The sequence below is a fragment of the Salarias fasciatus genome, chromosome 13 (genome assembly GCF_902148845.1).
Source record: "Salarias fasciatus chromosome 13, fSalaFa1.1, whole genome shotgun sequence".
Taxonomy (NCBI): Eukaryota; Metazoa; Chordata; class Actinopteri; order Blenniiformes; family Blenniidae; genus Salarias; species Salarias fasciatus.
In genome coordinates, this window is record NC_043757.1 from 23,887,719 (window position 1) to 23,959,807 (window position 72,089).

Here is a 72,089-nt window from a genome sequence, read left to right on the forward strand (position 1 = left end):
ATGGGTGAATGTGATATTGCAGTGTAAAGCGCTTTGGGCTCTGTCAGTGCAGGGTAAAAAGCGCTCTATAAGTGTAGATCTATGTCGTCCATTTACCATGATCACCACCACCTACACTATATTGGCAGCAACAGGAGAGAAGAGTGAGTAAAAATTCCTTTTTTTTTCAGAAAAATAGATTTTTTTTTTTAATGTAATTATTGGTTACAGACAATCATTGAACAGCAAATCCAGCATCCACATGTATGCCTTTAGTTTGGTGAACTGAGCGTCATGATTTAGGCCTCTTAAAACTTGCCTTCTTTGTTTTTTTTTTTAGTTGTTGCTCTTAACCATGAAACACAATACTGAAATTAAGTTACAAATTGTTCTCCAGAAACCCGTCTTTGGCGTTTGAATGTCATGAAATGAGAGCTGTAAAAAAGAAAAAGAAAACATGCAGCCCTTAAGCTCATAAGGTGAGAAAATCTCCTGGATTTTGTCATCAATTATCCTGCAGAGCTTTAACAAAACACTCACTTCACACAGGTGCATTAAAAATAAAGCTGCTGGGATTTACAAAAATCACTTTGGTTGAGCTTTTTTTTTTTTTTCTTTTATTGTCTGCGTGCCCTAAAAGGTGCACCACACCCTTAAGATTTTAACTCCAGGTTAAATCCGTGGCCAGGAAGCACCGCTTTGGTAGCCTAAATCCACGCGTAATCTGTGTCAAGGAAATTGCTCCCATGTGTGTTCATGCTACTGACAGCACTATTAGGTCTGAGTATTAATGGCTTGCTGAAACACACAGCTAAACAAACAACTGCCAAATCTAGCCGGCCCTGCGTTGGCCCTGAGGGGTCTGCACAGGCCGGGGATGTTACTGCATACAGTAGCAGCGGCTCAGAAACGACACAACTGCAGAACGAGTGTCTGCAGTTTGGAGCAATTTAAAACAGAAATCATCCTGGTTATTTCACGTTCGGTTCGGCTCGGCTCGGCACGCAGACTCTGGTGTGACCGTCTCTCCTTACAGATGCATTCATCAGTTGTGACCTGCTTTTCTTTCCACATGGCGATTTGCTGCTTTGAGTTCAAAACACTGTATGTACAGTAGATGCAGCCACAGACTCAAATGACCTGTCGTGACACTGAGACGGAACGTTCCAAACAAGTTTCATCTTGAACGGCTTTTCCAGAGGAGGTGGCAAACTCTTTACCCTTCATGGAAAAGGTGAACTGCTGCCGACGTCAAGCTGATGTCAGTGCTGATCAATAATGATTGTTTCAGGTGGTTTTGATACAGTTCTGTTCCTGTTCTGCGTCGGACAAGTTCCTCTGTTCCTGCAAATGTTTTGTCTGATGTTGATTCAATTTCTAATCCTTGAACAAAGCACTTGTGAGCCACAGATTAACGATAAATGTCAACATTTTGTTGAAACTCTACATGTTGAGATCAAAGTTGGATGTAAGCATCAACTGAATTTACAATTTATTGTATTCGACATCAGAGAAATCTGCAAATGTACTTGTTAAGTCATTCTGTTTTCCTGCATTTCATTTGTGTGATGCCTTTCTGAACCTAATAATAAACCTGAACTGAATCGTTTCAGCATCTGTAGATCATCAGTGAGGTGTGTTCATGTGTTCATCAGTAATTTTCATGAACTGAGTGTTATGGATCGCTTAAACAAACTTTGCTTGACCCCAATCCTCTAGAATCAAAAGTAAAACCAAATAAAAATTCCTAGTATATTTATAACATGCAAAAACACTAAATTTGAGTAGAATTAGCTGAATTTTAAATGAAAGCCCCCTCACTACTGTCAGAGGGTGCTGCACACCGTGCCGGAGTGTGTCGGCGTGAACGTGCTTCGACACTCGGAGCGGCCGGAGGCTCGGCCTGCGGCGAGTCCCCGGAGGCGGCGGCTAAACCCAAACACTCCGCTGTCAATCAGGGCGAGCGGCGACCGCGGTCACGACCCGGGAACAGGAAGAGGCCTCGCTGTCCCTGAACGGATCTCACTGCGCCGCTCAGGAGGAAGCCATGTTCATGGAGACGTTTCACTCGCTGCTCACCAATGTGTGTGTGTAGGCAGAGGTTTGGCTGGTGTTAGGCCTCATTCACAGGTTTTAAGAGAAAGTGCATCGCTTTGCATTTTTACCAGTTCATGACAAACCATCAAACCTTCACTTGTTCTGTGAAGAAAAATACAGAACAGCACAAAATAAAATCTACAGAGCAAAACAGAAAATATCAAGTGCACCACGTGGCTCATCTGTCTGTTGTGTGTTTCCAGTTCATGTTAAACACACAGCTAAGGCCATGAGGGAGATATTGAGTTAATGGATGGATCACAACCCCGAGGCATCAAATATTAATCAGGTCTTCACTGAGACGGTCAGCGAGCACCTGGCAGCTAAGGAAACATTTATCCACGCTGAACTTTTCTCCCGTCCTCCAGTTCCTTTAATCTGCTTTTGCACTCTGCAAAGACTTAATGCTGATTAAAACAAACACGCAGTCATCGGCCTTCATCCACTCCGGGGAGGAACGTTCCGGGGCTGCTGGAGAGAGCTAATTGTAAGTGACGTGGCCGGAGCGCGAAAGGAACGGTCAGCAGAAAGTGGGGATGAAATGAAGATCCGCGCCCAGAGGAAAGAGGAAAAACACACACGTGCACGGCGGAGTTTCCCCAGAGGAAGCCTCTCTCACTGCCTGCTGCTGATCAGGTGCTCGCTCTGGGCTCACCTGGGAAACCTGTGATGAAAAAACACCCCAAAAAAAACCCAACAGGTTTCCTCAGGAGCAGTTTCTCGGTGTTGAACGGAGATGTTTTATTTCACGACGGCGCTCGGCGATGAAGACCTTGGTCCGTCTGTTGGAGGCTCTGAGCTCTCGCTGGCGTTGTTGAACATCCCGGTGTGTGATAGAGCATGTGAAAGGTAGATGGAGGGAGTGTTAGAAAACGAACAGACAGACAGACAAAAACACATGTACTGTGTGTGTGTGTGTGTGTGTGTTTGTGTCCAAGCCAGTGAATGAAATATAGGGCCTGAAACGTGTGTGTGTGTGTGTGTGTGTGTGTGTCCTGGCACGTGTGAGGTGGTGTGTGGGCGTCGAGAGGGAGAGCTCATAAAACCCATGATCACACTGATGAGGTCAGAGGGAGTGAAACCGGAGAAAGCCTTTCATTTCCTGTCTCATTCCATCCCTCCCTCCTCTCTCTCTCTCTCTCTTTCTCTCTCTCCTCCATCCATCCATCTCTCCGCTACACGCCTCTCTGTGCTTCACTCCCGCTTTTCGCCGCCGACGCCAAGAGCCAAATACTTTCTCACCCCTCTGGCTATCTGGGAACTTTCAGTCTGTGTCACCTTATATTAGAGAAGCAGAATATGACGGAGACTTGGAATTTTTTCCTGGCGCTCACGGTTCGGAAATGACACAGACAAGTGTTTTCTTTTTTCTTCTTCAGATCGAGGCTGCTTTCAATATTTGTCTGTCTTTTCAGATCAATGGACACGAAGCACCTTAAAAGAAATAAATGTTTAGGAATACAATTACAATTGTTAGAATACAGTACTCCTGCTCATAAAGTAGGCAAAAGATTCATGCGAACTGTGGATGTCTACCATGTGATGATCTTCTGCTAAATTTCTTCAAAGCACAAAAGCAAGTAAATAAAACGGTCTAACAAAATATTAGTCTTAAAAGCCAAAGTGATCCGAGGGCATGTTGACCCGATGTGATTCATTTCTCGTCATTTTGCAGAGATACTCATGATTTTCCAGAGATATTGATCGATTCTGCCCGAATCTGTTACATTTTATTTTCCCTTTGCACCAAACTTCTCGACTTCAAGCAGCAGCTGCTGCCTGCATGGGTTGATCACAGTTCCTCAGACTCCTAATACTTTTTTTCTTGGATAGGTGGTCCGAGAAATCCAAGAACAACAGAGAAAGCTATATTCTCCACTCAATGCTGGCTTGGCAGGATGCGTTTACTGGCTGTGAGAACTATTCTCTCCGCTCCTGTGTGAAAAAAGTTAAGATGATTTTCTCTCCACCTGTGACTCCACGGCTGGATGAAGAAAGGCGGCCCTGCACGAGCACTCGGGATGTTTTTCCTCGTTAATATGGCTTTTAATAGCAAAAAAAAAAAAAGAAATGTTTCAAGAGTGAAAGTGTGACTTTCATTTAATGGCTTGCTTATCGTCAATTTTCTTCACATTTCACCAAAACCTCACGACACACCTGAGCTCTCTGCGCAACACAACAACGGCGAGGCAGTGCCGCCGCTCCCGCAGGCGCTCTGCGTCTTATCGCCGGCTCATTACTGGTCAGTGTTTGACAAAAGCTCGGAGGGGGCGGCGGTAGCCGGCCGCCAGATTGCCTGTCCCGTCTGTGTGCTCACGTTCGGTAAGAGGGAGGGAGGACTGGAGGCGGGAAGGAGCAGGGACGGCTGCAGAGGGGGACGCTGTGTCTGCTCGCGCCGAATACGTGCGTTTCCCCCCGAAGGCCAGAGCGGTGGAGACATTAAAACACGAGGCGAGCGCCGAGCTACAGGATATGAGATCAAAACAAACAACGGACAACAAAATGACAAGCGGAGTTAGCGTCAAATAAGACGAGGGCACGTTGATTAGAAAAAGAAATTCATTTTTTTTTCTCCAAAAGAGAGAAAGAACAAAGTGGGCGTATTAGGAAGGGACAATGAAATGCAGTGTGTGAGCGGAGTCTCAGCATTTCTTCAGAGCATCACCAAGCAAACTGCCACTACTGATTAATCCTGATCGAGCATCTCTTTGTGTTTGTGTGTGGAATATTTTCCATTTGTTGGCCCAGGGGAGCCGAGCGGCAGCGGCACTGACGGTGATTAGGTATTCAGTATAAGGTTCAGCACGGGGGACCTCGGGCTCCCTCACAACCACATTTTATCCATTCTTTTTTATTTTATTTATTCCACTTTCATAAAAACAAACAAATTAGATAATGTGGAAAGGGAGTCTGGGATTAATTTTGAAGCAGCTGATTAGCGTGTGTGTGTGTGTGTGTGTGTGTGTGTTTGTGTGGGATAATTGTGTCTGGGACGCCGCCTCAAAAGCCTTCAGGCTTCAGCTCAGTCTGGGAGATAGAAAAGCTCCCACCTCCTCCTCCTCCTCCTCCTGCTGCTGCTGCTGCCCCCAACTCAGCACAGATACACCCCCCCCCACACACACACACACACACACACACACACCTCAGCGCTCTCACCTCTGCTCTGAGAGAACAAACTTATTCGACTGGAATCTTCTTTTCCTCTTTCCATCCAATCACACATCTGAACCCAGCATCTCCTCCACCGTCCTTCTCTCCTTTCCTTTCATATTCATCACACACACACGCACGCACGCACACGCACACACCTTAATTCAGTTTCAGCAAAGTGAGTAATTGGATTTGGTTAATTGGACTCGTGAAGGTTGGCGAACGTGGCTCAAGTGGAGAGGAGAGCGGAATCCCAGCGCTGGCACTGATCATGTTGTCCATGAGTCAAACCGTCATTAGTCGAGACACTGAACCTTCCACGTCACCAGTGGTGTGTGTGAGTGTGTGTTAACAGATTGTAAAGCAAGTTTTAACCTCTCCTACACAGCAACCAATGCTAGATGAGCTTCAAATCTATTTAGATGTTGTGTGTTTTCACACAAAATCACAAAGTCGTTGAAATAACTGAATATGTAAAAAAAAAAGTAGATTGGAATAACAAAGAATAGCTTCATCTTATCGCCCAACAAAACAAAACATTTTATTAGGAAGTCACTTCAGCCTCGATCCCAAACGTATGTGGAAATAAAACAGTGGATTTTTCTTCAGGCCAAACAAAATCTTCTCTCAACAAAGCAACATACAAAAACGTCTTGTATGTTTTCATTTCTTCTATTTTTACGTATTGGGTTGAAAACCATGACAACACTGGCTGGAAGTGTGTTAGTGTAGCAGCAAGAGAGAGGTGTGTGTTTGTGCGTGGATCACTGCAGGACCCTGATGAGGTCCAGCCCGATGCGGCCCCTCTGAGGGTCCACGTTCAGGACCCGCACCTCCACCCGCTCCCCGGGGCCCAGCGCCAGGCTGCGGCGGCGCTGGTCGGCGGGCAGCTTGTTCAGGGTGATGTTGCTCTTGTGGATGAGGCCCGAGCGGCCCACGCCGATGTCCACGAACGCCCCGAACAGGGTGGTGTTGTCCACCCGGCCGGTCAGCACCGAGCCCACCCGCAGGTCGCTCATGGACACGACGCCCCGCTTGAAGTCGGCCTGGCCGAAGTCTGGGCGTGTGGAGCAGAGGAGAGAGGAAAAATCAATAATTCAAGCAGCTTGTAAAAATGTTTCGGAGGGAAAAATGAGAAAAAGAGCGAAGGCGGAGGGGGGGGGATTGGGGAAGACATGACAAACAGATCTTACATTTCAAACTGCCACTCAATACTTCTGTCTACATACTTCTACATTTCTCAGGATTGTCTTCGGCTCCGTTTTCCACTTCGCCTGCTCATGAGATCTTTTTCCTCTCGGTAACAGTAACACAAACGGGGGGGGGCTTGCCCTCCAGGAAATAGTCTGGTCCAATTATCCACCCCGAGGCACTGATTTCATGCGGTAGCCTCGGTCCATCTGTTTGTTCAGCTGAACGCCGGCTCGCAACCCAATAGGGGCAACCTGAACGTGAACCTCAAGAACCAGAGGTCGGCTCACTGGAGAGCCCAGCTTGACGGGGGTTTTTTTTTTTACGCTTTCTAAATGAAACTGTATGAAATACATGGTGTGATTGGGTACAGAGAATGTGCATCAGGGTGCATTGTACTTGTCATTGTGGTTTTTGCAGCAGTGTTCACTCGAGTTTCCTCTTCATCTGAATAAACATTAGAAATCAATGAAAGTCGGTTCTGATTCTCAAGTTTATCCTTCAGTCAGACAATGATCAGTGCAAGAGGTAAACCAATCCCATCATGCCTTAAGAACATCTTTCATTGTAGCACCAGTCAGCGTTTAGAGCTGAAGAACGGCCAAAAGGAAGACGTCCTCAGAAAAGAGCCCGGCTGAAGCAGATCTGCGATGTGAAAGAGTCAAAAACTCCTCCTGATGATCGACGAGCTTCTTAAAGAGCCTGGATGAAGTTCCAGCTGCTGGAGTTTAGTGGCCGTGTTTCAAATGGACAAGATTAATTTCTATTTGATAAGATGAAGCCAACTGTGCTTGTCTTGGACGGTAAAACACTCCAGCAAACATTTCCTGACTAATTCATGTAAAAGAAAAAAAAAAAAAAACAAAAACAGAAAATTTTGCATATTTTTCTCACTGCTACATCAACATTTTTTTTTTATTTGAGACTTGCAGACTCTGTGTGTGTTGTGTAACGGCAAAAAAGGAGAGGGAGAGAGAGAGAGAGAGAGAGAGGTGTGACATTTTTAGGTAAACAAACCTGAAGCTGCAGCGAAGCTGAACCTAAAAGTTTCTTGGGATGTTGATATGTGACTGAATCCAAGAACTTCAGATTAAGGAGAAAAACAGAGCTCCTCAAGAATCTGTGTGTGTGTGTGTGAGTGAGTGTGTGTGTGTATTCTCCGTCCACCAACACAGTCTGCTGGACCCATCACACCCTGTCAGAAACATACTGCCTGTATTGTTGGGCTGCAGGAAGGAAGCCACGGCGCTGTCAGAGTCTATCAAGTTACACGGCCGAGACGCGCCGATTACGGCGGAGGCAAGAGAAGTCAGTGTGTGTCGTAACAAGCAGAGCAGCGGAGGAGCCGGACAAACACCGGTTTGATTTTCTATCAGTCTGGAGGGACCCATAAAGGACACGATGAAGGAAAGGAGAGAGGCGAGGAGAGGTTATCGTGACGGAGAGGCCGTCTGCGAAATGTTACACCGCTCCCAACATGGACAGTTCTGTGTTCAGTGACACCATTTCTACACACAAATAAATGTACAAATAACAGACGTTTCGCCTCATAAATACTGTCAATCATTCAATGGAGGATTTTCAAAGAGTTCCCACCTTGGGAGCCATTTTCACAAAGTCGTGTTGCAGATTCTATTTTAAATTCTATTCACCTCCATCCCACAGTATTCTATTTCAATGCATCCTATTATATTTAAATGCAATTAATTCCATTTCAGTCCCATTTTATTCCGTTCCATTATGTCCCACTCAGTTAAATTAGATTCTATTACTGTCCCTTCTATATTTCCCATCTTCTATATTAATCCATCATATTTTAGTCACTATTTTTTTGTGGAAGACTGGAAATATAATGACACAAAAAGCAAACAAACTGCTTGAACAGATGTAAATACAACCAACTAAACACATATTTTACTGTTTAGCAGTAATGAACATTTGGACCGAAGGACACATTTAATATATTTATATACCCATATTCTATATCTTCATATTTTAGTCTATATTACGCAATTAAATTTGATTCAATTCTACTTTATTCCTTTCTCTTGGTTCTATTGGACTCTTCCATCTCATCTGGATCTTCCATAACAACACGCCGGTGTGGCTGCGGGTCGTACTCTGTCGTATGTCGAAGCCCGGCGGCTGCGTCAGGCCGTCGATGATGAGCCGCAGGGTCTCGGGCGTGGCGTCCACCGTCCGGGCCAGCTCCTCAACGCCGCCCGTCCTCACCCTGCTCTCCACGCAGCGCCGCAGGCCTTCACTCCCAATCTGCTCCACACTGCCGCCCACCAGGGACAGAAACCTGGACACGTGGGAAAAAAATAAATAACAGAATGACATATTTTGAGGAAATAGTGGTGACGAAACTGGGAGGGATGAAGGAAAACAGAAGGAGAGGTGGGGGCGTGACACACACGACGTCATGAGGTGTTGAGGCGGCAACGTTGCGGAAAACACATATCTGCGTCAGGTACATCCTCCGAGGGCCGTAAAGACCTGACACCTCGTCTCCGCCGTCTGGACACCGCTTCACGCTCGCTGAGAAATCCAAGCCAATTAGCCGGTGCGGGAGCCAAAACGAGAAGCGGGATTTATACGAGGGAAACGTGTGTGTGTGTGTGTGTGTGTGTGTGTGTGTGTGTGTGTGTGTGTGTGTGTGTGTGTGTGTTATTTACAGGAGGCGCTTCAGCGCCACTGTGGACCAGCTGGGCGGCGTCCATGATGGATGTCGCTCGCTGGCAGCCTGACGCCACACAGACTCCACAGCTGTCCACCCCGTGATGGACACGACAGGTGGACACACACACACACACACACAAACACACACACACGTACACGCGGGAACACACACATGCAGAGACGGACAAACTGAATTCATGCGCTGTGTTGTTCCTGTTTGGAGGCTGCGGTAACGTGAAACGACTTGTGTACAAACTATGTCTGGGACCAGCTGCCGGGCCGGGACGGGACGGAATCGCCATCAAAGTCCACCGTGGAGACGCCACGGACGGGCGGAGTCGATCCCTCGGCACCGACACAGAACGGTGGCCAGATCCAGAAATGGCTGAGCGGTGAGGAAACAACACCTCTGGATCAAAATGGATGTGCGCCCGACACACTGGGCTCTTCCCTCCCAGAGCTTCTTAGCTTTCAGACCATATATCTCTTCACAGGAAAAGACGGAGCGGGGCCTCGGTGGCTCGGCGCTCCAGTTCACATATCACACGACTTCCTGTGGCTGGAAGGCAGCCAGGTGAGGGACAAGCATCTTTTACAGCGCACATTTTGAACATCAGTCCGTCAGGTAAAAAAGGAAATCTGAAGGGAACATTTCTCTTCCCCAACTGTAGATAAAACATCAAAACCCAGGTTGTTTTGTAGTATTTCACCTTTTTAAAGAAACTGTTGATCATTAAATATCTGTTCGCACTCGGGGAGGGACGCATGTTTTTCTGCACCGGTTATCTCACATTACAAACTGTTTTTCCGTAAGTTTTCAAGGTACATGTTTAACAGACGTCGACTATAAATTCCAACACATATTTACAGCGTTCACACCACAGACTATGTTTCATACTGCCGGTTTTCCTTTAATCGTTGTGATGCTTCCCAAAATCTGGAGTAAATGTTGCATTAACAAACAAAACAGACGATCCACTGTTATATTAACCTGTGCACAACGGCTTTGAGATGATTTCTAAAGACAAAGCGAGACAGAGCAAACAAGAGAGAGGTCAAGTGAAGCAGGTAACAACACTGAGGCCGGAGCGGAGGCAGAGAAGCTAAATATTCCTCATCTATTTTCATTTATTTACTCTGAAAAAGAGAAACAGCCCTTCAAAGGGTTATTTGCTTATCATTTCAGAGTCTGTACTTTATTTCAAATGAGCAAAAGAAATGAATTTGGTGTTTTTCATTCCTTATTGTGCTTTGATTGATCTTTTTTGTGTTCAAGTAAGGAGTGTGCATAATATTTGACTACAAAAATATTACACTTACTGCCACACGAACCCAAGAAGGACAGTGTCTGTTTACAAATCAGATTTAGGATAAAACCCGAGCGACAAAAAGTATTTGAGAATTTTGAGGAGAAAAAGAGTTTGGCGGTGATCTTACAGTGGATTAGGTGGGTGGTGGGTGTTGTTTTCAGGTGTGTGTGTGTGTGTGTGTGTGTATGTGTGTGTCTTGCCCATCTCAGTTTTCAGTGGTGTATGTTAATATTTAAGGGGTACCAGGAGTCCAGAGGCCTCCACCACTGTTGGGTTCCCACTCACATAATTACTACCAACACTGTGTGAATGTGTGTGTGTGTGTGTGTGTGTGTGTGTGTGTGTGTGTGTGTGTGTGTGTGTGTGTGTGAGTGGGTGGGCTATAATACAGATTTTATCCAGGCCCACAGCAAGGACCCTCTCTGTCTTGTGTTATGGAAATATTGGGCCCCGACTGCTCCGTATCAGAGAAATATTCGCCCCTTTTCCCTCACATCAGAATTCTACTGAACACTTCAGCTGCTTCACACCAGTGTGCTGGAATTTTGGATCTTTGATGTCAAAAAGTTGGTTTCTGAGTACATTGATTTATTTTTTTTCTTTCTCCTGATTAACTCATAACTTTTTTTTTGTTTGTTTTTCTTGAAACGTGGACTTCAGTGCTTTTGAGTTCCTGTTTCAGTGTGTGTGTGTGTGTGTGTGTGTGTGTGTGTGTGTGTGTGTGTCTGTACATATATATAGTTACAAAAAGGGGTTCATGTGTGGGCTGTGAGCAGTAATGTAGGATCTAGTTCCCCTAATGTGATGAACATGATATTCCTCATACACCATAAACTCTCTCACAAAGACACACACACACATACACACACCAGCGTTCGTTTCGAATTCAAATTCATTTTTCTTCAATCCTTTTCTGAGTCTTTTTTCACTTCCTGGCTGTACAACTGTCAAACGATGTGCAGTAAGTGAGCGTTCCTGCCCTTTTACCCCCAAAATAACTTCACTTCCAATATCTGGCAGAACTTCAACACCACTGTGTGTTTGACAGGCTCATGTTACACATGTTTCACACACTCGTACATCGAAGTTAGTCTTCGCATAAGAGCAGAAAAAGCACAGCTTCTTTGCTTTCTGATAGTTTTTGAACGTTACAGATATTCCAAGTCGTCGAGGAGTTACGATCACGAGAGGTAAAGATGCCAGATTCTGTCAGCGGCGGCAGGTTAGGAATATAAAGATTCAAGGGAATTATTTCCAAATAACTTTTAGACTAAAAACTGAGAGAAAGCACTGGCACCATGTCCAAAATCAAAGTATGGAGCCAGAGAGTCTCACTTTGTAAAAATAATAAGCTCTTTACACAAACAAATCAAAAACGGAGCATTAGAGTTGGATCTGTGGGTTTATCTAAGCAGACAGCCAAACAAGACGAGCGCACTCTCCGACTCGAAGTTCGGTTGGAGATTATTTACCCTCCGCCGCCTCGAAACGGTGCCGAGCTGTGGAAATTTCGAGGAAGGGCACTTCAGCACTGACATGTGGCTTTTCTAGCACTGTGTCATTTGACTGAACATCTACAGGAACACTGTGTGACGTGCTGAAAAAAAAAAACCACAAGACGCGCTCCGGGATGTGTTTTTTAAAAAAAAAAACCAAAAACACACGATTCTCAATTTCTGCAAGAGGCGGTAGAATTCAGACCGTCATACAGAGTGAGGAGTTAATCCGCACTGAACGGTCTACTCCCAGACCTGGATTATGCCGTAGTCATAACAGAGGACGAGACATTTGCCAGTGCAGGATTAAGAATGTTTACATAGATGGAAAATAGGAAAGCACAGCCCGATAACGAGACGGGTGAGAAATTAAAGTACAATTAAATGCAAGAGTGGGAAAATGCACATTTTCTCCACTTTGTAAACTGTATGAGATACATATATTTAAGTATAATCATATTTTAAACAAATGTAAATCTGGCATTAAGATTTACACTGATTAGGAGTTTAGTTTGTCACAATAGCAAATGTTCTAACTCTGCTAAGTCGGCAGGAAATAAGATATTCATTGTTTTGGAATAAACAAGCCTTAAACAGGTTTCTTGCATACAGGTAAAGTCCTCATGAAGTAGCTATCAATCCTGCATCCCACATAATCATTCATGTTTAGGAATGTGCACTTCATCTTCAGATGAAGCAACGTCTGCGTCACGTTGAGTTAACAGAAGCTCCCAAGTGCTGCGCATTTCCAGGTAACGCTCAATTTTCAGCAGAGTCCAACCTGCTGGTCAGCTCAGAAGATGCCCGGGCCGAGCAACCCCGGCCCCCCTCCGATGGTGAGTAAACACAATCACACACACACACACACACGTGAGGATGAGATAAGCAGTCGGTGTGAAAACGGACTGTAATGTATGATCCGTGTGTTGAGTCTTTGAATATCTTTAATGAACACAGTCCAGCTCCGTCTGCTGTCCCTGGACACTGGAGCCTGCAGAGGCGTGTTGGAGACTCCTGCTCACCAACAAGCAGCATCAATCTATCAGCGTGTGTGTGCATAGTGGCAAATCTTCCCCCCCGTGTATACACACATGCGCATACACACACACACACGTTCTCAGGCCATTAAAGGCACATCAACATGAGGGGAGCAATGCTTAAAGCCACCGGTGTCAGAACTTATGTAGACTAAACACGGTTGAGTGACTACAGCTGCAGGAGAGAGGTTTTCTCTCTCCCTCCCTCTCTGTCAGATGTTCAATGTGCTTTTGATATCAGCATCAGCAGTGTTAACAATCATTTCTCACACGAGGTGACACACACAAATGCGCGCGCACGCACACACACACACACACACACACACACACACACGCACACGCACACACACGCACGCACGTAGTCAAAGTCAACGCCTCCTCTCTTGTATCCCATGTCTGCGTAAATCGAATCAGAGCGCTCCACCGTTATAACCAAGCCCATATGAGGTGGTGTCGAAATCAGCTCCATCTTAGCTCCAACATGCTTTGGACAGTGGATTAGACTGCCGCACAAGTGTGTGTGTGTGTGTGTGTGTGTGTGTGTGTGTGTGTGTGTGTGTGTGTGTGTGTGTGTACTGCACCTTTGAGCCACATGGTAGGACTCGGGGTGGATGCAGGTCTGGTCCAGGGGGTTAAATGAGGTTGGTATGCTGCTATCAGCCTTTCTTTTGCCCTTCTTCACCGCTGGTTTCTCTGGAACTGCCGACTCTGACTGATCTGTGGTCCTGACACTGTTTAAAAAATAAATAAACAAATAAATAAATACATATTTCTGGGTTAAGATTTCAAAGCAAAAAGATGAGGCTACAAAATTACAAAAAAAAAAGGTACATTTTTCCCCCCGAACATGTGAATACTAAAGACAAATGTCAAAAAAAGTTGTTTATTAAAAAAAGAATAAACTAAATTACAGAAAACAAATGGAAGTAGTAGAAAGCGGCAGGAAAAAAAATCTAAACTTATCTCCAATTCCCTCTCTCACTGAAATTCACATTTCTATAATAGTAAATTACAGAGTTAAAGACTATATGGTTATTTGATAATCATTTTGATCAAACATCTATTGGGAATCATGAAAAAGGCCAAAATGTCAAATATATTATCTATTTGTGGGTAGACTCTGCAGAGTAATGGAGACACTGTTCAGAGTTCAGAGTGCAGAAGATAATAAGCATCTTCCAACCTGAACAAGAAATAGCAACGACTACAGAAAAGAAAAGAAAACGTGTACCTGTGTAAGGTTTGCGGGTTGATTCGAATGAATCCTGCACACTGCTGGAAGGATTTGGGCCCCATGCCTTTGACCAGTTTGAGCTGCTCCCTGTTGGCGAAGGCTCCTCGCTGCTCCCTCCACTCGGCTATGCTGCGCGCCCGTCCTGCACTGAGGCCCGCGACGTGCCTGACACGCAACACAACTGGTAAAAAAAGCTGCCAAAATGCCCAATAATCATCATTTATTGAAATAATTTGAAAGCATGTGCTCGTTTGGAGGGGTTTGCACGTGTTAATTTCCTGAGGACTACGCATGCTCATTTAACGAAATTGCATAAAAACTCAGATACCTGTCATATCTCCAATAACACGTAGGTATTTAATATTTGCCTTACAAGCTGTCCACACCAGATTTATATATATTACACAAACAAACTCAGCCAATTCTGCGACAGTGCTCTGGCATTTCAGCGTGCAATGGAAACCCCAGAGACACTCCAGCCAATACTCAGCATGTATTTTTGTCCAGCTTTGGCGGAACAAAGAGGAGAGGTGATTTGAAACTCAATTAGGCGGCTCTGCTAATAGCCGCAGTGACTCACGCGCTCAAACACACTGCTATGTCAACACTGCACATAATACCTCAGTCATCGACACGTCTGTGTGTGTGTGTGTGTGTGTGTGTGTGTGTGTGTGTCTTTAATGTACGTGTGTGTGCAGTGTAGCTTCTGGCGGGAGTGGAAAAAGCAAAGCGCTCACTAGCAGAGCAGACAGGTAAACAGATGACCTGATGCCTGCTCTGCAGCCAGCGCCAACTCATTTCAAACTGCAGAAAAAGTGTGTATATCAAATGCCAGCACTTCCCATACTTCATAGTTATGCATGGAAAATATGTGCATACGTGTGTAGTTCAATATGCTGCCTACTACACACACACACACACACAAACACACACAGGAGTATAAATGTTTCCTACCCTGCATGTATAACTGTGTCTACCGTTGCCTGTTGCTTCCAGTCAGCCCAGGGTGTGAAGCAACAGTCTAAACAGAAAGCTGGCACACTATCTGTACCGGTGTATGTGCATGCATAGAGTGTGTGTGTGTGTGTGAGTGAAAACCAAGCTTTGCCATGTTGTGGGAAAGTATGTCACAGGTCTGAGCTCCACTCCCTCTGTTTTCATGAATGTGCATGAGTGAAGATCTGCGTGCACAAAAACTTTCAAGGACGGCTGATATGTTTTGTACTTGACGTGGTTTGAAACGGCGGTGTGTGTGATCGACCTCATTAGCATCTCGGAGCAAATGTTGATGTCCACCCCGACGAAGCTCACACACTCCTGCACGACTCCGTCCAGCGAAGCCTTCAGAGCGCCGGATGAGACGTCATGCTGTGAAAACACAAGAAAAACACACACACACACACGGAAGACATATCAGAACAATTCTGGATTCACATATAATCCTGAATCCGAAATGGCCTCGTTAGAAAGGAGATGCAACGTTTAATGAGATGCAACGCCAAGCAGGAAACAGTAGGAAAGCCCTAATAGACTTCACATTATCATTTATTGTCATTTATTCACCGCTATTTTCCATTTTGGCATATATGCTGCTATTTGGTTGTGTGTAAGCAACATTTCCCCAATGGGATTAGAAAAAAAAAATATAATTCCTACAGAGATAAACACAGGAGTGAGAGAGAGAGAGAGAGAGAGAGAGAGAGAGAGAGAGAGAGAGAGACACAGAGGGGAGAATGTTTAGTTTGGCAGGTCAGTGATCCTGTACATTAATTCAAATGGAAGGCAGAGGCAGTCGTGTCTTCACACTGATGGTGCCGGAGGCGGAGGACTGATGCCTCAGCATCTCCTGCAGGACTATCTGACACCCGGAACTGGACGCCTGTGTCTCCGGCCTGTGTGTCTGCCGTGTTTTGGGCCGTGGCTGAGATTAGCATGGGCTGCCCTGTAACCCGATCCAACTCTGGACAGACGCAGACCTGTAAACAGACGACAACAAACACTGCCGCCTCCTCCTCCGTCAGCATCAGCAGACGAGGACAGAGGGCGAGTGAAGCACTGGGGGTTTGGGCCTGGGTGTAATGTGGGCTTGCTGTGGATCAGCGGGTCATATACAGCTTCAGTGAACGAAAAGTGGAAGTTTTCTCTTTGTAAGAAAACTATTGGGAATTACAGCTTCGCTGCATTACATTTTTTTTGAATAAACTAATGAGAGAAGAGAACAGATGGACGACCTGAAACTTTAATGGTCCTGGTGAGCGTCTGCTGTACTGTTTCTACCAGTACGTCAAGAAAGACGCCTCGAAACTTTCACAGACACTCAAACACTTTAAATTAAATCTTTTCAGGAAATACTCGATTAGTTTTAAAACATTTTCAAGTCAGCGTAGGGAAAAAAAGAAGTCTTTGAAAGTATAAATCTGACAAGATTTGCATAGTCCATAGTAAAGAGTCCAGAGTATGTTCATGATTGTAATAATATGCAGCTTTTTGCTTCATCTACACTTGAAATTTTATTTTGAAAGGAAAACTATCAGCTGGAAGACTAAAAGAAGAATGTCAAGGGGGGACAAATAATGAGGAAACACCTGTACGCACATAAAATGCACTAATAGGTTGAATTTCTCTGTAAATGAATCTTCTTGATTTAATAGTCAAGTCACTGATTGTTGCACATGTGATTCTCAGGAGGAAGTTGATGTTTAATACTAGATTTCCTAACCTTATTTCACAACAGGAGACTTTGTCACAGATTATTTGATACACTGGATTCAGAAATTACACTACAAGTGATATTATTTATTTAAGAAACTAAGGATGTGTTTGAAGTATTTCAGTTTATAGGTTATTCTGAATTAATGTGAGTTTCACTGTGTGATTTCCATCATGAGGACTTTCTATTATATTTTGATTTTTTTTTTTAGATGCATCTGTAGTTTTTGTTTCCATTTCAAATCGGATTTTTGCTTTGAAAGTGTTGGATTCCGTAACTCTAACAACAGTTAAATCCTCTCTTGGATGAGGGACAATGTTTGACCTTTGAATTCAGCAGAGAGGAGAGGATGAAGGAAAGTGAAGAGGTCTGCAGAGACTCCCTCCCTCGGCTGCAGCTCCACTCTCTCACTGTGAAAGCCGGGGTTTTTGCAGCCCGAGGCGTTTCGATGAAAATAAAAATAACTCTCCAAACAAGCAGAAGGTCCCGTAAAACGGAGAGTGAGAGATTTACGATTTGCGGCCGAGTGGGTATTGAAAGAGAATAGAGTCGGAGAGGAAACCACCTGTAATGTCACACCGGGGAAGAATGCGTTCACACGAGAAAGGTGGAGGTGTGAGTTTTAACCTGCAGTAAAATCCCGACAAATGTGTTGTCACATTCCTACTGAAACCCTAGAGAGGTGGGAGCTGCGCAAGAGTATCTGAGCTATTGTAACAGCGAACACAGAGCTGCACGTGCAACGTGCACAGAAAACTTCAGTATTGTTTCTTTTTTTTTTTTTTTTTAAATGACAGTATTAATTTCCTTTCCGGTAAAACATAAAAATAAGGCCATGTCGGTAATAAACACCTGACACAACTTCAGGCCACAACATAATCCGCTCTAATTTGGAAACAAGGTTTATGAAGTATATTTTTAAAGCAAAGTCTCTTTTCCCTCAACTGCTTATTTTATTACGAATGATTAGTGTTTTTAATGCCGTCTCAGGCAGAACTTGAATTAACTGTTTCAAAATTCCCATCGCGGTGCCAGCTGAGGATATGCATACATATGAGCTGTTAACAGAGTCTGTATTTATGTCTCTATATGTATACAAGTTATTAGTTTTCTTTATTTCACATAAAATGTGCTCCGCTGTATAAATAAAGCGGCGCTCGCTCGTTAATGACTCCGTAACGATTTGCTAAAAGACAGAGTGTGGGATTTCCGTCTGTCTCATACAGTACCGCCATTCACTGAGCCTAAACAAAACATACAGTAACGCAATCCCAAATTCACACTGAAACCAATGCCTGGCACCATGAATAGCGTTTTTTTTTTTTTAAATATCATTTATTACTAAAGCTGTGTATCATGAATCACACTGGCGTATTCGGTAACTCAAGCATTTTTTCTTTAATTAAAGAAAATCAAAGTCCAGAAACATGCAGTCTGGATTAATTGGCTGCTTCTGTTTTCTCCCATCATCATCATGATCAGCTGGGCTCGGCTTCATCGCCCTGAGATAAAGTACTGTAGAGAAAGGAATAAAATCAGACAAAAAAAAAAAAACTGGAGCTGCCTTTCAAAACTGATATAAAACAATAAATTTGTAAAGAGAAGTCAATTGTTGCTCGTTTTTCTTTTCCATGTAAATCCGTCCTTATTCCAGAGATCTTGGAGCTTCAACAGAAAACTAAGAAGAAAAGCAGGTGGTCAGGAACATGAACAGACGTAGGGTAGAAGATATGCGTCTCTGGCACCAAGTGCAGTGATTTAATGTGCCAGAGGTGGAGCAGAAGAGACGGAGTGTTTCAGCAAATGAGCAAGTTCTGCTCTATTAAACATCCATACAAACAAGCCTGCGTGTGTGTGTGTGTGTGTGTGTGTGTAAAGCCCTGCTGACACACTCAGTCAGGCATCAGTGAGGCATGAGCTGCTTTATCTTATCTCACTCAGTCACATCCCGGAATCCCAGTTTGACATAAATAATTAAAATATATACATATTTCTCAAACACATCTCGAGAAACGATGCAAAAAGTGTGTGCGTCTTTTAAATACAAATGGTAACTCAATGTCACTCAATACAAACTCTTTTCAATTAGTGGGACTGTGCAGGAGCCTCAGAGACCAAAATGTTCTTAAAATCATCTCTATACACTCATTTCTCGGTCTCGGCTGCTGGACCCCAAACCTCAAAATCATCCAGAACAAATGGGCTGGATCTCCATGTGTGAAGGTCATGTTTGGATTGGCCAGAAACCAGCCAGGAGCAGCCAACCAGCGCGCTCAGACAAAGTGCTTCTGTCTGCGGCTCCAGGACTTCAACGCTGCCGAGTTACCACAGCTCAATCAGACGGAGGTGAAAAACAGACCAGAACAAGACGCAAAAAAAAAGGCTTCGTAATAGATTTACACTGAGGAAAACGTCTCTATTGTAGTTTTCTTGGTTGCATGAGGCAGGATTCGTGCACATCAAGTGAAGCCACGTATTATTATAGAGAGTGAGTGAGTGAGAGTGTCAGGGAGTAAAAATGGAGTTAAAGCAACTGCTAAAATTGAGGCGCTGACTGACAATGATGACAGAGGTCTTCAGGCTGACCGCAGACTGAAATACCACCGGCGAGCGATGCCACTGAGAGTTCAGCAACTGGAACCATGAACCGTGGAGCCAGAATGGCTGCCTACGCTAGGAGCCAAAGTATTAGTATTAGTAGGAGTACAAAGTATTTCTACAATTTATCAAGTAAGTGAATGTGTGAAAGATCGGCTTTACACAGACTTTTAAAGAGAAAGAGGATTGTTCCGCGACCCTGAACAGGTTCAAGTGGAATACATGGATGATGAATGGATGGAAAGGTTTAGTGTCTCATCTTTTCTAACCATGAGCTTTATTCCCCCAAAAATTCGCCACAGTTTTGCAGCTCTCGCAACATAAGTGAATCCACTAAGTTTAATTGTTGAGAAAACTAAACACAGTCAGCCTAATTTCATGGGGGAAGGTTAGTGTTTCTTTGTACTGCTGGCAGTTGTGTTAATATTCACTCGTCTCTGGTGTCTCTGAGTTGAAAATGGCTGAAAGCGGCTCTGCACCTCATTTCTTTTTCCTCATTTCTTTTTCAATTTTAGAGATTTTTCTTCAAAATTTTTTTTTATTTGACTGTAATGTGATGTTATCTCAGTCTGCTCCTTTGATATTAATAACATATTTGATATGCTAATAAAAATGGAACATGTATAGATGATTTGTAATTTACAGGTTAGTTTGAGCGCATTAATTCACATTTAAAGTCAAGTGTTCCACCACTCCAACAAGAAGTCTAAAACAGTCTCCATGACACAGTTTGCTGTTCACAGTTAGATATCTGTAATTCTACTTTCATTTATTAATAATAAATGAAGGAAAAACGTCAAACTGATGTACCAGAACTTTGTTTTTATCTGTTTAAACGCAGCCAGCCTGGCAGTGGTTACTAGTTTATCTCAGAAAACCAGGAGAAGGCAGTTACTTGCATTTAGGTTACATTTAGGGTTTTTCTGGATCATTGCGGAGAAGCCATGAAGACAAGTTGAGTAAGAAGCATGAGCAATGCAGCAGAACAAGCTGCTTCACACAATGAGGGCAAATTAACGAGGACGGTGAGGTTACCTGAAGGTCACGGTAGATCTGATTGACAGTAACTTTAAAGCTTCGGGGAACTCGGAGGAAGGCGAGGCCAAGTCTACCTGTCTGTGTGTGTGTGTGTGTGTGTGTGTGTGTGTGTGTGTGTGTGTGTGTGTGTGTGTGTGTGTGTGTGTGTGTGTGTGTGTGAATGATTCACAGGAAGTGAAGATATAGCCATTAGGCTTTTGCGAGCAGTGTTGGAGGAATCATGAAACCATCTCCTCGCTGTCATATCACTTACAGCGACTGATTTATTGCTGGTGTTAAACTGTTTAAGTATGCACATATTCTCTCACATGCATGCACAAACTCTGAACAGGATCACTTCAGAAAACCACAGGATCACTTCCTCACCGAAAATGGATTAATACACTCACAAAAATGCATCTTAGGAAAATGTATCGTGCAGAAGGTTCCATTGTTGCATTATTTCAGACGGTCATTCTCCACAGTAAAAAGGTTTTTAAATAAAAATATCTCACTTTTAAACTTGGAGCTTCTTTTGTTCAGTCATCCGACTCATAATCATTTGTTTTAACATGTTTAAGTGTTTTAGCAGGAAACTACAGCCATAAATTTAGTATCATTCAAGCATGAGTCAACATTAATACATGATAACAGTGAAAAAAAAAATGCTTCCTCGCGTCCTAATTACAGCAGTCAAAACAGAAACTTTCTGACTCGGTAGAGAACGAGGAGCCCGACACGACAACACCCTGCTGACGAACTGTTAATGGCTCAATGAGAACGAAATTGGCACGAGCTTGTGTAAATCCATTACACAAGCAGAGATTAAGCACTCACTCATCTCACAATCTCACTAAATGAGCCAACACCTAAAAAACACGCTGCGACACATCAGGAGGAAATAATTAAAAACTACCCGATGATGTTTGGCAGCTTCTGCCACCGACGAAGTCTTTAGGAGCCTTTTTTCTTTTTTTTTTTCCCACGCCTCAAAAAACTGGAGGCAGGAACTATCAATCACTGTCAAGCCTCCATTTCTTTCTCGTCGTCCTTCCCTCGGCTCTGTCTGCTCCTGCCTCCCCTGTAGGCACCGGCATTCAAGAGTGAAGGAGAGCATGTTCTTGCACACATAAACGCACTTGCGCGGCTTCGTGCGCACAGAATTTAGGACCTGAGTGTGAAAGTGACATTACTTGAACCGACTGCAGGAAAAACCTGCAAATTTAGTTAAAAAACAGTGGAAAAATGCATGAAAAGGCGTCATTTCTGTTGACAGGTTTAGGGTCAAGAAAATGCATTGTAGTTCATTAGAAACAATTTAAAAAAAAAAGGTGCAGCACAAAAAAATGTGATTCTTATGAAGAGGTTAATTATTTTGACAGATATAAACAAACACTCTTTGGACTGTCAGCTTAATTTGGCAAACCCTAATTCGAGGAGGGATGGATTCATGAGCCTTTCCACTGTAATCTAGTTCTATTTAACACATTTTCCAACAAGGTTTCAGTAACTTTTTTTTTTCTCTGGACTGACAGTCTGATCATCTGTCAATAAGTGATTCATAAATATCTGCTCTCAAATGTTCCCTGCATGAACAAATCGATAATTCCTTTGCTTAGCAGTGTTTTTCATTCACATTTTTTTATTGCTCTGGTCTCTTCCTCACATCACGATTTCTTTTATAATCATTGCTCATTAATTACAGCCTCCCATGCAACAGCTACTATACGATTTGCTCCTTATTTGTAAACAAACTGACTTTTATGACCATTCATATTACAATTTATCTTGATCGGAGGCATCTCAAAGCATAGGAAATATATGATTGAGGAGAAGATGGTAGAACTTTCTGGCAGACAGGTGAGAGTTGTTGGAAAATGAGAAAGGAAGAAAAAAAAATCTTTTGAACAAGTTGGGGACGAGAAAAGTAGGTGAGAGGCAGAGTGACAGTTTCTTTAATATCCGGCTGGTGGGCACTGTTTTCTTACTCAGCAGTGTGTGTGTGTGTGTGTGTGTGTGTGTGTTTCAGTAGCAGTTAGTTTCTCAGCCCTGGGGATTACCCAGCTGTCAACAAAGCGCTGCAGCATAAAGAGCTGATTGACAGATGACGGGCTCGCTCAGAGGCCACGCCCACTTAACCTCTGTAATTACCGGGGGCCACGGGACGTTTTAATGTTGGTCTCTGTAAATGTTCAACACTACAAGCATTCACGTCTGATCTGTGGAGGTGGAGACTTCAGCGCCGTAAAAAACTGACAGACGAAGAATAATGAAAACTATCTGCGTCTGAAACGGCGTCCAGCTGAACCCGTCGGGCAGCGGCGACGCTGTGAAAACCGCCTCCCCACACCAATACCGAGCTCCGATCTGATTTTAATGGGCCTCGCTTTTTTCTGTCCCGGGCTCATTTCCGCCTTTCTCTCAGAGCTGTCACTCAGTGGGTCAGCGGAGGGAGAGCGGAGGAGAGCGCACGCTGTGCCAGCTGTCTAGGGTTACATCTGCCCTCATGCTTTTTGGGTCTAATGGCAATAAACTTTCTGAAAGCTCAGAATGCCTTGAATCTCACAAAAGAACACACACACACACACACACACACACATGGATTAGTGAAGTTTTCTCACATGCATACACACACACACACACACACACACTTACCTATTGACTCTGGAATGAGATGGGGAGGAGAGCGTTTGTCTCAGGCCGATGTCCCGTCTCATATCTGTCAGCGCCCGGAGTTTATTTACCGAGTTATATTATCATTTGTTGATCTAGTCACATGATCTGAAAGCGGGAGGTGCAGAACACTGGGCACCCCAGAGAGCTCCGTCAAGACGTGATGAGAGACACGGGCCCGTGACCTAACACAGCAACCACACACACACACACACACACACACACACACAGACACACACACACATACACACTTGCACAATATGACCCGTTTCTTTCACTCAAACGTCAATATTCCCCGCTCTCGCTCAAATCAGCCCGTCATTCCTTCTCCTTTGACTTTTGTCACCCTCTGCTGTCCTTCTTTAACCCTTTTTCCTCCTCGATCGTCCCTTTCTTTACAAACATGGATTGTTTTCCTTGTTAATACTGAAGCAACGGCCAAGAACAACAGATTAAAAGACTTCATGTTCCCCACGTGACGACAGCTGTCAGACCTTGATCAAAGACAAATATAAAACGGTGGATTTTCTTGTTGCAGTTGGCTGAAAAACACACGTTTTAGTAAACAAGAATCAACTCCCGGTTGATCTGATAACAGGACCGTCCCCGGACGTGAGAAGAACTGAATATCATGCACCTGTACAGCCTGCACTGGTCAGCCGCCCATCGCAGCGCGGAGAAAATCACACACACATTCATCACTTATTAACACCAGAATCTGACAGTGACTCTGAAACAAACATATTAATTGAAAAGACAGCTCCACACTGGTTCCATTCTGTAAATCTGGCCGTTCCTACCTTCTACCTTCCTTTTTTTTTTTTTTGTTTACTTCCTGTTTCCATCCCCTCATCACCCTTCTCTTCCATGGCCGACTACACGTGGAGAACAATACAGCATTCAGGGCTACTTGCAAAGAGTTGGTGGACTGACCTCATGCTCACACTGTTACATACACGACTGCATTGAAGAAAATCAACACACGGAGAAGCATATGGGTGAAGAGCAGCAATCACAAACCAAAACAAATGTCCAAACACACGTCACGCTCTGATCTCTGCTAATTCTATGAGTCATTCTTTGCATCATCTGTTGACACAGCCCTTGGCCGTATTTTTTTCTTCTATTTGTCTTGTTTTTCTCAACATGTGAACTTTGCTGGATCTTATATTGACTTATTGTGTCCTCTTTAAGCGTTATGTCACATGCCTGAACGATTTGAGAAGGTCAAAAAGGCAATAACAACAAAAAAAAAAAAGGCGAAAAACAAACATTACTGCTTTACTGAAATTTCATGGCAAATAAATGACTTTAAGAGGAAGAACAGAAACTGGAAGGACATTTACCTGATATGTTCCAATGCCTAAATGCTTTGGATCAATCTTCACCAGCTCAGCCAGAGGATCCTGGACGCGTCTTCCAATGGAAACTGTCAAAACACACACACACAACAATTATTCGTATTTTCTACTAATCTACTTTATTTACTAGATACAACCTCAATTATACTGTGTGTGTCAGAGCCCAATGTATATTCCCGCTCTCACACACACACACAGGAAACAAAACATGGCATCCATGTCTCATGAGAATCTGCTTTGTGTTGCTCATAAATTGCTTTCTGGATTCCAGTTATTGAATATGCAAATCCATAATATTTATAATTACTGAGTATGCAAATGTCCTATGTATCACCGAGCTGGCCCGAGGGCAGTCCAAATCTAATTGTAATTCCTCCATCCCCAATTAAATTAATTAAAGCTGGTGTTCAATTGGTGTCTCTGCTCTTGTCACTTGGCTCCGTGGTCGATACCGAAGCTGTGAGCCTTTAAAACCGTTAATGTAACTGGTATTCTGCCCGGTGGCAGACATGTACGTACATGCAGCACAGAATTAGAACAATACCAAAACGGATTTTCAACGGTAGAGACATCAGCCTGTGACTACAGATGAACAGCATATTGGACGGCAAATTGAAATTCGTTCACTTTAAAGAAAAATAATCTACTGGAAGACAATAAACAAGCAGCACACGCTACGGGGACAATAACCGATCGGACACATTTTCTCCTGCTTGTCACTGTTTGGTGTAGCTGCGCTGTGGGTTTGGATTTCAGCATTCGGTGTGGATGCAGAACGTGGCTGAGGATTTACACCTATGAGCCGAAACACAGAGACAAAGAGCAGGAGAAGGATGGGTTTTAATAGAGGGAGTATGTCTGGAATCAATGGCTCTCCTCTCCGTCCTCTGGCTGCGGCAGGAGGCTGTTGCCTGAGATAATATTTAGACAGGGATGGAGTTTCAGCCCGAGCCTTGCTCAGAACACCACCAGAACTCTCCAGTACTCTTTCCATCTTTCCCGCATCTGACTCACACCCTTTCCCCTCGCTTTAGAGGAGTCCAGCAAAGCCTCCGGCACAATGCGAAAGGTTGTGAACCAAATACGATACAACCAAACATACATATTTAATAAAAAAAAAAATAACTGAAGAGAAGAGGACTCTATTCAGACTCAGGATAGTTGAGAGGATGTGATATGCCAAATTACAGTAAGACAGTAATGAGGAGGCCGTGCTGCTTTTGTTCCAGTGCTTTAAAAGATTTGAATTAAGTGTCACTCACATCAGAGAGCAAACGCACGCCCAGGACACGGTTGGAATACAGTCTGTCACCACTAGATGTCCCTGATCTCTCAACAGTTGCTGTAAGGTGCAGATAACTCTCCTTCCCCTCTTTAAACTGTTCCATGAACAGAGGCAGAGGCGCATGCAGCCCCACAAGGCAAAGCAGACAGACAAGCTCCGTCATCGCAGCGTCCCAGCACCCCCTGTGTTTTCCTCATGGCTTTCCTTTAGGGTATAAATATGGCTCTCTGCAGCGCTCAGTGCTGCTGACCACAGGAAACTAGCGAGGAATAATCCGGCCTTGTTTGATTTATGGATTTTATAGAGGAAGTCTGCTGGAAACATTTGTTCTCCAAAACGCAGTGTGGTTCTGTTTTTCAGTCTTGTGTGTTTTCAATGATGTACAACAATGTTGAGTGAGTCGGGGAGGAAAGACCAGAGATGGAGAAAAGAGAGAAAGCAATAGAGAATATTTGTTTTTTCTAGACAGTAATGTCCAATGGGGAAGCAATGAATGTTGAGTGAAAATTAAATTTGCAACCATATGTTCCAAATGTTCATTAACAAAACAAAAAAGTTCAACATTAAGTTCTGAAGACACCTGAAAGTATGAAGGAGCTAAATATGGAGCTGATTTGATTGGATTGCTTTTGAACTTCAGCAAAAATGTGTTTTCAGTCTCACATTTATTAACAATTAACAATCCAGTGCTTGCATACACATGTGAACCTTCAATTTAATTCAGTTGTAAATAAAAGAACAATTTGAAGTATTAAAAAAAACAAACTAAAACTAAAAATTTAAAAGATCCTCTCGATTGCTTGCACAATTTTCTGAAAATGCAGTAAATTCGTGAGCAATAAAAGCCATTTGTGAGAACAAACAGCCAGTCTGTGTGTCCTGGTGGCTGGTCTACCTGCACTCCTCAGGTTGGGGTCCATGTCGGGCATCTCTTTGACGGCCTCGGGGCTCACGCTGTAGATGGACGCTCCGGCCTCATTGGTTATGCTGAGGAAATTAAGGGTGAGAAAAAGAGCAAGTCAATTAGGAGGATGAAGAGAAGAAAGCAGAGAAGACCTACAGGATGAGACAAACATCAATAAGTCACTGGAGTCTGTAACTGTAAATGTTTAAGATGTTCAAAAGAGGCCACAGGAAATATTCGTTCGGACTGAGATCGTTTGCTCAAAGTGGGTAGTGTAGATTCACAAGCGTATTATTGATGGTTTAGGACACTTCTTTTACACTGAAACGACTGACACCTCAATGAGAGATGTGATTATGTGTGATTTGACAAGTCAGGAGGAGGTGACTCCCCCTGGCCTCTTCAGTGCAATTTATGTTACACTACTGCCATCTAGAGGCCATTGAAGTGCACTGCTGGTAGGCAGCTTCTGCAGATGTGATTCTTCAAGTTGACACAAATTCCTTAGATAAATTTATGTTTGCATTATGAATGCACATTTAAAGTGCAAAATAACACTGAAACTGCATGATCAAATTTCAGACATATTGAGATGTGCTAGGTGCTGAAAATTGGGTTTTACATCTCTGACCTACAATACAGTGGACACACCTGATTGCTCATGTGATAAATCACACCTAATAAGCAAAGCAAAGCATTCAAGAACATGTGTTCATACTTATGTTGCACAATATAAATCCGATTCATAATGTAAATCTGAATAAACCACCGAGCTATTATTTACCCTCTATCCATCTGTAAGGTGTATTATTTCGTGGTTCACATGTCAAATATAATTGTGTATACATGTCCGAATGCGGTTCTCAGAGTTTTGAAGTACTTTTCCCTTCGGGACAATAAAGCCATCTCTCCATCTCTGTTGTTTATATTTCACATATCTTATCCATTCTAGAAAGGGAAGAGAGCAGTTCCGGCGTTGCAGCACATGACAGCCTAAGCTAATGTATTCAGTCTAAAGTAGGTGGCTTATCATCTATTATCACATCGACGGGATGGTGGCACAACAAAGCTATCGATACCCGAGTTGATGCCGCTGACACACAGTTGTGTGTGTGTGTGTGTGTGTGTCGTCCCAATATTCTCTCGGGTGAATGGAGAAAGAAAGAAAGAAAGAAAGAAAGAAAGAAGGGGGGGGGGGGTCATTTGCTCAGGGCTAACCAATATGACAAGGGGGTCAGCACCTCCCCTGTGTCCAAAAGTAAGGCCCTTCAACAAACAAAGACACACACACACATACACACACACACACACACTATCCCAGAGGCCTGGACCTTGCCACAACAACCTTGCCAATTATAAGTGTCTTGTTAATGAGGAGTGGCAGAGGCCTTCTGATGGGAATCACATTTAAATGAACTTGTCCTCCCCTCCCTCTTCCTCCATCGTCTCTATTCATCCCGTCCTCCGCCCCACTGTTCTTTTTGTCAGCTCGCTGTCCATCGCGCTGACAGCTGACATATCGCCATGGTGACGCCGCTAACGAGCACTGGCACATGACCTTCAGGGAGGTCACGGCAGAGCCGGTCATTAACCCGACACGCTCATTCTCACGCGCGCGCGCACACACACACAAAGAAACACACAGAGTAATTACTAGAGAGTAATAGTTGGAAAATCTACCGATACAGCGATCAGCTGTAACATTAGGACCGCTGACAGATGAACGCCGTACTATTGATCATCTCTTTATTACGCCACCTGTTAGTAGGTGGGATATGGGGCTATATACGGCTCACGGCTGGAGGGCTCATGCAGTCTCATACATGAAGGACAATCAGTGTCTAACCTCAGTCCAAATCTTACAAATCTTTCTCATACAACATATCTAAACGAGGACTTACACACCCCTGACCATTTCTCTATCCTCATTCAGTGTGTGTGGAGCAGTTCACCCAAATGAGATAGGAAGACAGACAGAGGAGGGATGAGGCAGACAAAAGTAAGAAAAGCAAGAAACCATACCAAAAAACCTATACAGGAGAACAGGGGGAGCAAAACAACCATGGCCAACAGCCCCTATCATGTCTAACTTAATTAAGGCTGCTGCTGGGGCAACTGGGTAACAGCAGTGTCATGGATACAGCTCTGAGCCCTCGACGACACGGCGTCCATGACGGGCGGCGTGGCGAGGGCATTGCCCTGGCAGCCAGCAGAAGGTCGTCTGTGGTTGGACGGTCGATGCATGGACACAAACACAAACACACACACGGTGACTTTTGGCCCTGTAGGGTTATCATCTATTCGCACATCCGTTTGCTCTCTTAATTGCATACACACAGACCAACACACACACACACACATACACACACAGGAATGAACGGGCCCGTCTTCAGCCTCGTCCCGTCCCTGGAGCAAAGTCACAAACTCGATCCCCTATCATTTCCCCAGTGGTTGTGTTTAGGAGACACCCTTGAGGGTGACACACTGAAGCACACACACACACAGGGTGACGGGGTCTCCTGCCGGCCCCTGAAGAGGCCCAACATCGGAGGAGATAGATACACACGGTGATACCTCACTGCAGCCTTCTGGCTCCAGAAGACTTCAATCACAACTCGCTCATCAACATCACCTCGGTCAGAGAAACAGGGCAATAATATCAACACCTCCTCCGATACGAAAGACAAAAATGATGCAAGAGGAACAAACTTTCCCAGTGAACGAAAAAGTAAAGCATGCAGGCTAAATAAACCTTTTCTTTATTTACATACAGAGCGAACAAGTAGTAACAGCCGAAAAGAACCTCACAAGGAAAGATTAAAATCAGCTAATGACAGTGGTGGGAAATCAAAGACTGAAACGGAACACTTGTAAAATATTCTAAAGAGCTGAGTGTGTGCTATACTTTACTTTAACCCAATGTGATAAGGACCACTTACTAATACACACGTTCCGAGATGTCAAATCTGTAATAACTCAATCTCTTGGATTTGCTGCTTCCAACAACCCAGTGTGTGTCGGAGCGACTCGGCTGTCCTCGTTTCACTGCCGCACATGAAGCTGGAATGTCAGATGTTAACCTCCCAAAATGTATTCTGTGTCCCGGCCGCTCAAACAGCTTGGCTCCATTGTTCAGTCAGCTGCAAAGCTTGACCTCAGGGAGTCAGATTGAGGGATGTGCCATATCTCTCTCTCCCTCTCCGTCACACACACACACACACACACACACACACACACACACACACACACACACCACACACACACACACACACACACACACACACACACACACACACACACACACACACACACACACACACACACACACACACACACACACACACACACACACACACACACACACACACACACACACACACACACACACACACGTCGGGTCTGAAGATGATGACATTTTTCACAGAGAAAAGCGTCCAAATGGCAGGTGTCAGGGGCCGTCAGTCTCTATCGAGGCGCTAGAAGGCAGGCAGGCACCCGCACACACACACACACACCCGCACACACACACACCCGCGCACACACACAAACTCCAACTGCCAGTGTGAGGCACGTCTGAAAAGAGCAAAGCCTTACAGACACTCACGTCAATCTGGTAGCAGGAAAGGCCTGTGTCACACACAGAAAGCATGCACAGCAACACACAAACGCACACACACACACACACACACACACACGCACCACCCAAAATGACAAACACACACATGGCATGTCACAGAAACTCATCGCACATGTTTGTCACACGCAAAGACCATCCCGGGGAACACCGGGCCCCCCAGGGAGGACAGCGGGTGGACGGACGGGGACGACGGCGGGACAGAGGCTGACCACCGGTGAAGGAGGGAGGGATGGAGGGAGGGAGGGAGGGAGGGAGGGGCGATGGCTGCTGAGGGTGATAGGGATGATCTATATATCGAGTTCCCAGGCCAAAACCCTGTTCTCAATGTATTTTAAACTGCACACACGCATAGAAATACATTATTTGAAACGAGAACTCCTTGGATTTTGGTTCAGAAAAAAAGAAAGAAAAAAGCACATCACGAATTTTCATTCAAGTTCTTACAAGCTGGTTGTACTAGTTTAAACTGTCTGCAACGTGTCCAGCAAGACTTTTACATTTTTTGTTAGAAACAAAACAAATGCACATCCCACTAGCCTTTCACTTCCTTCACCCTGTTCTCACCAGTACAATCTGGACAAAAGTAGCTATTCACAAATCCATCTTCTGCACTGACTTAAGGTCAAAATAAACTAATATTGAACAGAGATATGATGAACAATCAGTTTAGAAATGGGCAGAATGTCTGTTTTGGTACCGGGAGGATGGCAACGTATCACACAGAACCAAAACATGCAAACTACACAGAAAGGACGTCTGCAACATGTTGACCCTGGTTAATTCTCTCTAAACCGCCACACTACCACTGCATCTGAGACTCTTCTGTGATGAATATAACCTACTCCATCAGATATCTTTGCTAGGTGAACACTATATAGGAAAGGATTTAAGTTCTGCTCATTTCTGCATTTCCTTTAAAACTTCGTTCATTTTATCACAGGAGAGGATAAAATATCTACTTTGTAAAGTAAAGCAAGCAGAAGAGAGAAAAAGGATCCACTAAAGGCAGAAATTTCCCATTTGATGCACTGAAGGTGACACGAGGCTGATTTTAAACCTCTCTTCTTCATTAAAAAAAATATAGGCAGGCCAATGAGGACTTTCCTCTTCTTTTTTTTCCTTTTTTTCCCAACAGCTCGATTCATTCTGTCCTTAGTCACAGACAAACCGTCTTCATCTACCCACAGGTTCATTTTCCTAGTCTGAAATGAAGATGCAGCCCTCAGCCACATGAGGCCTTTCCATGCCTGCAAAATCCATCTGTCCCTTTGCACCTCTCTCTATCCAACCTTCAGACCTTCAGTGAGGCCTGAGAGCTTGGATCTCACTCAGTCATCGCCGGTCCTGCCACTGTATGTTCATCACTCTCTCAGATTGGCCCTGGGAGAATGCCTGGACGCAGGACACGACAGGGAATACACACACACACACACACACACACACACACACACACTCAGTCAGGAACCTAGTCTGCACCACTGTCCTCCAGGTCCATCAGCTAGCCAGTAATAATGATCTCATCCTATCAGGAGGCAGCTGGAGGGCGGGACGGTCAAGGACTCCTTCTAAGCATGTCTGTGCAGCAGCGCGGGCAAACACCGCCGGCTGGCTGAGGAGGTTTTCTACTGCTGCGACTTGTATAGCTGGCAGAGACGTCTTGAGTATGAATATCTGAGGGAAATAACAATGAATTCGTATGTAGAAATCTCAACCCAGAGCAGACTGGACAACAATTTCACATTTCACTGCCTTCAGGAGCGGCAGAGCAAGTGGTCAAGAAACCGGATGTTGTTTCTCTTTGCCTTCAGCTGTTGTCATGTATGTGCGTATCATCATCATCCTCATCATCGCCCAAAGATCTAACTAACCTTACTCCACAGAATCTTGTCCTCAGCTTGTTACAGCTAAACACAATCACCTTATTCAGAAACAATATCTCACATCAGACATAATAAAGCAGTGATTGACATCATTGATGAAACTTGTGAGATCAAACCGTATTTCAACTAGTTTCAAGCAGGTAAAACTTGGAGTATTTCTCCCTTCTGGTTGTTTAGCATGGTGCAGTTCTCCTCAGTTCTTAAAGAACGTAAAGACTGTTGCTTTGGACACTGTTTGCTCCTATGCTGCCACTGATATGTTGACAAGGAACTCGGAGGAGGAAAACTTTTCACGTTTGAACGGCAAAAAAATATCTAAATGGTTTCCAACTGTGAAATTCCCTTCCCTGAAATAAAAGTAAACATTTCAGAATGATTCTCAAAGCTAACGTCACCTCACACAACTGCATTTCACATTTGAAAATAAAAAAACTGGATTTTTTTAAAAAAAAATTTTAATCATCTTTATCCCTAAATACTCGATTAACTGAACATATGTAGTTTGCCTGCAACAAAAAAAGTATTTCTTTTGGAGTGCAAGTTTAGTCAAAGGATTAAATCATCTGTCGGTGTGTTAGTTTTTATAGGTGTCGACAACATTGCTGGAGATTGAGCGTCATTTTGGAGGGTTTCGACTTTTTGATGTTTGCTTGTCGTCATGTCGTAAACGGTTCTAACTATTCCAAAGGGATTATATGAATATCTAATTTAATGCAGAAATTCACATGATAGTTTCTATTTTATACAGCTTGAAACATTATTTGATTTGCACCTCCACATTTCCAAATGCACATGTTTAGGTCTTTCTCGTGTCTTTTGTATGCTTGGACTGGCTTTTTTTTTTTGTTTTGCTGTTTTAAAAAGAGAACAATTTCCATTCAAGCCAAGTAAATTTAAGCATTGCACTTATCGGGAGACTTGATCTTTTGCAGTCTGTTTGGTCTTGAAAGCAGCGGGAGGTCTTTAAATTATCTTGACACAGCGGTATTGCAAATAACTTGATGTATTATCAGTGAGGCTCATCATCGCCGCAGAAAACTGTGTCATCTTAATGACGCTGCATGCTGGAGAAATGCTCAGCAGGACGCTGCTCGTCCAGAAAAGTTCACTTCACTTAAATCGTGGAAGTTGACTTTGATGTCTACAGCAATGGAGAAGCTGAGAGATTTAATATGAGCTATTTGGATTCCTAAATAATCCTGATTGACTACTGACTATACTTCTCACCAACATTTTTATTTTTACGTCATCTTAGTGTCAAGTCAGCTAAATTAACCTTTAAAGAAAAAAAACAAATGAATGAATGCCATGTCTAGTATAAGATCCAGAGAGGATTGCAGGATCAGCAGGTGGTCTTTAATGTTGTAGTTAATGGTGTTATTATGGTTTTAATGTTGTAATTAATGGTTTAATGCTGTACTTAATGGTTGTAATGCTGTAATTAGTGGTTGTAATGGTGTAGCTTCTGGTTTAAATGTATTGCATGTTATGTTAGTGTAATTCCATGCATGTTACAGTATTACATGCCTTTTAAGGTGTAATTACATGAATGCTACAGTGTAATGACATGCATGTGAAAATGTAATTACATGCATATTACAGCGTAATTACCTGCCTTCTAAAGTAATTACATGCATGTTCTCAGTGTAATAACATGTGTGTCAGTGTAATAACATGCGTGTTCTCAGTGTAATAACGTGTGTTAGTGTAATTACATGCGTGTCACAGCGTAATAACATGCGCATTAGTGTAATTACATGCGTGTTGCAGCGTAATGACATGCGCGTTAATGTAATTATATGCGTGTTAGTGTAATTACAAGCGCGTAACGGCATAATTACATGCACATTGCATGGTTCTAAAGTATAATTACATGCGCGTTACAGCGTAATTACACGCATGTAATTATAATTAACGCATGTAATTACACTAATACAAATGTTATTATGCTGTAACATGCATATAAATACACTAACACGCATGTTATTACACTTATAACATGCATGTAGTTAGTGTAATTACATGCATGTTACAGCATAATAACATGCACATTAGAGTAATTACATGCATTTTAGTGTAATTACATGCGTGTTGCAGCGTAATGACATGCGCGTTAATGTAATTATATGCGTGTTAGTGTAATTACATGCGCGTAACGGCATAATTACACACATGTAATTATAATTAACGCGTGTAATTACACTAATACAAATGTTATTATGCTGTAACATGCATATAAATACACTAACACGCATGTTATTACGCCTATAACATGAAGTAATTAGTGTAATTACATGTGTATTAGCGTAATTATGTGTGTTACAGCGTAATAACATGCGTATTAGTGTAATTACATGCAAAAAAAGTGTAATTACATGCATGGTACAGCGCAATAACATGTGTGTTACAGCATAATAACATGTGTGTTACAGTGCAATAACATGCATGTTAGTGTAATTACATTTGTTTGATTATAATTAAATGTGTGCCACAGCGTAATTACATGTGTTAGTACAATTACATGCGTGTTACAACATAACATGTGTATTAGTGTAATTACATGCATATTAGTGTAATTACATGCGTGTTACAGCGTAATTATACACAAATGTTTGGCCAGTGCTGATACACTGTATTGGCCCGAATATAAGACTTTTTTTTTTTCCCCAGAAACCGTATTCTCCAAAGTGAGGAACGACTATAGTCGAGGACTAGATTGTCGTTTCACATCCACGCCGCCAGATGGAACCAAAGAACCGGTGACCAGAAAGCAAATGAAGCACCACAGTCATATGACATCTGTGGTCAAAGTGATCTGATGGAAAATGGAGGAACGTGACCATCTGGAACGAAGGACCTGGAACTCTAGACAAGTGAACAAACAAGTTATTTACATCATTAATGCAGTTATTGAACCTTTGAGGGTACTTATTTGTTGCTTATTCACCGAGTCATAGCCTCAGATTTTGAGAAAGGGAATATAGTTTTTTATTTAATACTGCAGTAGTTTTTCTTGATCTTAAATCACAGGAAATGATGTCCCTGTTGTGAGTTTTCCTAGAGTAATTGCACAATAAAAAGTTGTTTTATGAGTAACATTGTCTCCAACATATTTTTATTTTCACAAAATGATAGTTGAAAAATAGGGGTTGTCTTATAATCAGAGCCGTCTTATATTCGGGCCAATACAGCAAGTAAAAAACTCAAATATCGGCCCGATACATCAGCCAGCTGGTGTATCGTCTATCCGTAGTCTTCTCCAATTATTATTTTTCTTCTTTTGGCTTTCAAGAAGACAATTTTAAAATAAAGTATGTGAAATGTTGAAGTAATACGCATCCATCTTGTCAGGAATGGTTATTGACAAAACCTGCATGCATGCAGCCTCCAGTGGCTGAGATTCAGGGTCACGGGTGCAGGAGCCGAGCTCCGCTGAGTCACCAGGTCAACAGTCCCACAGAGAGACAGACAGCCAGAAAATACTTAGACACATTAGCTTGTAAAAAAATGCAAATATCACAGAAAAAAGGCCCCAAACAGCAGATGTTCTGTCAATCAAAACCACTAAACCACCAAGCAGCAACAGATCATTCTAAAATAATACAATTACACAGAAGCATGAGTTTCTGATTAATACTTGTAATTTGATAGATTATCTACTTCTGCAGACATGTGCAATAAAAAATTCAGATGATTCAGCAGGACACCTTGGTATACAGATCATAAAGTACTGTAATTTGACACAAATCAGTGGAATTGGTGTGTTTTTGTGAAAAGGGCAGCACTTCAAAAAACGATGGAAGAGTGAAGCTGTGAGTACGATGAGTCTACTCAAACAGGACTGAGGCCATGATGCAAGTGTGTACACACACACACACACCACACACACACAAAATACAACTGAGGATGTCCCGCAGGCTGCCATTTCTGGCTGTCATTCCAGCTGAGCAGTGAGGCAGAAGGACGGAGAGCAGCGGAGGGAAGGAGAGACGGGCGGGTGGAGGAGGGTGGGGGTGGTGACACAATGAAGGCTCAGAGGGAGACAGGAAGCAGACGGTGCAAATGAAGCCGAGGACTTTAATGAACTGCCGCGCAGTGAAGGCTGACCGAGGAGGAGGAGGAGGAGGAGGAGGAGGAGGAGGAGGAGGAGGAGGAAGCGGGCCTAATTACAATCACAAGTACGTGTTTGCATAGGTACATAAAGACACAGAGTCAAATGAACCGCGCCCGTGTAACACCTCAAAGACCACAGAATTCCCTGGGAAAAAAAACACTTTCTACACCGCTACTCACTTACAGCGTGATCCTTCATAAAAAGTACTTTTTCACCTGCTTCACTCACAAACACGTCAGCAATAATCTGTCCAAGATGGTGGCTTTTTTTTTCCATCATGATACGCAGATGCCCTAAAACACAGTCTGGCCCCACAGGTCAAAGACTATCGGGACCTGCTTGAGTTTACGTCAGCATGCAAATACTGATGGATATAGAATGTAAAAGCAGAAACTTGCAAAACAGAAAGTGGGTCAATTAATTAATCGCACTGGGGAGATTCACAGCGAGCACTGCGGCCCCTCGCTGGGTTCGATGCTACATAGCTATCCTCTGTCATTTCCATCATCTTCCCTGTTGTAGTAATGAGGCTTCTTTAATGGCAAGTCAGGGTCAACTGTGGGTCGGTCAGCAGGGGAGTGAGACCCTCATAGTCGGCAGCAACCGTCGCTCCTTGGGGTCACTCGTCCACGCCTGACCTCTGCTCATCACCGCTCTGCTATTCTGATCACATTTGGGACATTAGAGGCCAACGCTCTCCCAGAGGTCTTTTAAACGAAAATGGTAAATAAACAAACATTGCTGATTTATCTGCAAAGCAGGTATGTACAACTTCAGCTGGAAAACATCTCTGCAGGGCAAAGCGCATTTATTTGGATAATACATTCTGTACCTGAGGGGATCCAATGTGCTTTCCATCAATTAAAAAAAAAAAAAAAAAAAATGCGAAAGTGAAAAGCGATGGGATGCAAGGAAAATAAGACAAGGGTAAAAATGGAAACTGTGGACCTGCTGGAATTTAGCCTCAAACTGAACAAACAAGCCAATTTCTGAACGGATCCATTTCTATCTGTTGCTGAGTTTTTGGAAGTTTTATGGCACAAGTTGAATGTCATCACAAAAAGTATGTTAAATCAGTTAATAATGATGCTGAAACAATCTTACACTGCAATAACTTTTAAAAGGACTCAAAAGTGGAAAATGACAAGTTTTAGTCAGTTAATATGTAGTGAATCTTATGTTTTAATTTAATGTGGTTCTATTAAACTTCTGTTATACAGATGTTATTTTATGATTATTAATTATTAGATTTAGCAGCTAACTCACTGCTTAACATGGTTTTTGAAACATTTCAGTAAAAAAAAGAAAACAAAGCAGGGAAAAGGCATCCTGCTGACCCTCAGATTTGTCCTGCTTCTTCTGCACCCTCACAAAAACGTGATTCATATATTACATTGTCCTTTTAATGATAAGACTCTAAATAGAGTTAAAAAAAAAAAAGTTTAAATCCAACCCCACCCATATACTGCACATACACTCAAAGTGAAACGATGCTCTGACTGCACAGAGACGTCAAGGAGAAATCCACCTTTAAGGGAACGGGCGGATTCAGAACGATTTAGAATACAAGACTTTTCAAGAACACACCTCATAGTTTCACAGAGGAAATAACTGAATGTCATATTTAAACTAAAACGTGGTGAAGGAAGAGGTGGTAGTAGAGGCGACAGCAAAGAAGACAAAAATGGAAAAAAGACAGAAAACAAGTTAACGTAGAAAATAGAAAAACAGGAAGAACATGCAAGAGAAATAATAGAAAGGGAAAACTCCTGGGGATATCTCTGGTTTCTGAGCCTGCACCAGCCTCAGTCCAAACAAACCAAAGCAAGACAGAAGACCAGGAGCCTGGAGCAAAATCATCTGGATAACAACAACCACATTTAGATGGCTGATGGGGGGGGGGGGAACAAGGAAAAAAAAAAAAAAAACATCTTTCTGAACTCCAAAAGTTCATGCACTTACTAAAGCTTTTATTTCCACAAGCCACACTGAAAGGCAGACTATTAACACATGTGCTACGTGCTGCAAAAATGTAGTTTTAATCTTATTTGGTGATATGGGACATTCGGCTAGCGCCACATCAAACAGAAGTCCCACATTCTTCTGTACTGCTGAAAGCATGAAAGCCAACAGCTGCAGCAAAAAAAAACTGAACAAGAGAGACATTATATCAAGATGTGAATTTTCTAGCTGCTCTGAATTTGCTCAAATAAAATAAAAATGTCTGTCGTGAAAATAATCAAGCGGACAGTAACTTAATAAACGCCTTCCTTTGACGGTTTCTGTTCTTGGAAGTGGACAGAAAACGTAACGTTAGAGAACAAATATGGACGATCTCTCCAGAGGTGTGACCCCTGAAGTCTGCCTGGGTGTGTGCGAGAGTGTGTGTGTGTGTGTGTGTGTGTGTGTGTGTGTGTGCACTCAAACACACTTAGGAAACTTCTCCAAACATGTTCACGTACAGCTCCCCATCAGTTTAGGCTGTGGTCCCACGGCTAACCTCAAATCAACAAACACACATGGAAGCGAGCGCAGAGCGGCGGAGACGGAGCGAGGAGAGGCCGGTGGTTATTATGCTTGGACAGAGGTGCTGGGCTCTCTTGTGTTCTTAAGTTTGGACCGGGCCTGGTTTGAGACACGGAATGGACCACAAAACGTCTCTTTAATTGAGCCGACGTGTAACAAAGTCCAGATGGCCTTAATAGACAATATTCACTTGAGGACGCACTCGAATTTGTCTCTCTCTCCATCTGTGTCCCGTTTTCTCGCTCCCACACATACTTCCATTTGCTCTGACATTCCTCGTCCTCCTGCTCGCCTTTCTTTAATGTTCTGTACTTCTACTAGAACGTCCTTATTCCCCCTCCATTACTGTCTTTCATTCCAATAAAAACCTTTTGTCCAACTCTTTTTCTCTTGATGATATCAGGTTCAAACTTAGCACTGACTCTTCACTAATGGCACAAAAGGGCTGTTTAAGCATATGTCTGATTGAGAGGTGTGTTCACACCTGTCACGTCTGGCTGGTAAAACAAACCATTCATCCGTGGAGTGAAGACACCGAGACAAGTAAGAACGAGTGTATAAGCAGCTCCCTGAACTGTGGGAACGGTTCCATCAAAGGTGAAATGAAGTCTGTTTGCAGCTCGTATCTCTGCCCTCATAACTAGCATGCGAGCTTCACACTGCTGGGTTTGTGAATCAGTGCTTCAAGTGGAGGACGGAGCACACTGCTGATGTGGGGGAATGTTTCTGCACAAAACATCAACGTAACAGGTTAAAAACTGCTAAAATAGGAATTTGTGCCTCAAGAAGCATTTAAAATGATTTGTTGTGTTATGTTTCCAACTTTTCCAGTAGAGACATTTATAAAATGTCCACATAAGTCATCTGAAGCTTCTTTTCCTCGATGTCACTACGAAGCAATGTTGCAGGTAAGTATATTTGTATCCACACACACATTCACACAGTCCTTCCTCCTCTTCCAAGTTATTTTCTTTGTTCCTTTCTCTGGTCATGCATGCGCTACACAGCACAACACTGCCCCCACAGGTCATCAGTGGTATTACAAAGCATGCTACACATCCGCAAGCCAGCTGGAAATGACTCAAAATGAAAAACAGAATATTCACAGAAGGCTCCATTTGTATCTATCTGCCCATTTAAGGCAGAGAAAATGTAGGTATTCCATGTAGTAAACATGGAACACTCATAAATGCAAATCGTGTTGATCTGGAAAGGCTCCAGTAGTTCAATGAGTTCTGTCCACATCTGACCAAATATAGTGAAGGAAAATGCCAACAATCAAACCAAACCTCGTGTCACACCAACAAGTCTTATTGGTATTTTGAGTGATAACTTTATAAACAACTCTGAACAACTCAGTGACGCACAGTGAAGTGTACTGTGTTAAGTGAATCTTTCTTAGATAAGAGCTTCAATCACTCTGTGCAACAGCGTTGCATAAAAGTGCATAAAATCATGTGGAATACATCAGATTTTTTCCTAAGAATAATAAAACAGAGAGCAATGGTGGAGGAAATAGTCATCTATCCTGTCATTTTCCTGTAGATTATCAGAGCTGATGTACAACGCGTGTTCCTGATCCTGTCTTCACCAGGGTTGGAAGAGACAAAGCAGAAAAAAGAACGGTTATCTAGTCCTATTTTTGGGTATAAAAATCTACACATTATTGCTAAATACTTAATCACTGCTGAATACGTGCATTTTCTACACTCAGAGGAGTGAGGAGTCTACCCAGCTGGCTATAAACAAAAGCATCCTCATCATTGTTTTTGCACAACAAAACCATTATTTCATGCGTGTTCTGTGTTTTCTTTCAGGGACATGAGTAATGAAGTGCTACTGTAGTACACAGTGGACAAAGACCTTACCAGTAAGAAACATCCAGAGGGTGAAAGTAACGCTTGGAGATGAGGTCGGAGAAGAAGGACTCGGTTTCACGACAAGCTGTCCCATTGCCGATGACAACTTTGGTGCAGCTAATGTGGGCAAAAAGAAGCAAGAGGCTCAGAATTTCACTCTCACAATTTAGCTCAGGATGCTTTAAAACACATTTTCAGAGAACTGGGACGATTCAGAGACGGCAAGCAGTACTTGTGCTTGATCATGAGGTGACGCAGCTTGTCTGCTTCTCTCTGGTGGGCCGAGGGGCCGGAGCTGTGCAGGTACACCACATCCGTATGAAGAATCTGACCTGAGAGCACAAAAGAAACACACTGTCACCGACGGCGTACGACAAAGACAAGCAGGCTCATCAAGCTAAGCTCATATCTCTGCACCGTACGCTAACGAGGCAGCAGCGTCTAACGAAACCATTTCAACAGAACGTGCGGCGTCTGAGCCGCCACAGGACGCCCGGCTGCTGCCACTTCGCTGCTTCCTGGGAGGAGGAGGGTGGATGTGAAGGGACAGCTCTGTCAGGACGAGACGCGAGCGTGGAGCCTCCGGAGCCGGGACCACACCGTGCCGGACCTGACGCCTGATGTATGCCTGCGTCCGCCTGCTGTAAGTGGGTCAGCGGGACTTGTGGCCACGCAATCAGTCACCCAGAGGGTGGGAAGTCCCCTCGCTCAGCGTGGGGCCACACCTGCTGAGAGACGCTACAGAGGAGCTACAGGAAATTGAAGCGGACACAGACAATTCACCCACCAGGACCGTGCCAGCTGGCATCTACTACTGCTGCTGCTGCTCAGGCACACACCTTCAGGTGCAACGTATATATCTGTTAGTAGCAGCATTCAGCAACACTTTCTGTTTAAAATGCGCAGCGCAAACCGTTCTGAATGTGAAAGTGATCCTGACTCCCACACCCAGACCTCTTCGTGGTCTACTCACTGGTGGGAGACAGGATGGCCAGCTTGCAGCCGTGTCTGAAGCCGGGGTCCACCCCCATGAGGACGCAGCCCCGGACCGGGCACGCCAGCAGCAGCTTACGCAGGTTCCTCGCAAACATGGCGATGGACTCCTTCTCCGCTGCAGTCGTCAGTTTAGTCCTAAAGAGAGGAGAAGGCCAGAGAGAAGTAAGAAAGGAGACAATGAGGTTTAAAGAAAGGAAGATAGGAGAGCAGAAACATGCTCTTAAATCACTTCAAATACCTGTAACTTCGACTGAGGAAAGGCAGAATTAGCCGTTTATAGGAATCCTCCACTGCATTCCTGAGAATTGCATGTAGCTGTTCACTTGCAAATGTCTTCGGCTTCCACCTGCAAACATCCAAAGCAAAAAAAAAAAAAAAAAAATCATATTCATTATTTCTATTTCACCCCTCTCTTTTACAATCTATTATTTTCAGTATAGCTACATATATTTGCCTAATTCTCATGAATAAGAGAATATTCAGAATAATAACTCAAAGTTCACTGAACTTTATTCACTTAAAACACTGCAGACATACAGACAGTTACTGCCGAACCTTCTGCTGTATATACTGACTTAAAATTCAAATAGTGATTTCAGTACAAATTAATTTTGTCACTCTTACAAACTGCACACAGTTTTGTAAAAAAAAGAAAAAAGAAAAAAAAAGCATTTCAGTTTGTGTCTGCGCTCATCTAATAACTAAAATTGATCTAATTAGAAAACACAGAAACCAGGTTTGGTGAAATAAGGCTCTGTTTCAACCAATAATATAATAATTTGAATGCTGTGTAATAGAATATTTGAGCCATTATTGTAACATTCTGCCAATATTCTTATAATAGTTACTACATTAAGAAGTGTCTTTTCCTTTTAGCCTTTCCAATTGTAAAAGCTACAGCAGATATTGTAATATGTACTCGTACATGCAACAGCATTTCTTTCAAAATAAAAGCTTTTTTTTTTTTTTTGCAGGATTTGAACAGTTTCTCTATCAACAATAAGCACGGTGGATGGGCTCGTCTCTAACTGGGGATACATTCTGTACTCTGTATTCTGTCAAGCAGAAAATCTTTTAAAATTTTATTACATTATCATTATTTTCAAAAGGGCCATTAATTATTGGTTGCTACAGGAGCATCCTATTGGAAATGTTAGGTAATATTTAGCATTGTGGCACCACTCAATACATTTCTATTCCACCAAAGACCATACTTAATCAAATATTATAATTTCCCCTAAACATAAAAACTTCTGAAGAAATCTTCTGTGCACTCGTCACATTTTTAAATGTGTGTTGTATTATACTTCGGCTGTCTGGCGTTTTCGGTGGCCACAGTGTTGCGGTGTGTTACCAAACGGGGCAGACAAGCTTGTCAGTGTGCGTAAAGATGCTTCCTATTGCAGTTTTTGCAGACCTGTTGTTGATGCACCACCTCGTGAATTCAGCCTTCACCCTGTCGGGAACGTTCACCTTCACTGTCAGAACCTTCAGACTCTCTCCTCGGTTAATAGCCAGCGTCTGCACACACGCACACACACACACACACACACACACACACACGATAGTTATGACATGAATGACATACACGGGTTTTGCTTTAGAGCATAAACAGCGCAGGCAGGTACACAAGAACCACTGCATGCTTTATGCCTGTAAAACGAAACGCTTGAGGCAGACTCCAGTCAGACTGTTTGATCAATTGATTTTGCGCCTTTATATTTAAGGTTTTATGATTTTGTACTCATAGTTTGATGGGATTGGCCATAGTGACTCACAACCCATGGATGGATGGATGGATGGATGAATTTTATACAGCAAAAAGCAGCGTGTGAGCATCCTTTTTTGATAAAGATTAATATTAATAGTGAATATAATAAAAACTAAATCTGAACTCTACACACACAAGTAAAAAGAAAGAAGTGATGAGCCTAGGAGTGTGTCCTGTGGCCAGGCCTGTTGTGTTGTGTTGTGTTGTGTTGTGCGCCGCTTCCCCCTCGGAGGAACTGTTACATGCTGTTAAGCAAACAGTAGTAAGTGTCTGACCTTTTCAGTGGGGAACCTTTAGCCCGCCACAGAACAGGGCCAAGAAACAAGACGTCAATCTGGAGCCCAAGCGGAAGAAGCGAGCTGACAAATGCCACCACGACGCCACCATCAGCGCCGCGTCCGCGAGGCCTGCCCCCACCCACACCCGCCCACTCGCCGTGCCACAACCATTACCGCTCAGCGGCACCCGTGGCCGTGGCGCACGAACACATGGGAATAAATACAAATCACGGCTGATGGCATGGCGGAGGCAAATATTAACGCAGCAAGTTTGCTTGAACAATGATGAAAGATAGATTTCTCCTGTTTTTTTTTGTTTTTTTTTCCGCCCGCCCTGAGCCACCTCATGGGCCGTGATGGGATTTCTTAAACAATCTTCATCAAAGCACTGAAGTTTAACATGTTGTCAAAGGAGGAAAGCAAAACACTTTGTTTTGAATAAATCTGGGAAAGCCCACGAGTGAAATTAAATGTGGTAAATACGAAAACCGCCCGACTAAATCCGAGTTCTCGGGGTTTAGCGTCGACGCTGTTTGAAAACTATTAGGGATGATGGAGGATGACATGAAGTCTTCGCCTCAATGTTGTCACTGATGCATGAGGGAATTAGCAAATACGCAGAAATATATAAAAAATAAAATCTGTGAATTCTGTATTACAGAATAAGAAATGATGGACAAAACCGTTGGCATAACTGAAAAATAGATTTATCTGTCACCATGTCCTGATTTAACTCTGAAAAATTGGCAAAAAAATAATAAAAATTCCATTTTTCCATAACTTTTCCTTTATATTTCAGAATAACTAAGCACAATTTTCAATATTATATGTTTTCGTCTTAATAATTTAAATGTATCAACTTATTTAAATTACTAAAACATGAAAATGTTTCATAAAATCTGATTTAGTTTGTTTTCAACCAGAGGAAGCAAGCATAACAAAATAAACATTTTAATAAACCTTTAAACTTTTTGGTTTGTAATGCAGCAACACAGACAAAACAGTTCACTTACAAATGCACCTGGAATTACGACCTCTAGAACACACTACCTTTGAGGATTTGTTGGCTGCATGTACACGACTGTGACCCGACAACCCTGAACCAGCTGTTGCTTTGAGGAATTTTGCACTTTCACAATTGAAAGATTATTTGAAATGCGTAAATTAATGCATCTAAAAACAACTGACGTGGATCTGTGCAGAAGGCGACTGCGCTGTGCTGATGAGCACGAGAGTGTCTGCCTGGATTTCTCTCAGTGTCACCCTGGGAAGGGTCACTGGCGGGAGGCAGAGGGTGATCTGAGAGCAGGGGTGATGTGAGACAGAGCGCAGGAGTGCGTTGGTGTGTTCCAGGAGGCCAGGAGTGACAGGTAGCCGGGCGCCGGCCAAACCCTGACGAGAGCCGACAGACCGCCGTTCCTCGACGGCCCTCGATGGGCCCGCCGGGGGAGGGGAGGGCGGCCGGCCAGCGACTATCCTCTCCCTGTCTGTGTCCTCCTCTCTCTCATCCTTTCTTTAGAGGAATACTGTCATCAACACATCTATCCATCCGACATATCGAGGATAAACAAACACACACTCACGCACGCAGCACTTTTTGACCTGACTGCCACACACACACACACACACACACACACATACACAGGCCCTCTGAGTCGGACAAGTGTGGTTATATAACAGAGAAATGAAGCGGTCATGATGAAGTTCAGACTTACTTTGGATAGAATTTAAACTACGGTTCAAAGTAAACACATATGAGGATGAGTATTATTGCGCACTTTGGATTTGAAATATAACACAACACACACACACTCTGTGGAATCTGATGCCTTTACAGAGACAAAGAAAGAAAAAGAAAGAAAATAAAACAATAAAATGACTTAAATTTGTATTTTCTATGACAACCAGATGACTTTTTATATTTTGTTCCTGTGTCTTAACTGTTTATTCCCATTTTTAAGCTATCTGATCTACATAAATCATAGATATTTAGCATTGAATTGAATTATAAGTCCATAGAAATATTTCTTGAACATATTCCTTTTCCAGTGAAAACCAGATGAAGCAAAGCGCCCATCTACTCCTGTTCCACCTTCACAAAAACACTTTCTCCAGAGTTAGAGGAGAAACGAATCAAAGAAACTTCAAGTTTCCTTCAAGTTTAGTTTACTTTTTCTCACTCCCACTCCAAAACTGCCTTTTAGTAACTGTGTACACTATCTGCTTAGAATTAACATTATTATAAAGGTTTATGCAAGAAGGATTAAAAGACGAAATCCATATTAATTGCAATATAGAATGTGTTTCTCATACCGTTATTACTACTACATATCTACCACGTTGATAATCCTCTCCAGTGTGCTTCAAATGTACTTATGACAGTGGACTTTTAATTAGTCAAAGCAGAAATACTTAAAGACAGATGTGATGTTCATGAATCTCTTCTCAGAGTTTGAACCATTATTATTATTGTTATTATCATCACAAACTCTTAATGTGGGATTCGAATATACACGAACCCACATGACGACACAAACACACACGCTCACTTGAAACATCCTTTCTGAGTGACAGTAAACATGAACTTGTTTTCCTGCACCTGCCCATCACGAAGAAGCCTTTAATTGATGAAGCAGCTGTATTTACTGAGACTTCTCTGCAGGCGAGCCCCGGACCAGAGCGCTAAACTACCATTTGATCGGAACGCAAATCGCATTAAAAACCGCCCATTGCACGTTCGACAAATCCAGCCTGGCACACGGAGGAGCGGACCGGCCGCTGATCGCTATAAGGTAAATAAATCCCTACGCTCATAGACGGACCTCAAATCCAATCTGACAGACTTACATCTGAGCTAAGCTTTATGCTTTAAGACATGCGGCACGGCACATCTCTCTCCAAACTAACTTCACAGAACTCTGCCGTTGCGTTTCTCCCTCTTTCTGACACTAAACACTGTTTTAGGTGTAAAATTATTAGATGATCACACAATTTTTAAGTCACTTATTTGACGAACAGGAACGCATCTTTTGAAACAGCCATATTTTGATATTTATTTTTCTTTCATTGATATAAAACTGATCGTACTGCTCAAACAGTAATCATAGCAAAAAATAAAGATTTATTTAATTATGAGGTGGGAAAAAAATAAAATTTCATTCATAAAGACATTAAACATTGATCCTTTAATCTTTGATAACGTCTCAATAAATCTCACCTTTATCAAAGCGTGTGTTGTTCGCCCTGAAGGACATGCTTTCTGTGCTTCCTGAATGTGTTTTGCACCACATCGAGTTGTTTTCCATCGAGAGCAGCTCCAACATCGCCGCCTTCGCACAGCCCTCTGTTCTTTTCCCCTCACAACCCACCGGAGCCGGGGCTTAATAAAATGTGCTAAAGCAAACAGGCAAGTGTGTGCTCACACACATGCCTCCTGTCAAAACACATCTCCCACCTGCTCCCCCTCCCCGCCAAGTTGACGGCTAGAAAAGGTTCGTTTTAGCCGGAATCTGACAGCTAGCAGGGTCACAGCAGCCTGTAGATTAACGCTGCGTGACAAAGGCGAGTCATCGAATTAAAGGCCGCGCTTCCACGGCAGAGAGGAGGAGGAGGAGGCGGTGGGGGGGGGGGGGGGGGGGGGAGTGGAGTGGAGTGGAGGGCCGAGGTTTAGTCAGGAAGAGAGGGAGGGAGGTCGTTCGGAGCCGAGCTGGAGATAAGTGACGGACGCACCTCAACGCCACTCATCTGTCCCCGCTTTGCCTCCCTGGACTGGCCCCCGCTCCCGCTCCCCATCCCAGGGCCCGCCTGTGGGCCCGGCAGCAGCAGCTGTCACTACAGGAGGGCGCCTGTCAATCACAGCGTCCTAATCCAATGGCATGTCGGCAGGGGACATGTCACATATGTTAAAAGGAGAGAACGAGGGGACTTGCAAGGGGGTGCGCTTGTGTGCGAGCAAGTGAGTGTATGTGTGTGTGTGTATTCCCGTGCGTGTGTGCGTGTGTGTGCGTGTGTGTTTAAATAACTGCAGGGCAGAGCGCGGACGCCAGGGAGTGTGGTGGTGTGGCAGAGACAGCGGGTGACGGGAGCTGTGGTGACACATGAGGCCCGGGACCAACTCTGAGTAACCCACCAGTCACTGGAGGGACGGCGGGGGGAGGCGGGGAGGCGGGGCGGGGCGCAGGAGGGGGAGCGACCGAGGCACGGACGAGGCTAACCGCGGCTGACGTGGGCGAGCATTCAGGAGCAGCGGCGGGCGGACAGAAACGACACAAACACAAACAGATGGTGCACATTTCTCTCTGAACGCATGAGGGAGGTGAGGAGACCGTGCAGGTGTACATCAGCTATAAGCTCTGTTTCAGGAATTAAAGAATCACTTAAGGCCTTCCAGGTTAACGACTTCCTTCCACACTGCAAAAACACTGATTTCCTGCTAAAGGTGAGAACGGGAGGGTGTGTGATTACCTGTGTGTCCATCCTGTACTCTGCCTTCGCAGAGGGAAAGGAAAGAAAACAATGGCTGGGTGGAAAAGGACACTCATGTTGTGACAGAGCGGATACCTGATGGGGTTGGATGCGCTGGACGCCGCAGGTGAAATCAAAGTACAGGTGGAACTTGTCAATGTCCTTATTCTTGCTTTGTTCGGGCCCCGGTCTTTTGTTGCCCTGGGCAGGTTTATCTTGAGCTTTCTCCTTTAAAGCCGATTTAGACACGGATGAATGGAGGGTCACATAGCTGTTCTCACATCTGGCACAGAAGGAAGGAAACAGAAAGAAAAAATAAGATGATCTTCAGAACAAACCACCCCCCCCAAAATAGAAAACTCTTCTCAAACATGGCAACAGAAAGAGAGTGAAGAGCGTCAAGATTTGCTTGAGATCTTCTCACAGTGTTTTAACAAAGGTGAGCGTGTCCGGGTCTTTGGCGATCATGTCAGCCAGGATGTGCTCCACACCTGTGGCAACTTCCTCCACTGTGGACAGGCCTTCATCCACAAACACACAGACACACCGTCTTCAGAAAAACGAACGCTAAACAATCCCCCTTAAAATGAAGAGCTTCTCTAAATCAGCGGTTTTAAATCAGGCAGGGTGGACTTTCCCTGACGGACACCAGAGGGAGTCAAAGAAAAATCTGGTGATTTGGTCTTGGACGTGCCTTTTCTGAGCATGATTATTTGTTTTTTTTTTTATATATGCTTGAGAATAACTTATAACCTAGCAGATGAGCATGTAATTAACAGAGCAGTGGATTTTTGTTGCCTTCATGGAGCCAAGCAGTCCTTCAGAATAATAAGGGTAATAATAAAGTGAAAAACAAGCATCATCAAAGAGCATGGAGGCTGCTGGGGGCCATCGCTTCTCCCCACCCTGAAGAACCTGGCACTAAAATATTGTTGAGTAAAAAGTCTTGAAGAAAAGTCTAAACGGTTCCTGTCAAAGTATGTGACATGCTCGGTTTATTAAACTGTGAGGATGCACAGCTGTTCATCTTTTACCTTCAGTGCCAGGTTTTACCCAGGTACTTAAATCCAGAGTATGTGGTGACTCCATGAGTTGTGAGGCAGCCGCTGCAAGGCCGAGTGCTTTGGCCTTACGCGCTTTAGTCAGGTTGCTGCCTTTCTTGTAGGGAGTGTACTGCAGGCACAAACACAAGACTACAGTCACATTCAGGAGTTTGGAGGTGAGCTTGAAATTACAGATCAGTCTGGAAAATCACTATATTTTAGTACAAAAGTGTGATTCTGACCACATGATCCAGTTCGTCGGCGGATCTGCAGCTTTTCAGATCCTGCTCTAACTCAGCTGTTAGAACGCCGTCCTTCTTCAGGGTCTGGGTGATCGACTGGGTTTTCTTAGCGAGGGAGCTGAAACGACACAAGCGCACAACATCAGTGTACAGTGGAAATCAAGTCTCAAAGCTTGATCACTACCACCATCTAGTGGCCAAAGTTTAGTACTGCTGATATAAATAAAGCTAAATCATTAAGAAAATGGGATACCATTGACAAGTCAATCATTTTGTCAGTTATTAGAAAATTAAAAAAATATGTAATTATAAATGTTTCAATGGATTTTGGAGAATTATCTGATAACTAAACTAACTGGAAAGTATCTGATTGCACAAATTATCAATATGTCTCTCACTTTCTCTCACATGTTGTTACAGTGCTGGCGATTAGAGTATTGTAGAACCATTTTATACAACATAAGTTGCAGGAAGGATGAAGGCAACCCAAGCAGATTGTGACCAAAGGCAGAGTATTAATAAAACGTTACATTGTGTCCTGATTTTTCAAGGTGCACCTGTAAAGAAAACAAGCACTGGCTGCTGAAGTCAATTCAAAAAATGTCAAAGTTGTTTTTTCACCATAAGTCCTCATATGCCAACTGAACCTCTCGCACAGCGTCAGCATCCATGTGGTTGATCATCTCTTTCCGGTATCGCACCATGAACGGCACCGTGTTCTCCTCTCGAAGGAGCACTACGATGTTCGTGCACACCCATCGCTCCACGCATGTCAGGGTGGACAGCACCTGAAGGAAAAGAAGACAACCATAAAAACACTGGCTGTTAGCTCTAGAACACTGAAAAATGCTATTGTCATTTTTGTCTTGCTGTGACTATAGTTTGAATAGTTAGAATTTGTTTTGCAGCAACACAAAACACTGATCTTCTTGTTGCCTGTGATTAAAGCTTATGTTCAACTTTCTTATATACAAAAATGACAAAGTATTGAGACCCAAAATTGAACGTCCATTGCACGAGTGTTAAAAACTCCACAAATAAGCGGTTGATGAATGCAACAGTCTTGGCATGAAGTGAGAACATCAACCAAGTCGTGCCTTATTCTGCTTCTCATGATGTTTTACCATAACTAAAAAGACAGTAATGGGCTTCAGAATCAAGAGAACCTCATCGACTCATCACACAGAGGGAGGTTGTTTATGTTTACCTCTGATCTTTTAAATCCAACCTCTTTTAGGTGTTGCATCTTAATACTGCTGTATTGCTGTTGAGTGAAATGGTGGATTTTATGAGCTCCAGGACAATTCATGCATTCATCTATTTATACACACATGGAATCTGACATATGAACTAACAATTTCAGTGAAAGGATAAAAATATTTCAATATGCTCATTTTATTTATTTTTTTTCTTCCCACTGGATAAACTGTTTGATATAAAGTGGCATATCGAGTTTATTTAGAAGCTTTTTAAATAAGTAATTATCCATTCAATCACTCTTTATCCCCGATTCCTCAAATTTAGGGTTGTATATAGGTACATAAATCAGTTCTCTGTGTGAAAGGAAGACGTGTTATCACTGTTAGGCAAGGCTGCAAACCGCTGCTCCACCATGGAGCTGCAGATGAAAATTACATGAGTGTAAAGATGTTTTCTCAGCTGCAATAAGCAGCTGTTTCAAGGACTGGTTAAAACTGTTTCCACTGTTGATTCAGCTTCATAGGGGTCTTTTTCAATCTGACAATAAAACAAAAAATTTGACAAATCAATTCCAAAATACAAAAAAAAAAAAAAAAAAAAAGAATACCTCGACCGGGTCCCAGTTCATGTTGAGGTCATTCCTCAGAGACTGAGCCTGGGATGAAGATAAAGCCCTCGGTTGTCCCTGACAGGCAGCGCTGGTCTTCTGCTTCTTCAGACAGGGCTCGTCGAAAGTGAAATCCTCTTCTACCTCCTCTTTTTTGGGCCTCAGTCCTCCAAAGGATGAGCCCTCATCTGCCCATCTGTCTGGCTGATTGGTGTCTGACACCATAAATGAAACTCTCTACAAAAAAAAATTAAGAGTCACAGGTGTATTATTTCAGAAAGATAAAACAACACACTTTTTCATTTTTATTGCAATTAAATGTAATATTTGTTGTTTAATCATTAACTTTATTTTGAACAAACTGTTCTAACAATATTATGTATAAAATCACTTCTGGATCCAGTCTATATACAGAAATGGATGTTGAAACAAAGAGCCATCAATCATACCTCTTCCTTCGTTCTTAGGCTTGTCCCACTCTCTTCAACCCTGTTCCCCTCCGCACAGCCAGGCTGCTCCTCTCTTTTATCTTCTCCATCCTCTTTATTTATGTCTTCTCCAGCCAACCCAGAGGCACCAGGCTCCTTCAGACTTTTAGCAGATTGTGTTTTTCGTTGTGCCGCCGGTTTACGTGGAGCCCTAGGCTTCAATTCTTTAGGCACTTTGGGGGCTTTAGGCACCCTTGGAGCTTTAGGATCTTTTGGAACTTTAGGTTCTTTGGGGGCTTTGGGCACCCTAGGAGCTTTAGGTTCTTTTGGAGGTTTGGGTTCTTTGGGGGCTTTGGGCACCCTAGGAGCTTTAGGTTCTTTTGGAGGTTTGGGTTCTTTGGGGGCTTTGGGCACCCTAGGAGCTTTAGGTTCTTTTGGAGGTTTAGGCTCTTTGGGGGCCTTTGGCTCCTTTGGTTTGACAGTTTTCCTGGTTGTGGCTTTCTTTTCCCCTGCTTTTACTGTTCTGGCAGTCCTGGGGACTTTTGGTTTTGAAGCTGGCGGGATCCATTCTTCACAATCCTCATCACTACTTTCCACAGATCTATGTGCAGAGCCAGAAGAAACCATCAAATCAAATTCAGCATTACATATTGACTGTGATTCATGAATGCGTGTTGATATCTAAACACCAAAGCAACACCCTCAAGAGTGGTGAAGACAAAGGTGTGTCTGACCCTGCTTCCCATTCATGCTGTGTTTGCGGAAAGAAATGTGTTAGTCCTGAAAATGAATGCATAACAACCACTCACATGTCAGAGTCCATATTTGTGTTGTTGGCAGCTGTTGCTGGATGGCTGCACTTGATCTATGAGAAAGCAGCTTAGTTAACAAACAACACATCACAGCTGTGTGAGATCACGTAGAAAATAACAGTGGCTGGCCTTTGAAAAGAGATTATTGAAGAGTTTCAGCAAACACAGACAAGTGCAGATGTCCAAACTATCACAGAGGCAGAAATGATCACACTAATACAATAAACACATCCTACAGTCACACTGTACAAAGTGTGCACAAATAAACACAAGTGAAATTAAATTATCTCAAAGACGAACAACACTTCTAATAAAACGTAAAATGACAAGAAATACATCAGACTATCATAAAAAGACCAAAAAAAACTGAAATAGGTTCAAAAATCAGAGATGAACACATAAAGAACAAAAACCACGACACACACACACGCACAGAAAGAGAGAGAGAGAGAGAGAGAGAGAGAGAGAGAGAGAGAGAGAGAGAGAGAGAGAGAGAGAAACTACAGACACTACAGACAACATTTACATCCAAATAAACAACAAACCAAATTAATATGTTTCACACAAACACTAATTCCAAGGAGACAATCCTTGTGTAAGATTAGCCAGTAGCTTCAAATTTGGCGCTTCACAATGACGATAGCAAAAATTAGCAGGATAAATATGACACCAGCGTAGCATATTCATTATTGGCACAGCTGTCATGCATCTAAGAATGCGTGAAATAGCGAGTCACACGTGAAAAATACAGAAATTCTACTCAGTTTGTGTGAGTTTACCGATGAGACAGTCACACAGCCGGACAAAAGCTTCCTGCAACAGAATGAATTCAACCAATAGAAACGCCGGAAAGTCTTAAAGGGCCAGCATCCCGCTGCCTCGTGGCTGCAGGAAAGAGGTTGAAGGTGGTGATGGTCGTACGTCAACGTTGCCGCCATATTGGTCCGGTCAGTTCCTGGCCTGTCACTGGTCAGATGATAGCAGTGATAATAGCATGATAGCAGTGTTGTGCAAGTTACTTTTAAAAAGTAATTACCGGGCAGTTATAATGACTAGTTATGCATTCCAAAAAGTAACTGAGTTAGTTACTGAGTTATAATATTTCTTAATTTATTTCAGACAATACGATTCCTGATACAAAAAATGCATGTGTGATACTCACAAAATATGTGTTTTGTGAACAATGAAAATTCATGGATATAGTTTGTGTAAAATAGTTAAAATCTTTGTTTTGAGTTGTAAATGGGAAGCCTCCCCATAAGCATTCACTGTCTCTTCAGGTTAAGAACAGGGCATTGTGATTTAAGAGGTTTTCTTGAGTTTGCGACTTGTAAAACAAGAACTAGTGTCAACCAAAGATGTGCCTCTTTTGTATGGAATGATCTCAGTGAGCATTTCAAGTTAATAAGTACTTTGTTGCAAGTTCAAAAAAATCTTAGAATTTCAAATTATTATTAATTATTCATAATTGTGTGATTAATTGAATAATTTACATTAATTGATCATGGCTGAATTTGTTTATATATTTGTAATTGACCTGTTGTCATGGAGAAATGTGAGCACAATGTGAAAAACATGTTTGTAAGTTTGTTGAGTTGTCTGATGTACAGGGTGGGCTAAAAATCAAGCATGCCTTATGCCCAACCCTTTTTAGTTATGAATATTTTAATTTTGGAGGATGTCAGATTTTCTCTTTAAACGTGAACAGCCAATTTTTTTTTTAATTCATTAATTAATTCAGATTTTCCACTGTCTGCTGTGGTTACTCACATGACTTGAGATGCTGCTGTCATTGGCACTACATTGAAAAAATTTGTTTAAGCAAGGTTCAAAATAGCCTGAGCCAATTCTAAAGGCAGTAAGTTGACCCACTTTGAAGGAATATCTAAAAATAAAGATGTTTACAACATTAATTGAGTGAGGAGCCATTTGAAGGAGAGATGAGGCACATGGGATCATTGTGCACCATCTACTGTTGATGAGCTATGAAGATGGAGATATATGAACGAACACCTGCTTATGTAGCTGTAATTTTTAGGTTTTTTGATTTAGAAATGATCCCCATAAGCCATCACACAAAAAAACTGTGCAGAGAATCTAGGAAGTTTCAGGCTTTGTGTTGGCTTCCCTTTTTTCTTCTTCTTCTTATTAGGTTTGTGAAGTCTTGAATAATCCTGCTCCTCCGTACATCAGTCTGACATGTTATGCTACATCAGTCTGTTGGATGTTCCCCTGTAGTTCTGTTAAATATTCCATGGGTGTCACATTAAAGTATTGATGAGGCTGTTTTCTGTTTTCATGGAGACATCAGAACAACACTTGCATGCAACGTGAGTTAATACATTTTATTACCTTTAGATGCAATTAAAAATGAAGCTAAAATTTCATTTCATTCAATTTTGCATTAGCCAGTCTTGTACCTTGTGGTCATGCTTAAAAAAAGGCTGTTTTCATTCACCTTCATGACTCCACCATTCAAATCTGGTCCATTTGACTTATTTACCAATTAAGTTTTGTTGGCTACCTTTAAGTTTTGGTCAGGTTTTTCTGTCTTTTTGCATCACATCCCGCTGGAGACATGACATGCAAATATCGGAGCCATCAGGTGTGATCGTGGGAGAGCAGGGTGTTTTTCCCTCTGTTTTAAGCAAATGAACTGACACCTTATCCTCAGTGTCATTAAGGGCTCGTGCAGGGATGCAAAAATAACCAGTAGGTCTGTTTAATGATATTGTGCAGCAGGTGTGGCGACAGCGTGAGGTCCTGAGGATCTGGTCAGAGCTGTAATGTTTCCCATCCACCATGAAGACACCTGGATGTCGCTCCAACCTTTTCCTCAGTGTTTTGGTCTGAAAGCTGGTCTGCTTCTTGCAGCGATTTCAGTTTAACCACATTAAAAAGCAAAAAGCCATGACTTTTCACACAACAAAGAATCTGCAGATATAGATGGCAGGTCTTTTATGGAATAAAAATAAAATTCCTTTCTTGGCCTGTAAAATGAGCATCCAACACATTTTTTACTGATGTGTTGGAAGAAAAAATTGATTCAGAAAAACTATTCTGAGCTACTTTTCCTGCTACTTTCTACCACATGGCTCCACCGGAAGCTCAGCAGGTGTCAGTTTTAAGTGGACTTTCTCGTCCCTTTGAAGAAACTGCGGATTCTTTTCCACAATGTGTTCTTTTGTTTCTGGCGAGCAGCGTCAACCTCCTGCTTCAGAGCAGCCAGCCTCTGGTTCAGCTCGTCCATGGCCTCCTCCTCCTCTGAGATGGCCCGCTGGCTCGCCTCCTTTATCTCCCTGATGGAAGCGAGAAGTTCAGCCGTCACCTGGCTCTGTCTGGACTTTTCTCTCTCCAGATCCTCTTGAAGCTGGCTGACAATCCCCTCCAAATTGGACATTGCCTTGTGTTGAGCCCCCAGTTGCTGCGTGTCCTCCTTCAACTGCCGTCTCTCCTCCACCATCTGTTTGACTGTGGTTTCTAACTCTGTTTTTAGTTGGAGCACCGTCTCCATGTGTTGTGTGGAGCAGGTGTCGATTCGATATAAATCTTTTTCTTCCTCTCAGTCTCGAGGATTGTTCTGAGCTGCTCAGTAGTTTTCAGGTTGTCACTGTCGGCCTCGTCCTTTTTCTCAATATCTAAATCCTCGGCTGAGAGCAGCTGTTCGGTCTGTCGTGGGTACAGTATCTATGCTCCACCTCTGTCCATCCGTGCTGATAGGGACTATCCCTGTCACGCCCGTGACTCCTGTGTCTCTTCCTTGATCTCACACAAAAGAAAATAAGATAAAAACAACACAAAGCATATGAGTAATGCTTTTTTTTCCCACAATTTCGAGAGCAAATCTGTGCTACCTTGAGTTGAAATTTTGACCGCAAATTTGGTTTGATAAATGACAGACATTATCATGAAAGGCTAAATGCCTCAATCAACCCTGACATTTACTTTGGCTGACTCCCATCATTCCTCGATCCGTTCAAAGCAACAGTTTCCACTGAGGACAAACTTATCGGACGGTCACCAATCTGCAAAAGCACGCAATAAAGACAGGTTTTTTAATGAACGACACTCAAGTCAAATTCGTATACACTTAATACACTTAAACTGCTTCCTATGAACCAAACGCTTGGTTCACAGGCTGTAGTTAGAAAACTCGGCGGTACCTTGGTCACATGACGTTGCAGCTCTGGCCCTCTGGAGTCAGTGTTGTTGTGGACCATGTTGTTGGTCAAGTGGTTTGCATCTGAGTCCTGGAAAGACCCTTTGTGGCAGTCGCCATGTTGTTGCACTTGCACCTGAAGAAAATAATTTGATTCATTTAGCTACAAAACAGCAGTGTAAAGAAAAATAAAATCATCATCATTCACTTTTCAGTTGTGTGACTTACTTGGAACATCTGTAGGCATTCTCACCACCAAGCTCCTCTGGAGTGACGAACCTTATCAGAGCTGTGGAGACGCCGGAAACACTCTGCAGAGAGAGTGAAAGAATCAGTGTTTAGTTTTGTTCTGAAGAGTTCAAACTGAACTTTGAAACTGTGCACTAATACAAACATGTATCAGTATCCAGAGTAAGGTCCAGAAAAGGCTCAAAGTTGTCTGAGGTCGCGTTGCAGTTTAAACAACTCACTGAAAAACACAAAACAGTTGCAAAATATTAAAACAAAGCTGTAATAAATCAACACTGAATATTATTCTGAGGACAGAAGTCTGGGATACCAACTCACCTCTGGAGCTCAAGCAGGCGCCAAATATTTGGTGGATTAAACTGGTTGCCTGCATGTTGCTGTCCAATCTAAAAGATAAAATGAAGAAAAATTTTACTGGCTGTCACACTAAAGCAACAAGTACGTTCAGAAAAAAAAAAAGTTGCGTCTGGACAGTATTGTGCATTAACAGTTTCTTCAATATACACAATATGACACTTACAGGATCGCAGACAAACAAGAATTCTGGGGATCCCGAGGCTTTCCAGGCCAGCCGCGAGACATAGTCTCTCTAGCGTGTCCAGGGTCCCCCCCCGGGGCTCCTCCGGTGGGACGTGCCTGTGGTACCTCCCCAAGGAGGCATCCTGGAGGCATCCATCCCAAACAGGTGCCCGGGCCCGGTGACGGGCCAGACTAAAAGCAGGTCAGAAGCCCGTATGAGAATAGTGAAACCAAGCCATCAGAGGTACTTGGGGCAAATTGAAGATCAGGACCAACAATACTCTTCTACATCCAGTTCTAGTTCATCCAGTTCATTCTACAAAATCAATTCTTGCGGATTTAAGGAGACCTGGCACCAGCTGTTCCAGATATCATTTTCATTGTTCCAGATATCGGAGGTTTCCTGAGCCAAATTTAATAACTCTTTGATCCTCAACATATTCACCCCCCTTCTAATGCACAACATGGGTCAAAAGGACCCGTGCTCATTTTCAGTGTGATTTAATTCTGGATGAGGGTTTCTTTGCAGTATCTTTTGAATCTGCCTTATTTTGTGATTGAATATTTGAATGATCTATTTAATGTTATTTTTGGTTTTGTATTATCACTTCAAGTTTACACATGTGGGTTCAAAAACACCCACTTGTATAATTACATTTTTAGTTGAATTAATTCATCTCAAATTCAATCACAAACCCCTTTTGCAACCCCGTCATATTGGGTGCCCCATCTGTAGCCACTGAAATCAGGTGGTTGGAGTTTATTCCTTTGTCATTTAAACACTTCAGCACAGCCTCACAGACGTCCTCCCCCTGTGTTTGGCCTTTCAGTGGTATTAATTTGATCATTGCGTCTTGCGGACCATGACACACCCACCGGGTTGTTTACAACAGCCACCTGCCTGGCACCGCACCGCGCTGAAATGCCACAGACTATGACTCAAAGCTTAGCTGACAGAAATGTTAAAATGTAATATTTATTATGCGCATTTTTACAGCATTGGAAAACGCTAAGAATGTTTGTCATGTTTGTTCTCCTACAGAAACCATATTAAAACAAAAAATATATCCCCCCCATCTTTTTTATGTTCTCATACATTTTTGAAGAGGCTCCAGGGAGCCACTCGAGGGGCGCTAAAGAGCCGCAGGTTGCCAACCCCGGGCCTCGGGTATCCTGGTGCCAAGTGCACTTGTGGGCACCCCTGTGCTCGAACATGGTGCTCATTATGGACAAGGTGCGGCAAGTACAGAAGTCCAATAGCAGAATACCACTCGGTTTCAGATCGCCCCTCTCCAGGTCTCATGTCGCTGCCCTTGTGGGTGTTGAAATCCTCCAGTAGAACAATGGAGTCCCCAGTTGGAGCAGTGTCCAGCACCCCTCCCAGGGACTCCAGGAAGGCCGGGTACTCCGCACTGCTGTTCGGCCCGTAGGCTGAGACAACAGTGAGGCTTTGTGGAGGTGAGCCCAACTGTATCTAGCCGGTACCTCTCAACCTCCCTCACAACCTCAGGCTCCTTCCCCCCCAGTGAGGTTGATATTCCATGTCCCTAGATCAAGTCTGGTCAGAGCTGTGATGTTTCCCATCCAGCATGAAGACAGCTGGATGTCGCTCCAACCTTTTCCTCAGTGTCGTGGTCTGAAAGTGATTTCAGTTTAGCTTTAGCAATGAGTCTACAGTAGCTAAGTTCAGGTGACAGAACGATGCAGAAAAACTGGAACAGTTCCAGGAAGAAGTTTGATGCCCGATGCCTGTTTTTACTCTGCTTTCAACCACATTGAAAAACAAAAAGCAATGACTTTTCACACATCAAAGACTCCTCACCAAACACTGACACTCTGATTGGAATTTTCAACAGAGTTAAACCCTGAATCTGCAGATATAGATATCAGGGGTTCTTTTATGGAACAAAAGGTAACTTTTCTTTGTTTCAGTTTTGTAAAAGTCACTTAATTTTAAGTATCAGGCCTGTAAAATGAGCTACAGATGAAAGGATCTGCATCCTGTGATTCTTCAACTCCTAAACATCTGTTTTCATTTTCCTTCACTGATGTGTTGGATGAAAAGTTAGAGTCAGAAAAATTCTATGTCAGTTTTAATAGATGTATTGATCGGTTTTGGGGATTGTGGGGAGAAACCGGAGCACCCTGAGAAAACCCCTGCTTGAGGCCACGGGTGACTGGTGGCCGCGGTACCCCCTCCACCAGATGGTGAAGCATTTCAATGCTTTTTGTAACCATGTTTTGCAGTTTTTCAAATCTGTTTTTAAATTACTTGTTTTTAAACTATTTCGACTCTTTCGCATGTTTTCCTTCTTTTTTTTTCAATATTTCAAGCCATTTTAGAAATTTAAACTTATATTTACAATTAGAGCGATCAACTGTTTTTAGCCATTTTCAACGGCTTTGCTTATTTTATGTTTTTGTTTCAGTGTTCCATTTGTCATCATTTCTTTCTGTTTTAGCATTTTGATTTTTTTTTTTTTCCTTTTGACACATTGAATTTGTGTCAGTTATTTTTTGCTGTGGTTAGTAAATTTAAAAATTTGAACTGTTTTGTTTTTTTATTTATTTATTTGTCTTTTTTTTTTTGTAGCTCAGAGACAAGAAGCATTTTGAAACTGGGTCTGATGCGCAAAAATATATCCAAGTTGAGTGAAAGTTTGAGGAGCTGAAGAGGATGTGAAGAGCCTCCTGTGGCTGCAAACTAAGCTGTCACAAGAAAAACTGAAGCAAATGTTTTGATATCACATCAGGATCTCCTGAGGAGTCAAATCACCTGATCAACAGTAGTGGGCCGATCCATCTAAAATATCAATATGCATGTTGGCAGACAAGGAGGAGCACCTTTAGGACTTACTTAAATTGCGGAACAAAACACTGCTATCTGCCATGTTGGAAGAAAACAAAAGTTCTGTGGCCAAACCACACATTCATTGAAACACTTCAAAACAAAACCAAAAGAAAACTCAGCAAAGTGAGGGAGGAGGAGGGGACTTTCCAAAGCACTGCTGGACTTCTTATATTTAGACGGAATGTGGATCAGTAGAAAGTTCTTAATTTTGTCATTTCACCAAGATGTGTGCTGATGTCTTGGTCTTTTGCAAACAACTGTGTGCAATAATATGAGGGGCCGCTGCTCATAAACATCAAAACCTCACTCCTCTCATGTGCGTCTGTGCAGAGGAAGAAGCAGGAAATAAAGGCGCTAAATGTCGTGAAGCTGCTCGTGAACCAATGAAAATTCAGTGCGACTGTTGCTGGGTGAACGTGGCAAACATAGGTTCTTAAAAGAAGCGGAAACTACATTCAAACACATTTCTGGATCTTCATATTGGACTATATTTTCTTGCATTTGCAATCCTGCTGAGCTGACATTGATATACTGATCTTTTTAAATCCCCAGCAGAAAAGAAGCAGTGAGTGTGAAAGTGAAAGTAAAGTGAGCAGCAGGGGAAAACCATCCTCTTCTAAAATTATCTTTCACCCTGTTCCCTGATAGAAGAGAGGAGAGGGACCATCATGGACAAGTTTTACTCTATTTATCTACTTTCCCTGCTTGCTTTCGCCTGCTTCTTTCAAGGTAAGTCTGTCACACTGTTCTTGCACTCCAGACACATTAAAAAAAAGAGAGAGTTTAGAGCATAAATGATCGTAAAGGTGTTATGCACTTCATGTACGTTTCGGTTTGTAAATATCGTAAAGTTCATATTTTGTGTGCCATATCAGAGCCGTTTTCATCAGAAGGTCAAGATACATAACGTGACTTCTTTAATAATGTTTTAGTTACACGTAAGTTCACATTTTCTGAGAGTTTCTGTAAAGACACAAGTTTCTCTATGGAGTCTGGTGTGCATCGCCGTCTCGTCGTCTCGGCTGCCGCCTGGTGGTCAGAGTCGGAATTGCATCCAGAGACAGTTTGACCAAGGCTGAAACATGTCATTTATTCAAAGAAATGGGATTCAATTAATGTGTTTAAAGAAGAATCACGAAAAAATCTGGGAAATTGGGTTGACTTATGTTGTTGAAACTATGTGATATTGTTTCATAGTGAAAGGTACACTTAATGTTTCTCAGCTTTCTCATTTGACTTTAGCACATCAGTGATTATAACAACTTCTATTTTACATGTTAAATAGACAATGATTTCCCTGTTTTTCATGATTCTGTCTGAGTCTTCGTCACATTATCATTTGTTTAGACTCGTTTTTTGTGATCACAAGTTTAAAGAAAAAAAAACGATGTGTCTTCAGGCAGGGGTTGATCAAATTATGGAGGGAAATCTCTTTTCAAAGAAATACATTTCTACTTCACGAACACATTTTGGGTTTGAAGATATTTCTAAAGAAGCCTCAGAAAAATGAAGAAAGGTTCACAAATACTTTTTGGCAAGAAATGCTTTTTCCAAACTTCTTGTCATAGTATTTTTAATGCACATTTGGTTTTCCATATTTATCTTTCCATTGAAAAGGATTCTTGTGAAAATAAGCATTTCTATCTGAATTCATCTGTGCACATTTAGTCTTTGTGAAAGTGACTGAACTTCAAATAAAATCTCAACTCAGATTAATTGATTGTAGAATCTGACGCAGCAGCAATCCAATCAAACTTTCCTCTTGATGTTTCCACTGCTGTTCATTTGGGTTCCTCTCCCTGCTGAAGTCTACAGCAGCAGCTGTCCAGTGTTGGAGTGCTGGTTTATGCTGGACAAAGCGGGTGGAGGACTAGCTGGAGCTCCAAAGCGGGAAAAATCCCTCTTTTATATCCAAAGAGACGCACACAGCCACAGAGCAGAGCCTCAACGTTCTCCACCTGACATCAACCCAGAAAGAATCTACCCTGTCAGCGGTGAGTCCACATGCTTCATGTTTCAAGACTCATTTCGAGGTATTTGACTTGGTATTTGATGTCTGGGCCACATGGTGGGATTGAGGTTTCCATTGTTGTCTGCCAGCAAGAGGATCTCTGCTCTCATTCTGCGTGGGGAGTGTCTTTATGTGGAGAGTTTACATGTTATCCCTGTGTGTGGGCTCCCACAGGTACTGATATTTCCTGATCTTCTGTTTCCCTCAGACCCAGCAGCCACTCTCTGCCACAAATCTCTCAACCCTCCCAGAGGCTCTGTGGAGAAGCCCCAGTGTGAGATCAACTCCTTCGTGCCCCAGGCCGCCTCCCTGAAATGGACCGAACCGCTCACAGAGTCTGCCCTCAGCCCCGTTTACCTGCAGGCTGACTGGCTGTCAGTTGCCTATCAGGGCCTTCATGCACAGCTGGGTGGCGCCACAATCCTGCGAGCACCCACAGGATCCAAAGAGAACAATGGTAATGAATTCTGATGCAGCAAGTGGCAAACATCCCGTGCTAGAAAAGCTTTGGAAGGCCTGTTTGCAGCTTGAGCAGAATGTTGACTTTACCTCTCTGTGTGTTTCCTCAGTGGTCCTGAGCGTGAGCAGTAAAACTCTGTCGGTCACGTCCAGACTCGGGGAACCGGTGCTGCTGGACTGCGGCTTCTGGGCCGATCCTTCCTCGCCTCTGTCCGGGACGGGTTTTGCGGTGGAGTGGCGGTACCAGTTCAGGGGCAGCGGACGACTCGTGCTGGCCTACGACGGCAAGACGGACCGTGTGACCGAGACCCGCGAGGGAGAAGCCACTCTGGACTTTGAGGCTTTGCAGGAGAAAGGCAATGCGTCCCTGATCCTGCGGGAGGCGGAGGTGCGGCACTCTGGGACATATATCTGCACGGTGTACCTGCCGTACCTGCTGGCTCAGGTGGCGGTGGAGCTGGAGATCATAGGTGAGCAAAATGATGTGTGCTCTGCTTGACTCTTCACGTTGACAAGTGGCGACTTTGAGGAGAAAGCCAAACGCTCTGCTCTCTTCCCCCAAGAACCCCCCTCCCTGACCTTACAGCCCTCCCCTCTGGCCCTCGTTGTCCCGGGTCAGGCTCTCAGCGTGCAGTGCGACGCGTCCGGCTTCGCCCCGCTCTCCCTGGAGCTGAGCTGGGAGTTTCAGGGTGCTGACGGGAAGCGCAGGCCCCTGGGATCGGGCAGCGTGACGGGCCACAGGCAGGCCTGGGACGGCACCTACAGCCAGAGCAGCCGGCTGGAGCTCCACACGTCCCAGCTGGACCTGGGCAAAGGAGGGGAGCTGATGTGTGTGGCGGTCCATCCTGGAGGCACGGCGCGGGCCAGTGTCAACCTCAGTGTCATTGGTAATGCGACTCCAGCAGCAACTGAACGGAATATTTCCTCTTGTTGAAGCTCAGAAGCAGCTGTGAACAGCTTTGAGAAGGAATTCAAAGTGATTGGATGGATGGATGACGTGTCTGTTCGTCTTTCCAGGGTTCTCTTCTCCCTCCATCGAGGACTCCATGGCCATGGTTGGCGTGGCGCTCCTGATCTTCGGCCTCATCAAGGTTGTGTGGTGGACCGTGAGCGGCTCAGGTCAGAATGAAGTGTGAAAGAATTCACTGAAAGCCAGTCGGTTCTTTGAAGACCTGTTTGACCTCGTCGTCTGGTCTGTCCCTCTGTAGGCTCAGCTGACGCTGACAAACTCGATCAGGTATGTTCTGAGCACAAACATCAATATTCTCACTCCACTCATGTTAGATATCAGTCTATAGTTTTTTCTCTCTCTCTCACTCCACAGAAAGACAAGTGAAGATGGAAAGTCATCAAATTGAAAACAACATTTGAAGGAGCTTCATCGGAGGCTGTCGGAGCCTCGCTGCTCATTTTGTCCTCCAAGATGCTGCTGGAGGCTGTTGGGGACTTTTTTCTAATAAATGTTTCTGGGAGTGGTACCGTGCTTTCATCCTTGTTTCTTTTCTCTCCTTGCAGCTTGTATTTTGTCACAAACACTGGAAAATGTGCTGAATGTGAAGCGATCCTCTAAAGCAGCTTCACTTTGTTTCATTAGATCCTCACTTCTGTGTCCAGGAGCCAGATATTTGTCAGAGCTTGAATGGAAACAGCTTAATCAAGATCTGGATGGGATAAAACAACTCATTTGAGCTGCTTCAAGAAGGACAGTAAATCTCAATTTGACTTGTTTTCAAGTTTCGCTTTATGTGTGTGTGTTTCATCGGCTCTCGTTAGGAATCAGGATCCAGACTAAAGCAGCATTCAGCTTTGAAGAAAAGCAGCCTCAATTCAGTCTGCTGTCTTCAGAATAAATGTAATAAACCCCCACGAGCCTGATTCATGTGTTCATTCACAATTTTCAATACCTGTTCTGTGCAGCTTTATTTGCAGTTTCCATTAGATTTACACGGAAGTAAATATGGATCAAAAATGTAATTTAAATGGTGACAAATAAAGCTGCTTCTTCTGTGACTTCATTAAAAGAAAAAAAACACATTCAAGATTTAATTTTTAAAAGATGATTCAGCAATAAGTTACCAAAGTTCAATTTAAAACGTCAATTTTAAAAATTCATAATCATCAAAACTACATTTTCATTGTCTTCTTTAGGCTGCACATTTTGTGACACATGAAGAAAAGCAAAAAACAAAGAGGAGCCAGCATTTTTGTTTACATGCCCACCTCACCAATAAATGGATCAAAACTCAAAAATCTTCACAAACTGAATAGAGAGAAAGAGTCTGATGACTCTTTCCAGATTGAAGCTTGGAGAAGTTGGATCATTTGTTTTAAAACAGGCACTGGATGAGTTGCACAATATGTTGCAGCTTTTATTGTTTCAACATAGTATCCATGCGATGACAATAAAGACTATTCTGATTCTGATTATGAAACATACGACAACATATAAATAAAAAAGTACACATGTCCAAAGTCCTAAGATAGTCAGCAATGAGTTTTTATTACGATCTTAGGACTTTGGACATGAAGCAACATCTTGATCCAGGAGAGGTAACAATAGAGTATTAAACAATAAGGATGGTTTGCCAGCCTCTGTTTAAATCGCCTCATGTTTTTATGACAATCCAGAAACAGAAAAAAATCCTGAAGCACAGCGTCAGCATTGTGTACATCGAGGGACGGATACCTTTCACGGACTTCTCACCTGTGTGAATTCTAATGTGGATTAACAAATCCCCTTTTCATCCCCCTTCTCACAAATGAGTGTTTTCATGAACATTTAATGTCTTTATAATCTAGTCCAGGTTTGAGAAGACTTGGTACAGCAGTTTTCAGTCTGGGCGTTGTTCGGTGTGCTCTAGCTTGAAAGATTACTGATAAATACTCTTTTTTTAATTTTTTTTCATTTCCACAAGTATAATAAGGATGTAGAAGTTCAATGTTTCCCTCAACTGATCAGTCAGAAACTATCTTCAGCTTCATCATTGCAGCTGGGAGAGTACTGGGCCTGTGGACCAGGGTTAAGAAGCCCTCACTCACATGTTTATGAGACATTTATACGAAATGAGGAAACTTGTTCTCTGAGCTTTGAAACCCTCGTGGAAAGTTTCAATTTTGACGTGAATTACATTTTTCTTTTTCCAGCAACACGTGAACGCATATGGCTGCAGAAGCCACAGTCACGTCAGCTTGTCAGCTCAGATCAATAAAACACTTCTTCCGTTTGCAAACAGCACAAACACCGTTTCCTCTCTTTCTGATGCAGATGTTCTGTTGACTGCTGAAGGTTCCTGGTTTAAAATCGCTCCTTTTATTTCACTCTGAACAAAACTGCAGCTGCAGCCTCATTTCTGTCTGCTCGCGCCAAAAGAAATGCAACGATCCTCTATGAGCCCAACTCATGTGTTCATTCACACTTTATACCTGTGCTGTGAAACGTGATTTTAGGTTTTCTGGTAATTTGAAGGAGTTTTCGCTGAATAAACAGAACAAATTAATAACAGGAAATCATTAATAAAATTATTTAAATGTTGCTGTGTGATAATATGAGAGAAGGCTTTCCTGACTTATGAGTTGGCAACAATGTATCAAATTTAAATGATGTCATCATCTAATTTGACCCAGATATGCAAAAGAGCAGCTATGCAGATTAGATGACATCATTTAGAACTTTCCTGACTGAGGAGTTTGCAACAAAGTATCAACATTGTTTGTGTGTTTGTTTTTTACAAAACACAATAAAATGCATTTGATTATTGAGCATTTAATGTAAATATCATTATTTCACGTTTCATTTAAATTGTTATAGCATTGTAATATGCATAACACATCCAACGTGCATTTAAATTTTCTTCTTCAAGACCGCTTTTTCTGTGACTTCATGAAAGTAACATTGAAAATTTATTTCAAGATTCAATTTTCAAAAGATGCTCCAGCAATTATTGAATTGAATCGAAAGTCTTTTATTTTGTTTTACAATTACTTTCCAAAATTCAATTTAAATTTTGAAATGCTTTTTCATTTTAAGGTTGTGGCTGCATTGTTTTACCCAAATAAAATAAATGATCTAAATTACATTCAAATTACCTTGTTAAGAATGCACATTTTAAAATGTCCATGGTGCTGAAGGGCGCAGACACACATGTACAGAGAGGAAACACTTCTGTCTATCATGCATAAGTATCAACTTAATACATTTACTGGATACACAACATGCCTGATGCAAACACACACATGCACACACAAACACTTAGAAACGTCTGCATAGAGAGTAAACATTCTGCCCATGGTGCTGAAGCATTAATTTGAAACATTCACTGGATACATACTATTCCTGACTCACCTGCAAACACAAGCACACATAGAAGCATGCATGCAGCTTAATTTATGTCTGTAGATAAACATTTCGATGTTCCCTTTTAAAGTTAATCGATGATCAACTTGTTCTGTTCAGTTCAAACAGTCAGCCTCGCCTGCAGCTTTCCGCAACAAGTCTCCAGACAGTCAGCAGTCTGGAAGCTCACAGTCAGACATTTTGATTGTTCGTTATCTTTATATCTTATCACGATCACGTAATACTTGTTTAATCAGCTACTCTCTCTCTCATATGCTATTTTCAGTGTCCCCTCTGATCAATACAGCCCACCTCCTCATCAGCACCCCCAACAGAAGCAGTTCAGAGTAGGCTGACCCCTCAAGAGGTGTGGACAATGATATGATCTGTTGTTCCGTTCTTTATGAATATGGGTTGCCAGAATTCAAACAGGTACATATGTAATTGAGGTTTCTGTATGGTGTTTCAGGCTTGTGGTCCATGTGTCCCCTTTTAACTTTGACCATCTGAAGGTCTCTGCACAACTCTGGATCTCAGGGGACCCAGTACATCTGTGTGAAAGTGGAATTCGGGGCGACACCAGGGAGATATGGCCAAGACATTGATCATTTGGAACCATTCATCTGGAGGGTAGAGGAGATGTGAGCGCCATCTGCTGATGAAGCCAGCTGATAAGAAGAGGGGCGGATGAGATCCTACAGAAAGGACAATGAACTGTGCATGAAGGCGGACCTCCTGAGGAGAGATATTGAGCTTTAACTGGGATGACATGAGGAGTGGAGTGGAGGATGGAGGAACAGGAGAGCAGGGGGACCCAAGACTTTGGTGGAACCATTTCATCTGCTGCTGTAGTTTTGTGACTGAATAAAAGCAACTGAATTTTGATCTGATGTTGTTTATCTCTTTCTACTTTGAGATTGTTCACTCAGGAATTTGGGCCTAAGAAATAAAAGTCTAACTCTATCTTCAAAATAGTATTGTGAAAGTATTGTACATATTAACTGTGTCCTCCTTTGTGGCAACTCTGCTTAAAAAATAACTACCAAAAAACAGCATGTCAAGGCAATTACACATCCTATCAGTTTCATGGTGGCTGGCATTTTGATCATGACTGTAGATATAAGCTAAGAGTCTGTGCCATGATAGTTAATCATGAAACAAAACCCTATAATTGGATTTGTATTTCAGGTAAAAGCACCAATAATTGTACCACCAAAGCCATTGTGTGACTGCTGATACACTTCATAATATCTGTTGGAGTGATTGTAGCGATGATGACAATGGTGACAATAATGATAATGATGACTATTGCAGTCATGATGTTTGCAGTGATATGGATAACTGTAGAAAACTGAAATTTGCTTTCTTTTTCTATATGTTGCAGTTACTATAAAAACATAAAGTAATAGTTGTTTTGTATAGTAGTATTTGTAAATATAGGCTGTAATAATAGATATGTAGTGTTTAGATTAAGAAAAAAAAATCTCTACTTAACGCAGCTGACTGAAATTTACATTGAATGTGCAAGGGGTGGGAGTTTATAAGCTTGTCTTCTTCCCACTCCTTTTAAAGGTACAGACAAGAAATCTTTCTATAACACACTTCTTACTCCAATGCTAATAACTTATGTTTCTAAAGAAATGTGGAAATAGTACAGTTTGTTTGTTTTCTTGTTTTGTTTTGTTTTTTTTGTTTTTTTTGGTTTACCAAATGTGGCTCTTTTGTATGGAATATTGTACAGTACATTCTTAATTTATTTAGTATTTTTGTATCTCGAAATAAATTCATTCATTCATTCATTCATTCATTCATTGTGATACTACTGAGCAATCTAAAATAGCAGTCTATCATCAACAGAAGGTATCCATTGATTTTTCATTTTCATAGATAGAAAACAGCTACTTAATAACTGTTCCTTATGACAATATCAACAAATATTCTTTTATTTACAAGTACGAGTTGTAAAGTCCCAGTTTTCAGAAGAAGTTATTTAGTCCCCAAAAGGGAGTTATATGACAAAAAAAGAGTCATGATCACCAAGATACAGAGTCATAAACAGCAAATAACACAAATGAAGCTTGCAATTATTACTTTACCTCCAATGACGTTTGTTTGCACTGGTGTACATTGTCAGGAAATAGTCTTCCTCTTGTATACATACAAAACTTGTTGTGTTGAGTCCTGAAATCTAAACTTCTACAAACTCTAAAATTTCCAACTTTCCACTTATATGCTGCCATTTTGTCATCGTTCACATGGATTTTCTGATTTCGATGTGATACATGTTTTGCTGACCATGAATGCAACATATGATGATGATATAAACTGAATTTAAGACAACAATTTGTTATCTTATTTTAATTCCAGGGGGAAAACTTATCTGGCAGCAGGACATGACAGACTGGCACTTGGATGTTTCCTCATACAGACTAAATTAATTACTCTCATGGAATCAATGTCTTACATTCCAGGTTTCACATGAAACTCTTCATATTGGGAAGAAGTTACACGGCAATGTCATCTAATTTAATGGGAGATGGAAGAAATGGGAACACTAGGTGGGGCATTAGTTTCCCAATTTCTTGTTCCCCGTTTGTTTTTTTGTCTGCAGTTGTAGCCGGATGGGGTTTTATTGTGGAATCACACAGCAGAGAGCATGTTGATGCACGGAGGATTCTTTATTCAGTCATAACTGTTTTCATGAAGTCACCTATTATACCACTAACAAGTCACAAATCAAATCGAAGAAACACCAGTCACTGAACAGTGAGAAACAAATCCAATTCCTGACCCTGAAACCCACTTACAGTTTAATATTACATGACACATAATTCAAAACTGGTAAATTAATCACACAAGTACAGCAAAACGTTGTCGTTTACTGGGTTCTTTGGTCACAAAAAACAAAGCTAACAAAGGCATCAAGAGAGATTCAGCTACAGCGAAGCCAAACGGAAACTGTGAACTGAATGGTCTTTAAATTGGGGTACAGTAATGATCTTGGCAATTTTATCTTGTGTGGCCCTCATGAGCAGAGCGAACAAGCATGTTTCACCTTTAAATCATCTCCAGTATCAGATCTGTTATCAGACATGGTCACATAGATGTTATTTGTGCTGTGCATCGAAAAGAAAGCAGCATCAAGTAAGAGCAGGATGAATACGTCACATAATGAAACACATAACTGCTACTTTAAGTTTGGCAAAGTCTTACACACTTCGTCCTGGACATTTAACAAGAAAGCCTCTATAATGAAAACTCGTAACAGCAACAAATCACACACTTTGAAACGTTGTCCATCTCTTTACTGAACTCTAGATTTCATAATTCCGGAACTTCTGCAGGAGGCTGGACGGGGAGTCGGCCGCCCAGCGGAAACGTCGGTGGCAGTAGTCGCCTGAGAGAAGGAAGAAAACTTTCAGGCGATGCTGTGTATGTAGGAAAAGCACGCCGCGTGTTTTAAAAGCTCCAACAACATTTTTGCTGAACACTCTGAAATGTCGTGATGCTCAGAGTCTCAAAACATAAACAGCCTCATCGTGTGTGCGGTGGAGGTAAAACCTGTATAAGGTCTGAACCCACCTGAAGGCGCCGCTCCTTCACACGAGGCTTCCTGTGCGCAGGTCCGATCCTCTGCCTGCGGGCCGACCGGGACTTCTGGCTGAGAGCTCTCCAACATGGGCTCCTTCTTATCCCTCACAGCCCAGTGCATCGACTGCAAACAGCAGAGACCACGTCAGAAAACCCCCCTGAAGCACAGAGTTTCCTTTAGCCCAGAGGAAGGCACTACGTACCATTTTGACAGAGTCTTTCAGCCCCTGCCAGTCACGAAACGTCATCGCAACTCTGCTTCTTTTCCACAAGTCGTAGTTTTTCCTTTTGCCTTCGTCGCATAAAACTTCTTTGGCTTCCTGCAGCTTTTGAAAATCTGCAACTGTCAAAAAATACAGACAATATGAGAACGCCAGACTGGAAATTAATCTTATAGCTTTGGGGGAAATAGCTGTGAGAAGCTGTATCATCAGCAGAGAATCTTAAGGCTGCTTCACCACTGAGTAAACCTTCATCCACTGCAGCAGAAAACAGCCAGTTTGACTGTGATCTGAGTGTGGATGAATCACGAATGGATGAATGGATGAATGGATGAATGGAACCTTGTAAACGGGTGCTTCATAATGTTCCACTAAATCAGTGACGCACTGAAGAACAATGAAGCGACTGAAGCACAGGTGTAATCTGCTCCATCCTCTGGGATGGAGCATTATGAATGAGCAGAAGACACTGTCACCCGCTGAAAGTATGAATATCATGATTTTTTTTATCTTCAACACAACAAAATGTTTTAATTTTTAATTTTACATTCAAGTGTATTACGTCGAGTTTTGTGTCATCTGTGAGTAAATGAGAACCCACAACACACAGACACACAACACACACACGCGCTCGTGTGTATAGCTACTGCATTTACCTGCTCTTGGGTTGTCCTGGTGTTTGTCTGGATGACATGTCAAGGCTCGGATCTTGTATTCATTAAGAATCTGTTCAGTCTGCAAGAAAGCAATGAAAAATATGACTGCGTGATTAAAACACACTGATGTGTTTGGGACATTTATACTTTTTAATGTATTTATTTCTGGATTTGTTTTGCTGTTTTTAGTTTTTTTTTTGCAGTTGAGAATAAATCTAAATACAGGAGGCTGGTGTGTTATGCATTGCAGTTCCCAGATCAGGCCTCCTCAGACCTGACAGCTCGTGCACGTTTGATGTTTGCGTGTGGAAAAAACGCAGTTTGCTGAGCGCGCGCTGGGTGACGCACGGCTGTCAGACTCACGTCTCATGAAGCAGCATCAACAGGTCTGTGTACACTCACTCTAGCCTCTGCAGATCAGCTCACTGAATAATCTCAAAGTTTATCGGCGTTTAGGGT

General features: G+C 42.8%; 3 protein-coding genes across 5 annotated transcripts in view; 1 reads left to right on the forward strand and 2 right to left on the reverse strand.

The window, feature by feature from the left end:
- Window positions 1-5,748: 5,748 nt before the first annotated feature.
- On the reverse strand, window positions 5,749-53,389 carry srbd1 (S1 RNA binding domain 1). The gene is made up of 21 exons (XM_030105972.1): window positions 53,361-53,389; window positions 52,579-52,634; window positions 51,791-52,370; window positions 51,342-51,578; window positions 50,156-50,322; window positions 49,535-49,652; window positions 49,284-49,422; window positions 48,674-48,770; window positions 48,346-48,532; window positions 43,154-43,257; window positions 41,975-42,082; window positions 41,714-41,871; window positions 40,973-41,072; window positions 40,750-40,857; window positions 26,716-26,807; window positions 24,521-24,603; window positions 15,438-15,544; window positions 14,174-14,341; window positions 13,524-13,673; window positions 8,538-8,722; window positions 5,749-6,283 (listed from the first exon to the last, which is right to left on the reverse strand). The coding sequence occupies exons 2-21, from the start codon at window positions 52,590-52,592 to the stop codon at window positions 5,991-5,993; spliced, it is 3,195 nt and encodes a 1,064-aa protein (XP_029961832.1). The 5' UTR covers window positions 52,593-52,634; window positions 53,361-53,389; the 3' UTR covers window positions 5,749-5,990.
- Window positions 53,390-60,751: 7,362 nt separating this feature from the next.
- Window positions 60,752-64,312, forward strand: LOC115398920 (tapasin-like). 3 transcript variants are annotated; one of them, XM_030105977.1, is made up of 9 exons: window positions 60,752-60,870; window positions 61,007-61,088; window positions 62,168-62,353; window positions 62,579-62,827; window positions 62,940-63,299; window positions 63,393-63,716; window positions 63,847-63,948; window positions 64,038-64,066; window positions 64,154-64,312. In XM_030105977.1, the coding sequence occupies exons 2-9, from the start codon at window positions 61,028-61,030 to the stop codon at window positions 64,163-64,165; spliced, it is 1,323 nt and encodes a 440-aa protein (XP_029961837.1). In that variant the 5' UTR covers window positions 60,752-60,870; window positions 61,007-61,027; the 3' UTR covers window positions 64,166-64,312. The 3 variants fall into 3 exon arrangements, with proteins under 3 accessions (XP_029961837.1, XP_029961836.1, XP_029961835.1); XM_030105976.1 differs by having other exon boundaries at window positions 60,772-60,924; window positions 61,008-61,088; XM_030105975.1 differs by having other exon boundaries at window positions 60,779-61,088.
- Window positions 64,313-69,831: 5,519 nt separating this feature from the next.
- dnajc12 (DnaJ (Hsp40) homolog, subfamily C, member 12) overlaps window positions 69,832-72,089 on the reverse strand; it is a 2,575-nt gene continuing 317 nt past the window's right edge. Inside the window, exons 2-5 of the mRNA XM_030105979.1 lie at window positions 71,631-71,709; window positions 70,957-71,096; window positions 70,745-70,877; window positions 69,832-70,559 (exon numbers count right to left, since the gene is read on the reverse strand). Of these exons, the coding sequence (XP_029961839.1) occupies window positions 70,477-70,559; window positions 70,745-70,877; window positions 70,957-71,096; window positions 71,631-71,709 (435 nt within the window). The 3' untranslated portion in view covers window positions 69,832-70,476. The remainder of the gene's footprint in view (window positions 70,560-70,744; window positions 70,878-70,956; window positions 71,097-71,630; window positions 71,710-72,089) is intronic.

Bases quoted from the DNA above. Each gene is read 5' to 3' on its own strand.
- srbd1 (XM_030105972.1), bottom strand. The intron at 41,872-41,974 runs GTATTTGAAGTG...TCCTCTCTTTAG, and splicing joins TTCCTCAGTCGAAGTTACAG to GACTAAACTGACGACTGCAG. The intron at 8,723-13,523 runs GTGCAGTACACA...CCACGTGTCCAG, and splicing joins TCCTACCATGTGGCTCAAAG to GTTTCTGTCCCTGGTGGGCG.
- LOC115398920 (XM_030105977.1), top strand. From the start codon at position 61,028: ATGGACAAGTTTTACTCTATTTATCTACTTTCCCTGCTTGCTTTCGCC. The intron at 62,828-62,939 runs GTAATGAATTCT...GTGTTTCCTCAG, and splicing joins AGGATCCAAAGAGAACAATG to TGGTCCTGAGCGTGAGCAGT. The intron at 63,949-64,037 runs GTCAGAATGAAG...GTCCCTCTGTAG, and splicing joins GTGGACCGTGAGCGGCTCAG to GCTCAGCTGACGCTGACAAA.